At 39.6% G+C, this 72,089-nt stretch overlaps 2 protein-coding genes and 1 pseudogene across 12 annotated transcripts; all 3 read left to right on the top strand.

Moving 5' to 3' along the window:
• Nucleotides 1-18,301: 18,301 nt before the first annotated feature.
• Nucleotides 18,302-22,128, top strand: LOC133798594 (uncharacterized; annotated as a pseudogene).
• Nucleotides 22,129-22,448: 320 nt separating this feature from the next.
• Nucleotides 22,449-63,789, top strand: LOC133798592 (uncharacterized). 11 transcript variants are annotated; one of them, XM_062236974.1, is made up of 9 exons: nt 22,449-56,991; nt 57,727-57,947; nt 58,922-59,064; nt 59,178-59,258; nt 59,376-59,572; nt 60,268-60,362; nt 60,459-60,552; nt 60,676-60,795; nt 62,522-62,759. In XM_062236974.1, the coding sequence occupies exon 1, from the start codon at nt 42,582-42,584 to the stop codon at nt 43,581-43,583; it is 1,002 nt and encodes a 333-aa protein (XP_062092958.1). In that variant the 5' UTR covers nt 22,449-42,581; the 3' UTR covers nt 43,584-56,991; nt 57,727-57,947; nt 58,922-59,064; nt 59,178-59,258; nt 59,376-59,572; nt 60,268-60,362; nt 60,459-60,552; nt 60,676-60,795; nt 62,522-62,759. The 11 variants fall into 11 exon arrangements, with proteins under 11 accessions (XP_062092958.1, XP_062092957.1, XP_062092954.1 ...); XM_062236973.1 differs by lacking the exon at nt 62,522-62,759 and adding an exon at nt 61,204-61,705; XM_062236970.1 differs by lacking the exon at nt 62,522-62,759 and adding an exon at nt 63,589-63,789 and having other exon boundaries at nt 60,459-60,795.
• LOC133796211 (uncharacterized) lies at nt 57,756-61,367 on the top strand. The gene is made up of 7 exons (XM_062233690.1): nt 57,756-57,947; nt 58,938-59,064; nt 59,178-59,258; nt 59,376-59,506; nt 60,268-60,303; nt 60,459-60,552; nt 61,204-61,367. Exons 1-7 carry the CDS (start codon nt 57,756-57,758, stop codon nt 61,365-61,367), a joined length of 825 nt encoding a protein of 274 aa, XP_062089674.1.
• Nucleotides 63,790-72,089: the final 8,300 nt, after the last annotated feature.

Raw genomic sequence — 72,089 nt, 5'->3', positions numbered from 1 at the left:
GGTTGATCCAGTCTTGCACCTTGCTGTTTACTGCTTCCAGGTCCAACGATATTGGGCTTAGTTCTTGGGCGGTCCAATACTACTAACATTACTCCCTCCGTTGAAATGAACCTTGTCCTCAAGGTTGAATAGATTGTATATTCTGCAGAAAGTAGTAAAGTCTTCCCATGTTGCATCCTCTGGAGAACTCAAGGTCCATTGCACCAAAACTTGTTTGACTTATGAGTTATTGATCCTTTGGATTCGTGTGGCTAAAATGGCTAAAGGTAGCATGCTAGGTTTGTTAGCTATACTCAGCTCTGACAATGGATAGCAGCTGGGGGGAGGAGTTCCGTGATATGGTTTTAGCAATGACACATGAAAGGTCGGATGAATTCGGCTGCCCGTAGGGAGAGCAAGTTTGTAAGCCACTGGTCCCACTCTAGCTAGAATTGCAAATGGGCCAAAATACATGCGACAAAGTTTGGAATTGAGGCGTTTAGCCACAGTGGACCGTCTATATGGCTGTAGCCCAAATTACCCAATTTGAACTCTATGTCTTTTCTTTTCTTGTTGGCCTGTTGACCCATACGATTTTCCTGTTGACCCATACGATTTTGAGCCTGCTGTAAGTTTTGTTTCAACTGTTGAAGAATGGCATCTCTAGTCAATAAATCCTCTTCTATAACTTGGATAGCAGTGGGGCCTCTGGTGTATGCTGGAATCGTTGGGGGATTTCTGCCATAAACAGCTTGGAATGGAGTCATTCCGATGGTTGAGTGATTACTGGTATTGTAGTGATACTCAGCCCAGGATAGGAACCGACTCCATTGTTTTAGATTATCAGCTGTAAAAGCTCTAAGGTACTGCTCTAAATACCTATTTGTTACCTCTGTTTGTCCATCTGTTTGTGGGTGATAAGCCGAGCTCATGTTCAATGTAGTCCCCATTAATTCGAATAATTTCTTCCAAAAAGCACTAGTGAATATCGGATCACGATCCGAGACAATAGTTCTAGGCAGTCCATGTAATTTAATCACTATGTTAGTAAAGAGTTTAGCAACCTTAGTGGTAAAATAATGAATTGGGAGAGCATCAAAATGGGCATATTTAGTGAACTTGTCAATTTCTACCAAAATGTTAGTCACCCCGCATGAGTTTGGTAGTCCCACAATAAATTCCATGGCCAAATCCTCCCAAACTCTGTCCGGAATCTCAAGGGATTATAACAAGCCATAAGGGGCGATCGGAGAGTTGTTTACCGTTTGAGAAATTGAGCACGGGAGCACATACTTCTTCACCTCTTGTCGCATACTTTGCCAAAAAAAAAATTGGCTCCAAAACACAAATAGGTACGTTCAGCTCTTGTGTGGCCACCTATTGGAGTGGCATGGAACTCATGGAGTAACTGTTGCTTCAAGTTGGAATTCTTGCTAATCAGCAGCCGTTGACGATAGTACAACAGTCCGTCTCTGGTAGAGTAAAGTGTAGTGTCTAATTCTCCATGTTGCAGCTTAGTATGTAGTACCCGGAGATCAGGACAAGTGGTGTTTTCCCTTCGCAGTACTTCAAGGAATTTAAAACATCCCGAACTCATGGATAAGTGTTTGGACGAGTGAACACGTACTTGTTGTCTTGATAAAGCATTTTCTGCACAATTTTGTTTCCCCACTTTGTATTCAATGGAGAATTGAAACCCTAATAATTTGAGTAAAAATTGCTGCTGCTCGGGTGTTTGTATTACCTGAGTAAGTAATTCTTTGAGGCTCTTATGGTCTGTCCTTATGATAAAGTGTCTGCCCAGTAAGTATTGACACCATTTAGTGACAACTTCGACAATAGCTCTCATCTCCCTGATGTAAGACGACGCTCCAGCGAATCTTGGGCATAGTTTCTTGCTGAAAAAGGCTAGCTGGTGTCCCTCCAGCATTAATACTCCCCCTATTCCCACATTAGAAGCATCAGTTTCAACTACAAATTGTTTAGAGAAATCTAGTAGGTGCAGAACCGGTGTAGTAGTCATTGCCTTCTTAAGGTGGTCAAAAGCTGCGACTGCATGAGTATTCCAATTAAAACTTTCCTTCTTCAGTAGCTTGGTAAGTGGTGCTGCGATGGTAGCGTAGTGAGCGAAAAATCGATGATAATAACCAGTGAGACCAAGAAAACCTCGAAGTTGTTTGAGTGTCTGCGAAACAGGCCATTCGTGTAATGCCCCAAATTTCATAATAAGGTTTAGGACCTTAATTAGGAGGGCGGGAGAGCCATAATTAATTTATTATGACATTAAATAATTATATGCATGTTTATGTGAATTATATTATTATATAATGATAAATGCATGCATATGGTTCATTTTTTCATTATAAGGGTATTTTGGTAATTTGGCTCGTTAAGGGCACATTTGTATATTTTCATGCATGTTGATGAATTTTAAATAAGACCACATCATAATGTGTATTTTTTTGAGCCATTCGGCATGAGACGATCTTTGAATGCAAGTTATCGGTTTGGTCATAACGAGTTTAATTTCGGGGCTCGGGGTGAGTCTCAGGGTAATTTGGTGATTAGAACATTACCAGGAATTAAAGGGTAATGGGATATGATTTATTGGCATTTGAGAATATTGATAATAACAGGAATTGGAGGGTGTTAATTATGATTAACGAGATAGGCGAGAAAAGACGAATTTACCCTTGGTAGTCTTAAGAGGACTTTAAATGGCCTAGGGGCATTTTGGTCTTTTTACCTAAGGATAGATATAAACCTTAAGAAGTTGTGGGAAGCTTAAGAAAACAGAGCCTCTTTCTTCTCCTCCCGTTCATCTTCTTCTCTCCTTCTTTCTTTGAATTTTTGAGCTCCATTTGAGGAACCAAGCTAGGAAGTTGAGCCTTGATGGTCTAGGGGTATGTTCCACCATTGAAGAGGGTGTGATACTGAGCTTGAGTTAAGTTTCTAGCCATTGAAACTCAGGTTTATGCTCTGTTTTCCTTTTGGTTTTCAACTTGATTTCTAGTTTGGATAAATGAGAATTGATGGGAGTTTTTGGCAAAGTTTGCTTGGGTTATGATGCCTAGGACATGTAGAGTAGATATTTGGGTTCATTTGGGGGTTTGGATAGAGTTTGGGGTAAATTTTTTAAGGTTGGAAATGAAGAAGTCGAAGGAGGAAGAACCAGGGCTATTTCAACCTGGTCCTAGCACTATAGCGCCTAAGGGAGGGCGCTACAGCGCTGTCCAGGGCTAGGCTGCTCTTGTTGTAGCGCTGGGCGCTAGGGGGGCAGTGTTGTAGCGCTACCTTGCTTTTCCTGATTCATATTTTGGGCACTTTTGAGGGTTTTTGGCTCGGGGTTTTAATTCCTAAGGTTTAAGTACGATTCGAGGTACCGGGAGTGAGGTTAGGTCAAGAACCTTTTATTGTTGATTTCATTAATTGGATTCCATATTTGGTTATGACTAGGTGACCACTACGGGATCAAAGGATTGATCTTTCTCAAGGGTCATTCATTTGTTATTTCTCGCTCAAACCAGAGGTAAGAAAACTGCACCCAGTATGTGATGCATATGATGCATGAGAAACATGTGATTAGGGCATGACATGAATATTGAATATCAGATTGATCAGAGCTTGAGTCTCTGTAATTGTGCATGATCATAATTATGCTAGTGATTGTTAGTAAGCATGCCGAATGCCCTACATTTGGATATTTGACATATGATATATGCGTGGTTGCATTGCTTACTTGTGTGTGGCACTGACCCATGATTCAGAAATCGGCACGAGCCGTATGGTATTGGCTTAAGAACGATATTGATGTGGTCAACACAAGCCGAAAATATTAGATCTAATCAACATAAGCATTGAATGACTCATCATGAGCATTAATGCTTGATCGACCTCAAGTTTGATGAAAACTAAAAGCGCTTGTCTAGCCTAATGGCTAGTCACTTAAAGCCGGGGCCAGAAGGCCCAGGTGACTATATTGTCACATGGCTAAGGGTACGAAGCCCATGTTAGTGACTCATTCACCAATCACTCATCTGGTTTAAGCTAGTGACTCACTCATTAGTCACTCATTTGGTTTAAGCTAGTGACTCACTCATCAGTCACTTATCTGGTTTAAGTTAGTGACTTACTCATCAGTCACTCATCTGATTAGGGCTACACGCCCCAACCTGGTTATCAGAACCTCAAAGTGTTAATCACTCATCTGATTAGCGCTACATGCCTCAGCATGATTATCAGAATCTCAACGTGTTAATCACTCATTTGATTAGGATTGACTTGATAGTCATCCATATAAAGGGCAAGGCCCACAATCATTATTTGGACTTATTTGCATACATGAATAGGGCTATATTGCTAGGCATGCACATTATGACTTAGAAACATGTTATCACTGTTTATGAACATATTGAGTTTTCTTGCTGAGCTTTGGATCATGGGTGCTATGTGGTGCAGGTAAAGGCAAAAGAAAGCTGGACCATCCTTGAGTTGGAGAGCTTAGGTGGCGATGTGTACATATGTGGCTGCTCGACTGCCACGGCCGAGGGTTGAAAGAGGAACTAGGGTTAAACCCTATTTTGCCGCTTAGATCGGCTGGTTGTAAATGTTTTGTTGTAATTAACCTTTAAATTATATTTTTGGGATCCCAATGTATACAGTAAACGTTTTAGTAAAGCGTTGTGTCTTAACCAAAATTTTTAAATCCTAAACCGCTAATCATACTTAGTTACATGATTATAGCCAAATGGCTTGGTTAGCGAGCTTAGCACTGTTTAAAATGCACACTGTAACGGTCCTTGGAGTTTAGGGCGTTACAATTCAACCATAGGTGCTATCTTTGAAGGATCAACTTGTACTCCCTGTGATGATACCAAGTGTCCCAAGTATTCAATAGTTTTCTGAAAAAACTGACATTTGCTCACCTTAGCATAAAAACTGTGGTCACGAAGGAGCTGCAATACTAGCTTCAAATGATAAGCAAGCTCCTTGGAAGTCTGACTATATACCAATATGTTATCGAAAAATACTGTAACGAATTGACGTAAAAAGGATCAGAATAGTTGGTTCATCGCTGCCTGGAATGTGGATGGGGCATTTGTAAGGCCGAATGGCATCACAACAAACTCATAGTGTCCCTCATCGGTGCAGAAAGCCATTTTGTGGATGTCCCTATGATCCATCAGAATTTGATGATATCTGACACGAAGGTCCAACTTAGAAAACACTTGTGCTTGCCCCAACTCGTCAAGGAGTTCATCTATGGTCGGAATATGAAAACGATCTTTCACAGTGATGCCATTGAGTGCCTGATAGTCTACACAAAAATGCCAAGTTCCATCCATCTTCTTAACTATCAAAATAGGAGAGGAATAAGGGCTAGTACTAGGCTGGATAAACCCATAAGCAATCATTTCATTCACCAATTGTTCAATGACATCTTTCTGAAAATAAGGATAACGATATAGCTTAACATTAATCGGTGCAGTCCCTGGCTAAAGGATGATTCTGAGATCAACATTTCGTTGGGGTGGTAACTGCTTGGGTTCCGCGAATACATCAGTAAACTCCGATAGAAGGCCCTGGCCTTCTCTTGGAAACTTCTCTTCCAAACTACTAAGGGTTATCTCCTCGTCCCCCGATTGTGCAACCATGGTAGAAAATCTGTGGAAGTTTCTAATGTCACCCTCCCTGACCAAGGCATGCAGTTGCGTGTAGGATAATTGGTGTGCAACTACCTCTTTAGAACCAGCCAGTTTCACGACACTTCCTTGCCAAGAGAACTCCATTATAAGAGCCTTATGGTCATGGACACAAGGACCAAGAGTTTGCAGCCATTGCATTCCAAGAAACACATCTAACCCACAAATAGGCAGTACATAGAGATCCACCGCAAGTCGATGACCCTGTAAAATCAACTCTACTACTTGACATATCTTTGAATAGAGCAAGAAATGACCATTTCCCATGTAAACCTTGAAACACTTAGTCTCTTCAGACGGTAACCCCAATTGAGCTACCAAGGATTCTTGGATGAAATTATTATTGCTCCCTGTGTCGATCAAAACCTTCAATGTCTCGGTTCCATGTTCGGCCAGAATTTGAAAAATCCTTGGATTCATAGAGTTGGATAGGGAATTTAGGCTCACTTCGTCTTCAGCTATATCTTCCATCTCCCCTAATTCTGTCTCATTACCTTGCTCAATATCCTCATCCGTGTGAGCACATAATATCAACATCCGGTTCTTACATTTATGGCCATAGTTAAATTTCTCATCACAAGTAAAACATAATTCCTTATCTCAACGTTCCTTTAGTTTAGCAGGAGATAATTTCTTGATAGGCAGAGGAGTTATACTTGAAGATTGTGTAGTTTTTTGACCTGAAGAAGTGAAAGAAGGAGTGCCTTGCTTATAAGAAGTGATTGCTGTGGAAGGAACGACTTGATTTGAGGGGAGAGATCGAGTGTACCAGCCAGTTCGATTAGTTTTTGAGCGTTGACGACCCCCTAAATCATCGTTACGATCTTCGAATAGTTGTGCTTTGGCCATTGCATCAGCCAAAACCATTGGTTTAGACAGTAGCAATTCTCTTCGTATTTCCAGCTTAAGTCCCCATATAAAGAAGTTCAAAAACATGGGCTTGAAAACCCCTGTGATCCGAGGCATCAACGCCTCAAACTCAGCTCGATATTGAGAGACCTTCCCTGTCTGTGTGAACTTGGAAATTCTACCCAATGGGTCATTGTAAATTGAAGTGTCGAAGCGTTGTTGCAGTGCTTTGGGAAAAGAATTCCAATCTGAAATAGGCCCGCCCTTTTCCATCCACTAAAACCAAGAAGATGGAGCCCCATCTAAGTGAAAAGCTACCGTAGATAGTCGCTTAGTATGTTCTACTCTGTGAAGATCAAATAACTTGTTGATCTTATAAATCTAATCATCTACATTCTGTTAGAGAATATTATTATTGCTCAATGGAAATATGGAAAAAACCAATTACAACTCTATGCAAAAATACAATGGACAAGATAATATTTATTAAATAAGTATTACAACTCAATTGCTCAAAATACAAGTAAATAAAAAGATGTAGAAGAAGAAGATTACAAACTCAATACTATAACAATACAAGTAAATAAGAAGAACACAAGAATGAAAAACACAAACAAACTCTCACACAACCAAAGTGTAGAGTAGTGGGGATCACCAACTTGAACAAGGTTCAAGACCTTTGTCCAAAAGCTTATTTCCCCCTATTCTCTAAGCACTAAGGGATCTCTCTAGGAAATAGCTCTCTGGAATTATCAAGCCTTTTGGTGTATTTTTCAGCCAAGTGCTTTGTGGATGAAAAAATGGTATGTATTACAAGTGAGCATTAGGCTCCTATTTATAGAGTTTAGAGACACCCTTTGAATTTCAAATTCCACCAACCCCCATGGCTGTTACCAATGATTAATTGGATGTTTTATGGAATTAAAATAGAGATTTCGGAGTTACTAGGCTGTTGGAAACGTTCAAAGTTGGATAAAAACCGACTTAGTATGAATCTGTCAGCCACTAGCGCCGCGGCGCTAGTTTCAAGCGCCGCGGCCCTTGGTCAGTTTCAGCAACCAATTTTTTGAGTTTTTTCCAAAACGTTCCAATTTATTCCCACTTGATTTTGTAACTTCCATACACAATATGGGAGTTAAAATCACATCTCTATCAGCCATTTCTCATATGGCTTTATGAAATCCAATCTCAAATGTGTAACATATAATATACACATTATTGGGTAATATTTGGGAGTTACAAATTTGTAACTGATTTTGTAACTCCAAAATATGTCACATTTGGACACACACATTAGTCCAATTTTGTGACTCTCAATAATATGTTATAAGGTGTGACAAATCACATTTTGTCACATTGTTTAATCTAATATTATATTATATGAAATAATATAACACATTCGACCCATAAAATTTTGGCACCTTAACTCGCAGAGTCTTGAGGAGTGAATTGAGGTCACAACAATCTGATTCAGAATCCATTCTTCTACCACCCGAACGCCCTGATTCCCAATCAACACTGCCCCTGCCTTCCGTCTCCGATGCTGGTGGAATCAGAATCTGAGCTAGACGTTCCTCCGTCTTCATGACATGTTGTTCCAACATCATAGAGAATTTCTCGAATCGGGCGTCTGAATATTGCTCGAAGTTTAGCTCCAAGGTTTGAAGCATTGCAACAGTTTCCTCATTCTTCATGGTGAGCAAGATCAATGGAAGCACCAATAATTGCTAAACGCACTCTTTGTGTCAGTGCCAAACTCCCAAAAGCTTCTCAGCTCTATATTTCTTTGCATAAAAAAATTTAATAGTTCTTTAACAATACTATTTATACTCAGTAAAAGAAAACGGCTCCAACAGAAAAATAGAATCTGTGGTGTGCTCCTCAACGTCCCTCAATCCTAACAAACCCCTTCAACCAGCTGGGTCTCACACGCACCCTCTTCTCACACACAGGAAGTTCTTCTCCATGGAAAAGTGGTGCTGCTCCATCCTCTTGTCTAGTGTCGAGTTCTTCCGTAGCTTTCTCTAATTCATGAGCTGGGCTCGATTGGTTGATCCAGTCTTGCACCTTGTTGTTTACTGCTTCCAGGTCCAACGATATTGGGCTTAGTTCTTGGGCTGGTCCAGTACTACCAACATTATAAATCTTTATTAATTATAATATTTATTTGTTAAATTATTTTGCCATAGGTATAAACTGTCCACACCGCACCACATTTTTGGAGTACAGTTTAAGCAGTATGGCTTGCGGTTTTAAAAATTGCTCAAACTGTGTAGGCGATACGACTAAATAAATTAGCAAAAAACCATTAGGCCCGCACAAAGAGCACCCTATTAAGTATTAAATAAAAAAAATTGTAGAAGATAAAACAGGACACTCATTTACATTTAAACCCAAAACACAATGTGAACCCCTAAAATAAATAATATAAATGATGCAACACAAACAACAATAGTAATCAGTGTTCCTTTTCAGTGAAAATTTATAAAAAGTCAAGGGCAAAAATGGAAGAGAGAGATAAGAGAGAGGGATGAAAGGTAAATAAAACAGCTACCTTTCCATCATTGAATTCAATTCAACCAAAACATGCTTTTTATATATATGTCTTTTTTTTCACCAATTCATCTGAAAACAAGCTCACCTGAAATCCTAACAGCAAAAAGTCAAAATCCTCAAATACTCAACAAAGCTCAAGTTAAAGCAAATACCTCTCTCTCTCTCTCTCTCTCTCTCTCGTTTTAGCAGGTCTCTCTATTTTGCATGGCGGCCAAGAAGACCATCATCAACAACAACAACAACCAAAACTAACAAGAATGACACGAAGAAGATGACTAATATAATTCACAACCATCATTTATGACTTTGTCCCTTTGGCGTTTTTTCTCATTTTCATTTTTATTAACTTCTTGTTCGACTCTTTCTCTATTACAAGAAAGGCCCAAAAATACTAAGAAAAAAACAACCTGTTTTATTAATGAAAATGGGCACATATAAATAGGCCCAAGAGATACAAAAATAACAAACTAACAAACCCAACAGAAAAATAACACCCAAATCAGTTAAAAAAAACCATAACTCCTAATATACCCCCTCAAGATGAACTGTACAAATTTTTGACATTCATCTTGGAGATCAACTCATTGAAATGATTTGGAAACAAGGGTTTTGTTAGAACATCTGCAAGATTGTTTTTGGAGGTAACATGGATGAGCTTGAGGGAGCCATCCTGAATTTTTTCACGGATAAGATGACAGTCGATCTCAATGTGCTTCGTCCTTTCATGGAACACCGGATTTTCGGAGATGTGTATTGCAGCAGTGTTGTCACAATAGAGAATAGCTGGATGAGTATGCTGAATGTCAATGTCCTTCAGCAAAGAGAGAAGCCAAGTGATCTCACATGTGGCATTGGCCATAGCTCGGTATTCAGCTTCATCGAACGATCTAAAGACAGTGGTTTGCTTCTTAGATTTCCATGAAATGAGAGATTGTCCAAGGAAGACACAGTAACCAGACACAGACCGTCTTGTATCACTACAAGAAGCCCAATCAGCATCTGAAAAAATCTTTAGAGATAGATTCTCACATTTGAAGTTAGTTTCAGCATAAGCATTGATATGAGGACTAGATTTAGCATAAAAAAAGAGGCCTTGGCCAGGAGTGCCTTTTAGATATTGAAGGATACGATGCGCAACATGGAGATGAGGAGTCCTGGGAGTGGCTAAGAATTGACTTAGCTTATTGACAGCAAAAGAAATGTCAGGACGAGTAATTGTTAAATAGATAAGTTTACCAATTAAGCTTCTGTACATGGTGGGGTCAGATAGGAGCTCCCCTTCATCTTTGCTGAGTTTGGCATTAGGTTCCATTAGAGTGGAGGCAGGTTTTGCAGCCAAGTAACCTGTATCACTCAATAACTGTAAGGTAAAAGGTCGTTGGGACATAGATATACCATTGGAGGAATGACCAATCTCAAGACCCAAGAAAAAACGTAAGGGGCCAAGGTCTTTCAAGTAATGTGCCTTTAAATTCAGAGACAACGGCATCATTATTTGAAGTAATAATAACATCATCAACATAGATGAGAAGAGCGATAAAGATATTAGAAGTGCTCTTAATAAATAAAGTGTGGTTCGATTGAGATTGGCGAAAACCACTAGAGAGGAGAAATGTGCTAAGTTTGTAGTACCATTGTCTAGGGGCTTGTTTTAAGCCATATAGACTTTTGGTTAATTTACAAACAACATTTTTTGGTAGAGGACTATTGGGTTGATACCCTTTTGGAATTTTCATGTAGACATTTTCATTTAAGTCCCCATGAAGAAAAGCATTGTTGATATCTAATTGGCATAAAGACCAATTTTTAATGGCAGCTACAGCAAGAAGAAGTTTAAGAGTGTTAAACTTTGCAACAGGTGCAAAAGTGTCAGAATAATCAATACCTTGCTTTTGGTTGTAGCCTTTGGCCACCAAACGGGCCTTGCAACGATCAATAACTCCACTTTGTTGATATTTTATTTTGAAGAGCCATTTGCATCCTATAGCATGTTGTCCAGGGGGAAGAGAGACAATTTCCCAAATGTTATTTCGGTCAAGCGCATGAAGTTCATCATTCATCGCTTGCTGCCACTCTGGAATGTTTGAAGCTTGCTTGTAACTGGATGGTTCTACTACCATGTGTGCGGGCAAAATGGCAGCTCGAAAATGATCTCTCAACCTATCATAAGATAGAACATTAGATAAAGGATAAGAAGTAGAGGACTCAGAAATAACAAAGTTACAAGCATAGTCTGTAAGATAAGAGGGATGAGAAAAAGGCCTTCCACTTTTGGAAGTGGTAATCATAGGTGACAAAGGAGAAGGATCCTCAAGAGCATTATTGGAAGGTGAGGGCACTTAAGGAATATGGGGTCCTACATCAAACACTTTTGTTAGGGATAGAGAGTCAGTATACACAGTAGACTTGTCATGCTTTAAAGGGAAAATATGCTCATAGAAGATGACATCTCTAGAATTAAAAATCTATTGACTTTCAATATCAAGCAAGGTATAGGCCTTCATTCCATGAGGATAACCAATGAAAACACAAGCTTTAGATCGAGGAGAGAATTTATGTCTATTCCTATCTAAAGTGGAGGCATAAGCAAGACAGCCAAAATTTCTAAGATGCTCATAAGAGGGTAATTTATTAAAGAGAAGTTCAAAAGATGTCTTTTTATGTAAAAGTAATGAAGGAGTTCTATTAATGAGATAAACAGTAGTATTAATGAGATAAGACCAATAAGGGAGAGAAATATGAGATTGAAATAACAAGGACCGAGCGACATTTAGGATGTGTTGATGCTTTCGTTCAACCACCGAATTTTGCTGAGGCCTATCAACACATGAGTGAAATTGTTCAATCCCTTTGGAAGCATAGAAAGAAGATAGGTTAAGTTCTTAAGCATTATCACATCTTACAACTTTAATAGTAATAGAAAATTGAGTAGCAATTAAAGAGAAGAGTTGAGGAATAATACTTTGCACATCAGATTTAGCTTTAAGTAGATAGACCCATGTAAAACGAGTGTGATCATCAACAATAGTAAGAAAATATTTGTACCCTTCTATGCTAAGAACATGAAATGGTCCCCAAATGTCAAAGTGAACAAGATCAAATGGCATAGAAGCCCTATTATTATTAGACACAAAAGGAAGCCTTTTTTGTTTGGATAAATGACAAATGGAACAAGCATGATCAGACAATTTATTAGAAAAAACAAGATTTTTATTTATGGAATTTGAAATTGACATAGAAGGATGACCATGGCGGAAGTGCCATTGGTCAATTTTAGTAAAAGCATTAACAGATATATCAGAATGTATAAAGTGAGAGAATTGACGATCTTGCTCAAAGTAAAATAGCCTCCCCATTTTCTTAGCAATCCCAATCTTGGAAGTCCGAGTGGGTGCCTGAATAAAGCATTCAGAAGCAGAAAAAATTAAAGAGTTAGGGCTGTTTTGTAGAAAAGCATTTACCGAGAATAGATTATGCTGAAATTCTAATATGAATAAAACATCAGTCAAGGTAATATAACTAGAAAATTGAACAGAGCCAGAATAAGAAATATGAATATTATGCCCATTAGGTAAAGTGACTAAGGTAGCAATAAGGTGTTTATCAATAGTTTTAAAGCATTTAAGGGAGTAACACACATGGTGAGAAGCTCCACTATCAACTATACACAAATAAGAGGGGAAGTCAACAAGATTACCAGAAACTTGTGAGGCAATCGGTAGATTGGTGTCAGTGGCAGCCAAGGTGTGCTGGAGATTCTGACTGAGAAGGGAGATAAGTTGTTGACTGAGCTCAGATTGGGACAGCATAGGCGGCTTGCCTAAAATTGAAGTAGAGACGGGAGATGCGGAAGCTTGATGAACAGAGGATTTGAGAGCAACATCTGGATGACGCTTGTCACCATACCCAGGAGGAAATCCATGAAGAAAGAAACATTTGTCCACCAAGTGACCCATTTTGAGACAGTGAGAGCAAGTGGGTCTCGGTTTCTTTGATCTTGATGGAGGGGGCTTGGTTGAGTGGGTCGAACTCGCAGTAGCTGTAATGAATGGAGCGGTGTGACCGAGACTTCTTTGTCTCTCTTCTTGAGACACCATGGAGAACACCTTGGATAGGGGAGGAAGAGGATCATAGAGGAGAATTTGAGCCCTTACTGCCGAATAAGAGTCATTGAGACCAGCAAGAAACTGCATAATCTGATCTCTGTGATAATATCCAAGAAGCCTCTCAACAACACCACATTTGCAGCCACATGAACAGGGAACAATCGGCTGAAATTCTTTGAGCTCATCCCAAATAGCTTTGAGACGGGTAAAATAGGAATTTATATCAGAGTCGCCTTGTCTGATTGTGTGAACCAAAGTTTGAAGCTGAAATATTCGCGGGCCATTGCCTTGATTGAACCGTTCATGGAGATCATTCCACATAGCAGTGGTCGAATCTTGAAACATAATGCTAGTTGCAATTTCACGAGAAACAGATTGTAATAACCAAGCCATAGCCATATTATTACATTGAACCCAAGCATGAAAATAAGGATTGGAAGGATGGGGTTGAGGCAAAGACCCATCTATGAACTGAGTTTTGTTCTTGGCAGCAATGGAAATGGAAGCAGCTCTCTTCCATGATTGGAAATTTTCTTGACCCGTTAGAATCTGAGTAGAAATCAGAAAGTTGGGGTTGTATCTAGTTCCCAAGTGGTACGTATGATCCATATGGGAAGGTTGACAGGGGGGAGCTGTAGAGAAACTCGGAATTCCGAGACCACCATGACTGCCGAGAGGACCATGACTGCCGAGACCACCATGAGCACTGAGCCCACCGTGACTGCCGAGACAACTACGAAAGCTGAGACCACCATGATTGCTGAGATCACCTTGACTGCCGAGAGGAGGAGGCGAACTCCTAGGGACGGAGATAGGCAGAGGACACTGCAGGTTGGCTGGAGAGGAAAAGGGAGGAATGGCTGGACAGAGATCTTCACGAGAGGGAGAAGAAGAGGCAACGTCAGGAGCCACAGCCACAGTCGGGGTCGGAGAAGGAGCAGACGCCATCACCGGAGCCAAGGGAGAAGAAGGAGCAGCAGCCATTGGCATAGGAGGGAGGCTGTAGACCGATGAGCTACGCGGCAGGGAGGCTCTCGTGCGGACCATGAAGGGCAACGACTGATCTTGACTGAAGAAAGGAAGGGGTTCTTGAGAGGAGGCGACTGAGACAGCTTTAGGGTTTCTTTTGAGAAGAAGAAGGGTTGTTACGTGAATGGGCAGCAAGAAACTGAATATGCACTGATACCATATTACAAGAAAGGCCCAAAAACACTAAGAAAAAAACAACCTGTTTTATTAATGAAAATGGGCACAATATAAATAGGTCCAAGAGATATAAAAATAACAAACTAACAAACCCAACCAAAAAATAACACTCAAATCAGTTAAAAAAACCATAACTCCTAATATTCTCTCTACCATAACTATCCATTAAACCTCCCCCCTCCCTCCCTCTCTCCCTCTTGGTTTTCGTTCTCCACTTAAACTTTTTTTAAAGTCCTCCATCTCTTACTCTCTCATTCCAAGAACTCTTAGCTAGACAAAGTGGGGAAAAAACCCAAAAAAGCAGCTAAATTTAAGCAATTTGAGATATGGGTTTGTGAGTTTTTGCCACTTTTTGTGCTTGCGATTTTCTTGAAGAAAGTATTGTTTTGGCTTCTTGGTTTTGCATCTTCTGGTGGATTTTTGATAAACAAAACAAAAGAATGGGAGGCTAATGGAGGAAAGCAAAGTTGGCTCTGAGATTGAATATGTGTTTATATGTTCCAAGAACATTGGATGACTCGCCTCCTTCCATTGACACTGCCGATAGGTTGTTCGACGCGACTCTACTTTCGCCGGCCAACTAGGCCGTGAGCTCGTCCAGGCCCGCCACGCCCACGACCTCTTCTCACAGTTTGAATCTCTCTAAAAGTACCAGTAAATCATCCAAGGTTTGTTCTATGCCACCATATATTATCTTTCACATTCACTAACATATATTGTCTTTTTTTTTTTTTAATGATTCTGCTCGTTCAGAGTACTTTTTCTGCGTATATTGTTTGACAATCTTGAGCTATGCTAGGGTTGCTAGCTATGGCCTAAAGTTGACAAGAAAGTAATAAAACTAGTTAGTATAATCGTTCATGTTTTGATGAGAGCATAGTAAGTAAATTGTGTACTCTTTTCTTGATTTTAATAAATTTAAATTACTGTTTGTGAAAGCTTTGTTTTTTTAAGTTTCACGGGCAGTCAACAATGATAGGAAGTAAGGAATAAACCCAAAACAATTATAATAATAAGTGTAGTCCATCTTTGTTTTTTGTTCTTCTCTTCGAAAACTATTCGTATCATTTCCAATGCAGATTGATGCCTTTCCTTTAAATATTGAAAATAATCATGATGATTATCCTTTCTTTATTGTTTCACTGCCTCTTAATAAAATAATGACTTTAAAAAGTCTCATAACTTTTTTTACTATTAATTTTTTGAATACCACAATTGAAAGCCTAGGGACTCCTAGAAGGAGGTCGTAGTGATGATAAGAAGCATTGATATTGATTTCAGTAATTGTGTCTGTTACTTTTATGGCAATGCACATGGATTCTATCCTACAAAGGAAGATGGTGAGATGGTCCTAGTCGTGTTAATTTCTGCACAAATCTCAAACTTAACATACTCTCTCATTAACATAATGGATGGCTAAGATTGTTTTGACTATACTGTTGGAACTTTCATTTGTGTGTATGAATTATTAAAAATAAATGAAAAATCCTTTTATGAATCTCCTTAGTATTAGAAGTCTCACATTGATTATGAATACTTCTTTAGAAGTGTATTTAGAGTGGACACTGCCCTAAGAGAGGATACCCACTTTTGTAAAGGTGGGTGCCTTGTGAGAATCCAACTGCTAAGTCCAGTTGGAATCAATATATGCTTACATATCATATTATCTTTCTCAAATTTTAGTCACAGCATAATTTATTCTTTATATGGTAGCTGGTATATTGTATTAGCTAATTTTTTTTAATCTGGATTCAGCTTCTTTAGTCCTGTGCCAGCATCAAAACTTTGGTCAGTGCAACCACACCACAAACATTTCAGATCAACATGATAAGCCACTTATATGCTTTGTTTATAATAGGAGGCATCCTAAAAATCTACATGACTCATACTTTAGGATTTAATTGTCTATAGGTTATTAGTTAATTAGTCCAGTTGCCACTGTATTACTGGACCGGCTGGCATTTTGGGGTTATCAGGGAGATACCTATATAATATGGAAAGGAAATCATTGTAGGGGGGGGGGACTAAGTTTGATTCTATTGGAGAGCTTCACCCTCTCAGATGGTGGAAATAGGAAACTGGGGCCTCTCGAAGTGCTTCCAAATTGTAATTGTTTAATATCATCAATAAAGTGATTTTCTTGTGCGAGTTCAGATATATAAGTTCTTACCTAGAAAGAATCTATCAATTTGGTGTGGTGAGCTGCGAATATGGGTCAAAGAAGGCAATCGAATGATCGAACAACGTGGAGGAAGAGATGGAAACCATGAAGATGGAACTTGATGCAGTCAAAGAATCAATACAGAAAATGGGAAGGCAGATGCAAGAACAGCTACAACAACAGTTTTAGAGTTTCTTGGAGATTCAAGAAAATTCAAGAAAAGGCCAAGAATCGGGAGAGCACTCAGCAAAAGGGTCAGACGTCAAAGATAATTACGATCACCGAGATGAGGTCCGTAGGGGCAATTCACTTGAGAACCAATGAGACAAACCCAAGGTGAGTGACACAAACTCTGGCTAATCTCAAGGGTTGAACCCTCATCGTCAAGAACAGCGCCTGAAGAAACTCAAAATGCCAAGCTATGATGGAGACAATCCCGATGGGTGGATCATGCAGGCTGAGCAATACTTTTCTTGCTACAACTATAATCAAATGGAAAAAATAGAAGCAACCTTTATCTCCTTCACCGATGATGCCCTGTTATGGTATTAGTATGAAATAAAAAAAGGGTGATATCCAGTTGGATTGCCCACCATAGCCCACCATAGTCAAACATGCCCCTTTGTTTGTGGAACTAGATGGATTGCCTCCAACAAGACAGCATGAGCATGTTATACCTCTTCCACCCAGCACAAATCCCATAAGCGTGCACCCCTACTGTTATCCGCACTATCAAAAGACAGAAATCGAAAGATTAATTCATGACATGTTGGCCACCGGCATTATACAGCCCAGTACTAGCCCATTTTCAAGTCTCGTGCTGCTAGTGAAGAAGAAAGATGACTCTTGGAGGTTTTGCATTGACTATAGGGAACTCAACTGAGCGAAAATACAAGATAAGTACCTTATTCCAGTCATAGATGAATTATTAGATGAATTAAATGGTGCTGTATTCTTCTCTAAACTTGATTTAAAATCAGGTTATCACCAAATTTTGGTCAAAAAAGAATATGTACACAAGACGACATTTCAGACTCATGACGACCATTACGAATTCCTAGTCATGCCCTCTGGGTTGACCAATGATCCAGCCACCTTTCAATCACTAATGAATGAAATTTTTCGACCACTCCTATGGAAGTCGGTTATAGTATTTTTTGATGACTTTCTTGTGTACAGCAAGACTGAAGAAGAGAATGTGCGACACTTAAGGATGTTTGGTTGGAGGTAATGCAATGGAAAATGATCAATTTTCATTTCATTTATTTGTTTGGTTGCATTTTAGAGTATTGGAATATCATTTCAATGAAATGGTTTCTCCATCATTTTGGTGGAATGACTATTCCATTTGAAAATAGGAGGAAATACCATTCCAATGTAAGATTGAATTTTTTTCTCAATTATTTTGGTTCATATTAATTTTTATTATATTCCATTCCTATTCATTTTCTTATTCTTTCATTTTCATTCTCTCAAACGAAACGTCACCTAATGTTTCTACTCTTTTGGTAATAAAAAGATGATATAGAACTAAATACTTCAACATAAAAAAATTATACAATCACAAAATAATAAAGGGAAGCACTCCTTACACCATAAAAAAATTATGGTGACATTTGATTGCGAGTAATGCAAACAATGAAATAGACTTAAAATTAGTAATAAAAATTGGAATCAAATTTAATATGAGTAGAAAACATCAATAATTTTTTTTATTTGGGTATTGGAATGACAATTCCGCCCACTTTTAAGTGGAATAGTCATTCTGCCAAAATAATGAAAAAATCATTAATGATGGAAAAATCAGTCTACTGGAATGGCATTCCAATACTTTATAAAAAAAATAATAAAAGAATAGAAAAAAAAATTAAATTTCATTCTATTTCTTTCCATTCCATTATTCCCAACCAAACATAACCTAAGACAGGCTCGATACAAAACAAAATAAAAAAATTGTAATTTTAAAACGACAAACTTAAACATGCATTTTTTTGGATAAAGACTAACTTTTACTATTATCCTTAATTGGGCTGGGCTTAGGACGGCCCAACCCAGTCTTCACCTTCCCTGTTGTCGTTCCAGAACCTTAAACCCTAACCACCCTTACAGTATTCAAATGATTGTTGTGTAACTATGGTGGAATAGAGGAAGAAGACAATAATGGCGAGTCGAAAAGTGAGAGTAGAAACAAAGTCAGAAAGCACAATCGATACACAAACCGAGTCAGAATCGTTGAAGAATGACGACTTGAAATGGTTAAAAGACCTTCTAGACGTTCCAATTGGAAAATTTTTACCCCATCTCGAATTCCAGAGAACCCGAGTTGAATGCAAGGTTGATGCTCCCATTCATGTACGCATTTTTTCTTTTGTGTCATTTTTTTGTTCATAAAAAATTATTTAAAGGGGAATACTTATTTTTTTGAAGTTTAAAAAGAGACAATATTCGAAGAAATAAATCTACAGAGAATTCTTTGTTTATGTTTCTGTTGTAATCTCTTTTTTTTTAATCACTCTTTATAAACAAAAAGTTTGGTTTAGTTTGATTGACGAGTCATAATTTAGTTGTTTTTTTGTCTTAAAAAACTATCTAAAGATAAAGTTGTTTAAAAAGAGACAATATTCGAAGAAATAAATCTACAGCGAATTTTCCTAGGTTTGTTTAATAATTGGGTTATTCAAAATTTATAAACTTTTCATATTTAGTACTTGAAACTATAGGAATTCTAAATTTGGTGTATTTGATTTGGTTTGTTTTGGGTCATATAAGTTTTGGTTAAAGTGGGAAGCAATGAATGAGATCACATTGAAAATTAAGAAACTTTTCTTATCTAGGACTAAAAAATGTGTAGGAATTTTTAAGTTGGGTTAATTTATTTGGTTAAAAGGTGTTTTTGTTGAAGTGGGGAGCATAATTTTAACTTCTTAATTCAGCTAAATCGGCAAAACAATTGAAGTGGATATGGATAGCTCTAATTTGTCTCTTGTGTGATTTTCTTCTTTCTTGTATGTATTTTGGTGCTTTCAGATTGATACCATACATAGCATACACATCTGTGGGTAATGATAATAGTATGCGGCTGGATAATTTCTGCGACAATTTTAAAGTTAAGGTGATTCTACTGACAAAGGAAGATATGGTTTCATATGATTGGTATCAATCCAGCACTTGCAAATGCATTTCGGAGAATCCTTATAGCTGAGGTTCAATAGTTTTGGCAATATTTTGACAAAAATATTTTTGAATGCTTACAGAATTGGCAATTCTTACCGTATTTTATGATATATATATTGTAACATTCTGATCATTACGCAGATTGATATCGGTTCAGGTTCCAACAATGGCTATTGAAAAAGTTCTTATTGCAAATAATACATCAGTTGTTCAAGACGAAGTTCTTTCCCACAGGTTGGGTCTCTTTCCAATCAAGGTTGACCCGAGATAGTTTGAATATGCAGGTTGGACTCTAAATATTTTCGATAGTTTAATTTTTATGTTCTTTTGTAAAAGAAGGAATTAATTTTTGGACTAAGGTATTTTTATTCATCTTGTTTTTCTTTTATGATGTTAGACAATAATACACAAAATGAAAAGAACATTATTGTGTTAAAGCTCCACGTTCGTTGTGCAAAAGACATGCCTCACACTGCAGGTTTAACTTTTTTTTTTCTTTTTCTTCATATTTGATAATTGTGATAAAGTGACAATTTAATCTCTTTGTTTAGTCTCTTATTGGGTATAGTTTGTTTTTGTTGTAATGTTGTAATACAGTAAAGTCAAATGAATTGAAGTGGTTACCCCATGGAAGTGAGTTTCCTTCGAAGTCTAGTTCATCATCAAAACCAAGAACATACACATCATTCGCTTGCAGCCAGGATTCCTTTCCAGTGTTTTCCAACAACCCAATCACAACTATGGAAAACATTATTATATCTAAGCTGGGCCCTGGCTAGGTAATCTTGTGTATGTTTGATTATTCTATTGTACTATCTGCTGATGCTGGAAGGCATAAATTGTTTATTGGCCATTATGTATAGATCTTTACAACTTAAATACATGTCTTAAAACACAAAATTAAGAAATTTAGATCATTATAGTTTACACGTACTTTAGTTTCGTAGCTTATGGATAACAGCTTAATTGGTAGATGTTTCTAGGCAAAAACCTACAAGGCGTAGGTTTTACCGACAGCTAGGATTGGCACTGGAAAATTTCTTTTACGATTAAACTTGGAGACTAGAGAATCAAGTACATTATTTTCTTGACGAGGTAGGTTGATGGAAAAAATGCCTTGGCTTTTATAGGAACATGATATTATTTTCTGAAGCTCGAGGGTGTTATTGTGGGGCAAAATTATTTTTTTGCTCCCATTTTGAATAAGTTTTGTCAATTTTTTGTTGAATCTTAACTGAGAAACCCACCAAGACTTCTTTTTTTCATGAGTTTCTTTCTTATAAATAAAAAAACCGTTGGTGGAAGGATATTCTTTGTTTTTGCATGAGTGATGATCATTCTAACTTATATGTTTCTCTTAGTTTAAAGTGCTCTTGGTCCATTCTCGTCTCTATATGTAAAAGTTATCTTCACTTGTTTCTTAATAGACTGAAAAGTTATTTCTCTAAAACAAAATGATTTCTTTTTCATCTAGGAAATTGAATTAGAAGCACACGCTGTTAAAGGCCCAGTAAAACTCATGCTAAGTGGCCATGTGGCTACTGCCTGGTATAGGATGCTTCTTGAGGTATATGATATGTTTTTTATGTGACTTTTCAATTCTTGATTCTAACTAGAGTTTGGAAACATATGTTTGATCTTTTTGTTATAATTTTATTTTTAGGTTGTATTATTGCAAAAAGTTGAAGACGAGTTAGTTGTGGAACTAAAAAATAAATGTTCGGTCAATGTCTTTGATATTGAAGATATTGGCAACGGTAAACTGATGTTCTTTTCTCTTAAAATTCTTTCTCGATATGATTATAAATCTTTCTTCTTTTTGTCAGACTGTTTTTTTTCTTTTTATTTCTTTCTTGATTGTCAATTCGAATATTCAACAGGTAAGAAACGAGCTACAGTAGCACATCGACGAGATTGCACTCTTTGTAGGGAGTGCATCATAGGTGGCAAACAATGGAAGGATCGTGTATCATTACACCGAGTTAAAGAACATTTCATATGTAAGTTGGCAATTGCAAAGATTTTGATTTAGAGTGCTTATAATTTCTTAATATGATCCTTCTAATTCGAATGGTTTTCACTTTCACTTGTTACTATCGAATCAATTGGAGCCTTACCTCCTGAATTATTATTTACGGAAGCAGTAAAGATTTTGGAGGACAAATGCAAATGAGTGATTGTTGAGCTTTCATAAATATTTTTTTTTTCACTTGATAGAGAAAGAGAATGCAATTTTTGTAAAACTCTTTTAATTTTAGAATCTATTTGTGTAAAAGCTACTGCTAATTCATTATCATCAAGAAAAGGAGCCATTCAGGCCATTGTTGTCCTATTTAAGCAACTTTTTGCAGGCTTAGAACAATAATTGTCCATTCAGGCTTAGATATTTTTTTGGGCTATTTTATTTGTAGTGGCCATATTTAATGAGGATGTTGCAAAGGCTCTGCCAGGGGGAGAGCTTAGAACACATTCAAGAACTAGTTGAAGAAGATATTGATGTTTGGGTTGCTGGTAATTATGAGAAAGGGGTGGCTGCCACTATGATGCTGTTGCTAATTCAGTAGCCTCTGCAGTGCTTTCAGCTGGTTTAAACTATTGAGTTCCATGCATGTTTTGTGTTATGACTTGCGTGACATGGATCGGGTGTCAAACCGAGATGGTGCCTAGATGGTGTGTGTAACACCCTACTTCCTTAGAGCCGTTACTAAGTGAGTTTAAAACGTGCATTTAACTCACCAGTTGAGGTTTTAGGTCAAAAGTGTAATTAAATCATAAACAAAGTTATATAGTTTGGAAATAATTCCATTTGCTGAAAATCATAAAGTGTTTGACATTTGGGATCCCAAAATACCGTTTAAAAATATTTACAGCATATAAGTACAACAAAGTCGGCTAGACGTCAAAATCTAGGTTTTAATACAATCATCTCTCAAAACCACTGGCTGTGGCAGCCAGGCAGGCCAAACATGTACGCGCTGCTTCACGCTCTCCGTACTCATGGTTGGTTGACTTTCCCCTTGCCCTTACCTGCACCACAGAGCACCCATGAGCCAAAGCCCAGCAAGAAAACCTTCACAAGATGAAAACATATGCATAACAAACACTTAGCATATAAACAGGCCATCAATAGGCTAAACACATACGACCATGCCGTCCTAGGCGCTTTACCAGGCCTTGGGTTTGCGGTCCATACCATAAGGATATCCCAGGTATCCTTTAGGGTCTCACCCTGGTAACTCGTACTCCACGTGCTAAACGCTGCACCCGGCCCCTTGCCGCACTCGACCTTGCACTCTACGTGCCTAACGCCATTCCCGACCTTGCCGACCTCGGCCTGCGCCGTTCCCGGCTCTTGCCGAACATTTACACATTTGCATTCATAGCATAATAAAGCATATACTGAACACGAACAAATTCAATCAAAGGGCTACGCCCTGAAATACAATCATATGGGGCTCTGCCCTGCATACAAACTGTATGGGAACAGTGGTTTTCTTACCTGCGTCCCAAGCTTTCCAAGCACCGATGTCCCGAGCACAGTTCCCTAGTCCGAGCCTCGCCGAAGCCCTAGTCACAACACATTAACAATATCCACCTATCAAACTATAATCCAATAAATAACCTCAAACCATAATTCTAATCCAATTATATCAATCCAGGTGATAAATCCATCCCGAGCCTTAACTAGTGAATTCCTGAGCCTAAAACCTCTTAAAAACCCAAAAGTACCTTAAGCACCGCGACCCTAGGTTCTCATGCCGCGGCCCCCAGCTCAACTTGAGGCGTTGCCTCAAAATTGCCCACACGCGCTGCGACCCTTCCTGAAGGGCACCGCGGCGCGCCTCCAATTCCTGACGCCCCAAGTTCAAAGGGGCTACAGCTCAGCAAGAGCAGAGCCGCGACCCAACCCCTCGAACCCAGAAAAACTCATCATTTTCACCTCGAAAACCAATCCAATTACCCCCAAAATCAAGCCAACAGTCCAGACTAATTATCACAAAGGTTCTATGACAATCTCAGCATCAAAACCTAACAAAGACTAGCCCCAAAATTCAGCCAAGCAATCAAGAACAAATCTAAACTTAGCTAACATGCAAACTCTGAAAATATACCAGCAGCTATTCAGTACAAACTACTAAGATTTAAGCTTACCATTGCTAAATTATGCTTCTGAGCTAATCTTCTAGGTTCCAAGCTTCAATTCTCCAAAGCTCCAGCTTGAATCTCTGAATTTTCCTAGCTCATTTCCTCAAGGTTTCCCCCTTAGTGTGGTTTTGAAAAAGAAAGAGAGAAAGGCAGAGGCTTGAGTCGGTTTCTCCAAGTTTCCCAATATTTCCTCTGTTTTGTTTTATTTAACTTAAGCTTTAAGGTTACCTCAAAGCTCGGGGTACCAAAAACGTCCCCGAGGGAAAAATGGTAAATTTCCCCAATATTCTCTCCTAGACATTCTAACCTCAAATATATCTCCAAATATTTATTTCCATAACTCGATAACCCCATAAAACATCTAATACCAAAAATACACCTCGACTCGCCTTGAGTCGGATTCTCAACCCCGTTGTGACTTTCTGGCTAACTGCTCCCTAGGACTGTCTCGGATCGTGCTACACAGATATATCACAAACATATCACATTTATCACATATGCACATAAATTCATATATTATAACAATAATTCACTTATTGCCCACCAGGCACGCTAATCAAGGCCCTAAGCCCTATTGGCAAATTTGGGTCGTTACAACTATCCCCTCCTTACAGAAATTTCGTCCTCGAAATTACCTAAATAACTCGGGATACTGCTCCCTCATCTCTGATTCAAGTTCCCTCGTCGCCTCCTCAACCTTGCTTTTCCTCCACAACACTTTCACCAAGGCGATGGTCTTGCTCCGCAAGACTTTATCCTTCCGGTCAAGAACCTGAACCGGTTTCTCCTCATAGGACAAATCCTGATCTAGCTCCAATTTCTCATAACTCAGAACGTGCGTTGAATCTGACACATACTTCCGGAGCATGGACACATGAAAAACATCATGAACCCCTGATAAAGTTGGAGGCATCGCTAGTCTGTAAGATACCTCTCCAACCCATTCCAGAATCTCGAAGGGGCCAAAAAACCTAGGGCTCAGCTTGCCCCGAACACCAAACCGCTTCACTCCCCTCAATGGTGAAACCCTAAGAAACACATGATCACCAACCTGAAATTTCATGCTCCTGCGTTTCAGGTTTGAATAACTCTTCCGACGACTCTGGGAGGCGAGCATTCGCGCTCTAATCTTTTCAATCGCCTCATTGATCCTCTGAACTATCTCTGGATCCAAATAACTCCTCTCACCTATTTCATCCCAATGGATAGGTGATCTGAACTTCCATCCATAGAGCATCTCATACGGAGCCACCCCGATCGTCGCTTGATAACTGTTGTTGTATGAGAACTTGATCAAAGGGAGATACTTACTCCACGATCCCCCAAAATCTAGCACACAGGCTCGCAACATGTCCTCCAATATCTGAATCTTCCTCTCAGACTGTCCATCTATCTGAGGATGATAAGCGGTACTAAACTGCAACTGCGTGCCCATAGCCTTCTGCAGACTCTCCCAAAACTTGGAAGTGAAGGTGGGGTCCCTGTCAGATACTATCGACCTCGGATCCCCATGAAGTCGAACAATCTCCTTCACATATAACTCAGCATACTGCTCCACAGTATAAGTCGCCCTAATAGGCAAAAAAGTGGGCGGACTTAGTATACCTATCCACAATTACCCACACCGAGTCATGCTGTCCCACGGTCCTCGACAAACCAACTACGAAGTCCATGGTAATATCTTCCCACTTTCATTCTGGAATCCCCAGAGGCTGCAGCAACCCCGCTAGCCTCTGATGCTCAGCCTTGACATGCTGACAAGTTAAGCACTTGGCCACATAATCCACCACATCCCTCTTCATGCCCGACCACCAATACAAAACTCTCAAATCCTGGTACATCTTCGTCGTACCAGAGTGCAAGGAATAGGGAGTGGTATGCAATTCATCTAAGATCTCCCGCTGGATATCAGAATCCATCAGAACACAGATTCGACCCTTGTACTTCAGTAACCCTATCTCTGAAATAGAAAAGTCCTTAGTCGCTCCGACTAAGACATTCTCTCTGTGACCTCTCAACTGGGAATCTTTCCCGTGCGCCTCCTTGATCCTCTCAAGAAGTGTAGACTGAAGAGTGATGTTGGCTAATCGACCAAACACCAACTCTATACCCGCTCTAGTTATCTCCTCGGCTAGCTTATCAGATATCTGTCTCAAACTAAACAACTGTCTTGGGCCATTCTGACTCAATGCATCAGCCACTACATTAGCCTTCCCAGGATGGTATAGGATATCACAATCATAATCTTTAACCAACTCCAACCACTGTCTCTGGCGCATATTCAGATCCTTCTGAGTAAAGAAATACTTCAAGCTCTTATGATCGGTGTATATCTCACACTTCTCACCATAAAGATAATGTCTCCAAATCTTAAGTGCGAATACCACCGCTGCCAACTCCAGATCGTGTGTGGGGTATCTCTGCTCATACTCCTTTAACTGTCTCGATGCATAGGCTATCACCTTACCAGCTTGCATCAACACACACCCCAAACCCTGTCTAGATGCATCACAATAAACCATAAACTTTTCATTATCTGTCGGCAAACTTAACACTGGCGCGGTGATCAGTCGCTGCTTCAACTCCTTGAAACTGTTCTCACATCTGTCCATCCAGACATACCTTGTCTTCTTCTTTGTCAGTTCTGTCAAAGGCGTAGCTATTCTGGAGAACCCCTCAACGAACCGCCGATAATATCCCGCTAAACCCAGAAAACTCCTCACTTCAGGAACATTGCTTGGTCTAGGCCAATCTCTGACTGCCTCGATCTTACTTGGGTCAACCAGAATCCCCTCCTTACTGACGATGTGGCCCAGAAATGTAACTTGCGGTAACTAGAACTCGCACTTACTGAACTTAGCATATAACTTATGCTCCCTTAACCGCTGTAAAACCAATCGCAGATGTTTCTCATGCTCTGTCTCTGACTGAGAGTACACCAAGATATCATCGATGAACACAATCACGAACTTATCCAAGTAATCCTTGAAAACCCTATTCATCATATCCATAAAAGCTGCTGGGTCATTGGTTAATCCAAAGGACATAACCAGGAATTCCTAATGTCCATACCTCGTTCGGAAAGCGGTCTTTGGTATGTCCTCCTCTTTAATCCTTAACTGATGGTAACCTGATCGGAGGTCTATCTTGGAAAATACTGTTCTTCCCTGTAACTGATCAAATAAATCGTCGATCCTAGGCAGTGGATACTTGTTCTTAATGGTTAACTTATTCAGCTCCCTGTAATCAATACACATCCTAACAGATCCATCTTTCTTCTTGACAAACAACACTGGAGCACCCCATGGCGAGAAACTCGGTCTGATGAACCCCAAATCAAGTAACTCCAGCAACTGAATCTTCAACTCTTTTAACTCCGTTGGAGCCATTCTGAAGGTGTCCTAGATACTGGCTCCGCCCCTGGTGCCAACTCTATAACAAAATCAATCTCTCACTGCGGCGGCAACCCCTGGCAGATCTGCTGGAAACAAATCCGAAAACTCACACACCAATCTAGTCTCACCCGGTCCAACCGACACCACCCTAGAGGTATCCACAATGCTCGCTAGGAATCCTATGCAACCTTCCTGCATCAAGTCTCTAGCCTTCAATGCTGAAATCATAGGTAATCGCGATCCACTAGCTATCCCCACAAATACAAAGGGTACCTCCCCTTCAGGTTCAAAGATCACCATCCTGCGCTTGCAGTCAATTTTCGCCCCATACTTCGATAGCCAATCCATCCCTAGAATCATGTCGAAGTCATCCATCGCAAGCTCAATCAGATCAGCAAACAACTCCCTACCATCTACCTCTACTGGTAAAGCTCTAATCCATCTCCTAGAGACTACTAGTTCCCCAGTTGGCAATAAAGTCTGAAAACCCCTAGCATACAAAACACTAGGTCTACACAGCTGGTCTATCACTCTAGTAGACACAAACGAGTGAGTAGCTCTTGAATCAAATAATGCAGTATAAGAAGATCTAGCACTAGAAATCTGACCTGTCACAACCGAGGGGCTAGCCTCCGCCTCAGTCTGAGTCAAAGTAAATACCCTGGCAGGAGCGAGACTGTCACTCTGCTTCAGCTCCTCTTTCTTGACTTGAGGGCAGTCCCTCTTCAGATGACTGGCACTCCCACAGACAAAGCAGGTCCTAATCCTGCACTCACCCTAGTGTTGACATCTACACCATGGACACACTGGAAAACTCCTCCAGTTGTCACTTTCGCCCTGACGGCCAGCAAAAGCATCCCGTGCCTTTCTATCTGAATTGGGAGGAACAAAGGAATCTGGGGCCTTCCTCTTCTGCTCAATAGAGCCACCACCCCAACTGGATCCAATAAAAGGAGGCACTGTCGTTCTGGCATCGCACCTAACAGTGCTTTCCTTCTAGATATGATCTTCGGCCCCCTCAGCTGTAAGGGCCTTGTCTACAACCTGAGCATAAGTAGTAGTTTCTGGATCCAAGGTAATCTTCACATCACGAGCAATCATAACATTCAAACCCCGTATGAATCTGTCTCTTCTTGCCACATCAGTCGGCACTAGATCTTGTGCAAACTTCGCCAATCTGTTAAATCTCAAAGCATACTCAGTCATGGTCAACAGATTCTGAGTTAGGTTGATGAACTCGTCAACCTTCGCAGCTCGAACTGCCATATTGTAATACTTTTCATTGAATATGTTTCTGAACTCTTCCCAAGTCATAACTGTTACGTTCCTTCTCTGAACTACCACGTCCCACCAGATGCAGGCATCCTCTCTGAACATATAGCTAGCATAAGCTACCCTCTTATTTCCCTCAACCCTCATAAAATCCAGAATTGAGGAAATCATATTTATCCACTGCTCTGCCCGTAGTGGGTTTGATCCACCTTCAAAGGTGGGAGGATGCTATTTCCTGAACCTCTCATACAAAGGTTCCCACTTATTCTCCAGAACAGGTTGAACTGGCACTGGCGCCATAACCTGCTGAATTGGCAACCCTGTAACCTGTGGAGGGGCCTACTACCTCAGTTGGTTGCAGCCTTGCTTCCATTTCAGCAAACATCTGCTGCCAATTTTGTGGGGCAGGTGGAGGGTCCTCACCCTGGTTGTCATACTTGGCCAAACTGCCGCGGAGTCTAGATGATTGTCGAGGCATCCAGCAAATATGCCTGCAACCAACGATGCTGCTCATCAGGCATGATAACAACATCCAAAACCACCTCCCAAACACATCAGCCAACCACAAACAGTAGTTCACATAACGTACAGATAGCATACAACACACAACGGGCCATTCCATGGCGTCATGCATATGTTAACTCATTCATCATGCTCTATATGAAATAAGCAGGAAAACAGGGCATTCAAGCACATATTCAAGCATATTAGTCAATCATACCAACCAACCCTAAGTCGAGCTTGTCACTGATAGCGAGCGTACATGTTCGATCAATCTCCAGAACCATAAACCTTGGCTCGTTCTGATACCAAGTTGTAACGCCCTAATTCCTTAGAGCCGTTACTAAGTGAGTTTAAAACGTGCATTTAACTCGCTAGTCGAGGTTTTAGGTCAAAAGTGTAATTAAATCATAAACAGAGTTATATACTTTGGAAATAATTCCATTTACTGAAAATCATAAAGTGTTTGACATTTGGGATCCCAAAATACAGTTTAAAAATATTTACAGCATATAAGTACAACAAAGTCGGCTAGACAACAAAATCTAGGTTTTAATACAATCATCTCTTAAAACCACTGGCTATGGCAGCCAGGCAGGCCAAACATGTACGCGCCGCTTCACGCTCTCTGTACTCATGGTTGGTCGACTTTCCCCTTGCCCTTATCTGCACCATAGAGCACCCGTGAGCCGAAGCCCAGCAAGAAAACCCTCACAAGCATAAAACATATGCATAACAAACACTTAGCATATAAATAGGCCATCAATAGACTAAACACATACGGCCATGCAGTCCCAGGCGCTTTACCAGGCCCTGGGTTCGCGGTCCACATCGTAAGGATATCCCAGGTATCCTTTAGGGTCTCTCCCTGGCAAATCGCACTCCACGTGCTAAACGCTGCACCCGACCCCTTGCCGCACTCGGCCTTGCACTCTACGTGCCTAACGCCATTCCCGGCCTTGCCGACCTCAGCCTGCGCCGTTCCCGGCTCTTGCCGAACATTTACACATTTGCATTCATAGCATAATAAAGCATATACTGAACACGAAAAAATTCAATCAAAGGGCTACGCCCTGCAATACAATCATATAGGGCTTTGCCCTGCATACAAACTCTATGGGAACAGTGGTTTTCTTACTTGCGTCCTGAGCTTTCCAAGTACCGATGTCCCGAGCACAGTTCCCTAGTCCAAGCCTCGCCGAAGCCCTTGTCACAACACATTAACAATATCCACCTATCAAACTATAATCCAATAAATAACCTCAAACCATAATTCTAATCTCTGGGGCATTGAATTTTATCAATCTGGGTGATAAAATCCATCTAATGAATTCCCGAGCCTAAAACCTCTTAAAATTCCAAGTACCTTAAGCGTCGCGACCCTAGGGACTCATGTTGCGGCCCCCAGCTCAACCCGAGGCCTTGCCTCAAAATTGCCCACACGCGCCGCGACCCTTCTTGAAGGGCGCCGTGGCGCACCTCCAATTCCTGACGCCCCAAGTTCAAAGGGGCCATGAGTCAGCAAGAACAGAGCCGCGACACAACCCCTTGAACCCAGAAAAACTCATCATTTTCACCTCAAAAACCAATCCAATTACCCCCAAAATCAAGCCAACAGTCCAGACTAATTATCACAAAGGTTCTAACACAATCTTAGCATCAAAACCTAACAAAGACTAGCCCCAAAATTTAGCCAAGCAATCAAGAACAAATCTAAACTTAGCTAACATGAAAACTCCGAAAATATACCAGCAGCTATTCAGTACAAACTACTAATATTTAAGCTTACCTTTGCTAAATTATGCTTCTGAGCTAATCTTCTAGATTCCAAGCTTCAATTCTCCAAAGCTTCAGCTTGAATCTCTGAATTTTCCTAGCTCATTTCCTCAAGGTTTTCCCTTAATGTGGTTTTGAAAAAGAAAGAGAGAAAGGCAGAGGCTTAAGTCAGTTTCTCCAAGTTTCCAATATTTCCTTTGTTTCGTTTTATTTAACTTAGGCTTTAAGGTTACCTTAAGGCTCGGGGTACCGAAAACGTCCCCGAGGGAAAATGGTAAATGTCCCCAATATTCCCTCCTAGACATTCTAACCTCAAATATATCTCCAAATATTTATTTCCATAACCCGATAACCCCATAAAACATCTAATACCCAAAATACCCCTCGACTCGCCCTGAGTCGAATTCTCAACCTCGTTGTGACAATCTGGCTAATTGCTCCCTAGGACTGTCTCGGATTGTGCTACACAGATATATTACAAACATATCACATTTATCACATTTATCACATATGCACATAAATTCATATATTATAACAATAATTCACTTATTGCCCTCCAGGCACGCTAATCAAGGTCCTAAGCCCTATTAGCAAATTTGGGTCATTACAGTGTGTAGCAAATTGAGATGGTGTCGTTGTTCGACCACCATCTTTAAAAACAAAATTGGGGTAGTTCAAATGGTCAGACGTAATTCGAGTCGATCCTAGGCACCTACATAGTAGTAGGCTTGCTCTTGTTTCATGGGAACTAAAAGATACTCCTTGCAAGTTTAGATTTGTAAGGGCTTCTTCTACATTCAAAATTTTGAACTTCATTGCTGAATATCAAATATTACATTGCATAATACCATATTCCATAGTGCTTTAGTTTGATTGAACAAATGACATTAAAAGTCCCAAATTAGAAATCAACTTTGAAATCTCTTTTGACCTAATCCACCCAAATAACAACCCAAGTAATTCGAGTTGTATTTTTAATTAAGAAAATTTTATTTAATTAAGGAGTGCTAAAGAAACTCTCAATTGTATTCTTCTTCCTCAATAAAAGTATAATATCTTCTTCATCAATAAAAGTAGAATATAAAGTGAATTTAGCACTTCTATTTGATTTATTATTATTTTTTTTTTAAAGTAGACAAATTTTTTTCTCTAAAAAGTAAAACTGATCAACTTACTTAGGGATGACTATATAACCCATGGTTATTTGATCCAAATGGGGACGGGAAAATGACTGGGGCGGGGAATAACAACCACACATATATACGGGTATGGTGTGGGTACGGTATTAGCATAATCCGCCCCATTCCCGTCTCGATATATATAATAATTTATTTATTTGTATAATTCTATATTTTATAAATATATAATTCTATTGTACTTATATATTATTAAATATATAATATACTTATTGAAATATTAATAAAAAACTAATTTTTTTTCTATGTTTTACTATATGTAATCATCATGTTTTTAAGGTGCTTGGGTCAATCTGTGGAGGGTTATTAGATATCGACAAAGTTACTTTAGAGGGGAAGAATTATTTCTGTGCTCACCTAAAAGTGGTTGGGGATGCTTATGGATTTATTCCCAGTAGTATTTCCCTTCCGTATAATGGAGAGATTCTTTCCCTGCGTCTGTTTAGATGTCAGGAGAAAGGTGGGAAGGTGGCCATTTGGTTCAAACAAGTTTGGATGAGGAAATTATCGAGGGAGGAGACGTCTGGACCGAAAGCCTTAGCAGGGAGTCATTTGGAGGAGAAAGGGGTGCTCGATATTGAGAGGAAGGGGTTTAGAAAGGAAGATGGTGAGAGGGAGAACGGTCGCACGCTGGTCAACGGTGGTCAGCCGGCTCTGCGTTCAGGGTATTTAGACGCTCCTGTTTCTTCACTAGGAATCTGGGAGATGGTCAATAACTCCCATAACTATTGCATGGCATTAAAGAAAATTTTCAAGAGATTGTTGACAGATTTATCTTTTAAAAAAATTGGATTAGCCAACACGTGTAAAGTTTTTAAGAAGGTGGAGGATTTCACGTTTAACATGTGGCAATTTGAGAAATTCATGATCTCTCTTTCAGTTGATTATTTGGGTTGGTTTTTTATTTTGGCAAATGGGCCTTGCTCTTTTAAGGTGAATATTAGCCTGAGGGCTCTCTTCAATCCAATGGGGCAATTAAAGAAATTGGGCCATAGTGGACTGGGCCGGTCAGGTTCGGATACTCTGCTACGTATCCTTCGGGGAATTAATCCGAAGGGCCGTGATAGTTTTTTTCAAGAGGAAATTGTTTATTGGGATGATTCGGTGCGGCAGAGTTCTCCTAGGAAACGTAGTGTTCTGTTTGAGCATATAGAGGAGAATGAGTCAGAAATTGAAGCGGAGATGGATGGCTGGAAAGTGCATTCTCGTAAGAATTCATAGAGTAGTGCAACAAGCATGACTATTTTAGAAGAACATGGAAAGGGTTGACTTTTTTTGACCCAGTTTTGGAAGAGGATAATTTTGTCTATCCTGTGGTTGAAGATCTTGAGTCGGGCAGTTCGGAAGATGAAGATGTGGATGGTGATCTTGACGGTGAAAGGGTGGACGATGAGGATAGTGTGGTACAGGAGAGAAGTTTGTGGGATGAAAAGATTATCGAAGGAGGCTCTATGCTTAGTGTTGTAGACAGAGGTGAGTGTGAGAGCCAGCTGTTGGAGGGAGGTTCTAAGCAGAATAAGCCAGTCGTTCATGGCACTGTTGTGAGAAGGGAAGAAGATATGTTGAATGAGTCATCTAGACTTCTCAATACCATGGTCTCTTTGGGTATCTCGGTGTTTCCAAATGATAAGGGGGAGAAGAATAAAGATGGTTCTGTAAGTCTATCTCAGAAGAGTTACCATGAATTATGGAAAATAAGTTTCAATGTTAACTACGATAAAAGGAAGAAGAGAGGTGTGGGGTATAGTTATGATTCATGAAGATTATGTCTTGGAATGTGAGGTGGTGTGGTAACAAAGGGAAATGGAAAGCGATTAAGGAATTAATCTATAAAGTTAATCCATATATAATCGTTCTTCAAGAGGTGAAAAAGTTTTCAATAGACCGGAGGTTCTTTGGAAGCATTTGGTGGTCTAGGTTCAGAGCTTGGATTTATCAGCAGGCGATAGGTCGTTCGGGAGGTAAATTATTTTCTTGGGATACAGGGAATGTCTCTGTTATTGACTCCTTAGTTGAGGATTACTCAGTTTCTGTTTGCTTGATGACTAAGGGGAAGGATCCTTGGTGGCTCTCTGGTGTGTATGGGCCTGTAGTGTATGGAAACAGAGATAGTTTTTGGGATGAATTAGCAGGGCTGAGTGCTATATGAGGTGATAATTGTTGTGTGGGGGGAGACTTTAATGTGGTAAGGAGAGTTGATGAGAAATTGAATATCAAGTCTAATACAAGAAGTATGAAGATGTTTGATGCTTTGATTAGAGAGTTAAAATTAGTTGAGCCCAAACTTGACAATGGTCGGTTCACGTGGTCGAACTATAGACAAAAGCCAATTTGTTGTAGGTTGGATAGATTCCTGTACACTCCTTCATGGTCCGAAATTTATTCTTTCGTTCGTTTGGAAGTGTTGGTTCGGGTTGTGCTGATCATAGCCCAGTTGTGTTAGATTCGTGCCCTCCTTCTTGGGGGCCTTCTCCTTTCATATTTGATAATACTTGGTTGGAGCATAAGGATTTCTCTAGCAATTTTCAGAATTCGTGGGCATTGGTTAAGGTGCAAGGGTGGTCGGGTTTTCATTTTATGTCAAAGCTAGCCTTGGTTCGAGATAAAATTAGGGAGTGGAGTCGTCTGGTCTTTGGGAATAGGAAAATGCTTAAACAGTTGCTGGAAATGAGATTGTTTGTGCTGGATAGACTGGAGGAGGGGGGATCATGGAATGAGCATCTTCAAATGGAACGTTCAAAGGTGAAGGAAGAATGGCAGCAGATTGTTTTTGAGGAAGGGAGAAGTGTTTGGTTTAAGGTGAAGTGTCAATGGGACAAGGAAGGGGATGCTAACTCCAAACTTTTTCATAGTATTCTCTGTGTTTGAGAAGCGAGAAATTTCATTTCTAGGATTGAGGAAGAGGATGAAACTGTTTTGGATAAGGACGTTGATATTGAAAAGGCTATTGTGGGATTTTACTCTTCTTTATATTCGGCAGTCTCTAGAGTTTGGATTAGGGTAGATGGGATCTCTTGGTCTCCAATTCAATCGGTCCTGGCTTCTTTTATCGAGCGGTTTTTTTCGAAGGATGAAATTAGACAAGCGGTGTTCGATTGGGATGGGTCTAAGGCCCCAGGGCCAGATGGCTTTTCTATGGCAGTTTATCAGAACAATTGGGATGTTGTGAAAAGTGATCTTTTGGAAGTTTTTCAAGGTTTTTTAACCGATGGAGTCATCATGGGAGGAACTATGAAACCTATATATGCCTTATTCCTAAGAAAATAAACAGCTGTCGGGTGAAGGATTACAGGCCTATTAGTCTTGTCACTTGTCTTTACAAAATTATTTCAAAAGTGTTGGCTTATAGACTTCGAGGAGTTCTGGCAGACACAATTGTGGAAACTCAAGGAGCTTTTGTGGAGAGTAGGCAAATTTTGGACACAATTTTGATCACAAATGAGGCAGTAGAGGAATACATGAGCAAGGGTAGAAAATGTTGGGTGTTTAAAATTGATTTTACAAAGCTTATGACTATGTGGATTGGGGTATCTTGGATTTAGTTTTGGATAAGAAAAGTTTTGGTGAAGTTTGGAGGAGGTGGATGCAAGGATGCCTGTCCTCCATGTCTTTTCAAATGGTTGCCCAAGGGAAAAATTTATAGGATCGAGCGGTCTTCGCCAAGGGGATTCCTTGTCCCCTTTCTTATTTACTCTGGAGGTGGATGTTTTGGGTAGAATGATTGATAAGGCTAAAAGTGTCTCGACTTTTAGAGGTTTTACAATGGGTAATGACAGAGTCGATGTCAGTCATCTTCAGTTTGTAGATGATATGATATTCTTTGCTAACGATGAGGAGTCCTTGGTTGTGCTTCTGGATATCCTAAAGGTCTTTAGTGTTGTGGTTGGTTTATCTATAAATTTTTAGAAATGTCAATTGTTGGGGACTAATCTGCATAAGGAGTTAGTAGATCAGTAGGCTAGTGAGATTGGTTGTGAAGTGGGCCAGTGGCCAATTCAGTACTTTGGCTTTCCTTTGGGGGCTTCTCCTCATTCCAAAGTGTTTTGGGAGCCTGTTATTTCTAAATGTGCCAATCGATTGGATAGCTGGAAGAGTGCTTTTCTGTCAAGAGGTGGCAGGTTGACTCTTATTCAATCTGTTTTGTCTTCTATCCCAGCGTATTACCTGTCACTTTTTTGTATCCCTAAGTGTGTGGTGGGGTTTATTGAGAAATTGATGAGTGACTTTCTGTGGGAAGGTGTGGATCGTTCAGGGGCTGACCACTTGGTATCCTGGCAAGAAGTCTGTAAATCTCACAGTCACTGTGGATTGGGTATTGGAAATTTGGTGTTGAGGAACAAGGCTTTCCTCATGAAGTGGTTGTGGCAGTTTCCTTTGGAAAGTAAGTCTTTATGGCATAGGGTGGTTAAGAGTAGGGTGTGGTGTAGATGGTGGTCACTGGGATACAGATTATGGGGGGAGATTGTCTGCTCGTGGTCCTTGGAGAGACATCACGACTTTGTATGAGAACTATAGGCGTTTGGTCTGCTTTAAGGTGGGGAGGGGAGACATGATTCGATTTTGGGAGGATATTTAGATTGGTGATTCCTCCTTGAAGTCGCAATTCCCTGGTTTATTTAGGGTGTCCAGGGCTAAGAATTGTTTAATCAAAGACCTGGCAGTAGCGGAGGGTGCTAGGAGTTCAGTCGACCTAGGTTGGGATTTGAGATTCAGAAGGAATTTATTTGATAGGGAGGTTCCTAGTTTGGATGAGTTGTTGCAATTGCTTCAGTTTGTGGATCTTCCGTCAATTTTGGAGGACAGGAAGATTTGGATTCCAGACAACAGCGGAGTTTTCAACTGCAAGACTGCCTTTCATAGTTTGAGATACGCTCATTTAGGCTCGGAGGTTTCTTGGGCTAAGAGGTTATGGAAGAGTGTCGTTCCTTCGAAAGTTAAAGTGTCTGGCTGGTTGTTATTCTTGGATAAGTTAAATGTCCATGTTAATTTGCAGAGGAGAAGACCTTTTCAATATTTGTCGCCAAATTGGTGTGTGTGCTGTAAGAATGAGAGTGAGTCAGCAAGTCATTTATTTATGGAGTGTTCTTTTTCCTGGGTTATGTGGGGGTAAAGTGTTTAACAAATCTGGGGTCTCTTGGTGTATGCCTTCCTCTTGTTCTCAATTGTTCCAATGCCAGTTAGAGGGAGAAAAGGGGATGGCTCGTTTATGGTAGAGTACTGTGTTGGCCACTTTTTGGGAAATTTGGTTAGAGAGAAATAGCAGGATTTTTGAAGAGTCCTCTTGTTCTGTGGAGTCTCTCTGGGATAAAATCAGGTTCTTAGTTGCTACATGGGTGTATAGATCGAAAGGTTTTGAGGGAGTTTTTTTTTATGGATCTGTGTAGGGAGTGGGTGAATTTGTGGTCGTAACTTTTTTGGGTAGGGTTATTTTCCGGGCCTTGTTTTTGTTTTTGTTACCACGGTATTCCTCCGCCATAAGTGAGGGCTGTCAATGTTATTGAGAGGAGGTCTTCTTTGACCTCTGTCTCTTTTTCAAAAAAAAATGCTGCCCGATTTTACCTAGCCTTTTGTAGTAGAAACAAATGCTTCGGGCTTCGGGTTAGGAGCAGTCTTACTACAAGAACCACATCCAATTGATTACTTTATTCAAACACTTGGCCAACAAGCTCGTAAGAAGTCCATCTATAAAAAAGAACTCATGGAAATCATTTACGTAATAGCTAAATGGAGACCGTATCTTATGGGTTGCAAATTTTTAGTTCGAATGGACAAACACAGCTTAAAGTTCCTATTGGAACAGCGAGTAATTGGCTCAGAATATTAGAAATGGGTGTCTAAATTGATGGGCCTTGATTTTGACATTGAGTATAAAAGCGGCGCAAGCAACCGGGTGGCGGATGCTTTGTCCCGACAACAACCAGCAGAGTTACAAAACATTTTGGCCACTGTTGAATGGCAACTATGGCGCCAACTTTAAAAGGAAATAGCCCCTGACCCACTGTTACACAAAATCATCAGCGATAAAGAGCAAGGACAAGTCCATCATGGGTTTTCCGTGCATCAAGGGGTACTATACTACAAAAATCGACTGGTCATTCCTAAGAAATCCAACTTACTTGGTCAGATTTTTTAAGAATTCCATTGCAGCCCTATGGGAGGCCATGCGGGTGAGCTTAAGACTTTCAAGAAAATTCAAGCAGAATTATTTTGGGAAGGGATGAAGGCGGAAATTCACCAATTTATAAGGTTGAAAACTTGTGTGTTGTTTGATTATTTTAATTGATATTGACATATGGTTAGGTCAATAAAATAGGGGAAATGCTGCCCGATGTTTTATAGATCTAGTTATCATTTTTTTAAAGGTTTTTCATGCATCATTATTTTGATATATTTTATAACGTGAATGTAATGTAGGTTAAATCAAACTATAAGTATGTCTACCCAAGATGTTGATTTTGTTCCTTCAACAAATATACAAGAAGTGCAATCTCTTGATAATAGAAGTGATGGAAATGAGAGTAGGGGTATAAAAAGAAAGAAAACATCTCTTGCATGGGATCATTTTACATTGCAAATGATAGATGGTAAAATAAAAGTAGTTTGCAATCACCGTGGGAGAGAGTAGTAAGGGGACTAAACACTTACTTCTTCACATGGAAAGATGTCCAGTAAGACAGAAACAACTTGCCAAGAATCCTAATGCAAGCCCCTTAGTTACCTTCAATCTTGATCCTGAACTAGGAAGAAATTTTTTGGCTGAAATGATCATTCTACATGAGTACCCTTTGTCGATGGTAGAGCATAGTGGTTTTATAGACTATTCGAATACTATTTCTCCTATGTTTCAAATGGTGTTAAGTAATACAATTAGGTTTGACATTTTGAAAATATATAAGATTGAGAAAGAAATTTTTTGAGAAGTTTTGGAGAAAAATAAAAGTAGAATAGCCTTAACCTGATATGTGGACTGCCAATCATCAAAAGAGGGGATATATGGCTGTGACAACTCACTTTATTGATGACTCTTGGAAGTTGCATAGTCAGATTATAAGCTTTAGATATGTGCCATGCCCACATGATGCTCCAACACTTACAGAAACTCTAAGTTCTTGCATGTCTGAATGGAATATTGAACACAAGATTAGTACAGTGACTGTAGATAATTGTACTACGAACGATGCAATGATTCCACTTTTGAAGGAACAATTTGATTCTAAGTGTTTCCTTTTAAATGGAAAACTACTTCATATGCGTTGTTGTGCGCATATTTTGAATCTAATTGTTAGGGATGGCTTGTTTGTTATTGGTGACAGCATTGACAAGATTCGAGATAGTGTTGCTTATTGGTTGGGCACACCAAAAAGGTATGGAAAATTTGAGGACACTGCTTGTCTTCTCAGAGTGACATGTGCTAAAAACTTGTCACTTGATTGTGTGACAAGGTGCAATTCAACGTACCTAAGGACATGCCTGAAATGATGAACCTACTGGAATTTGGGAATTCCCTAGATTCTGGTCACAGGCCCATAAATGAAAAATCGACATAGAAACTTTCGAGGGCCATTTTGTAACACCCTAATATCGAAGTGTGCCTAAAACGACTCATGAGAACTAGAAACAGACCCTCAAATGCAATATCATTGGCATTCCTAAACAGATATAAAAATCCTCAAGCATAAACAAAAAAAAAAAGGCAGGTCAAAAGCACTTACCCGAGATGAAACGAAGGTATGTGTTGAGATGAGTGCTGACCCTGAAATATTGTTTGCCATCTGCCCAAAAGTAGCACGATTCATGCCAATCGTCCAAAGCTTTCGAAAAAGTTGTTGAAGATAAGGGTGAGGAAGAAGAGAGGTTTCTGTGAGGGTTTTGGTTTTTGTATGGTTACAGTGTGACTCTTAGGAGGTTTTTTCTGGGTTTTATACCCAATAAAGTTTGAAAGCCATTTCCCAATGACAATTGAATCGTTTACCTTGATAAGTCCATGAGGGCAATCCAACGGTCGGGGTTCAAAAGGTGCGGATCGTGATCATTGCTTCTTTGGGAAAAGACGCGTCGGGTAAGGAATGGATGTTTGGGATCATGGAGTTGACCCCTAATTAAATGCAAGGATTGATGGGCCCAGCAATGGGGCGTTGACACGTGGGTTGGCTTTCCAGAGTGACGTCAAAGGAAAGCTCAAACATTTTTTCCCGCCAATTTTTCAAATCACTCATTTTAATTTCATCAAATATTATTTGATCTGCATCATTGTTTGTCCTGAGTTACTAATTATTATGGGGCGGGTCATGACCCACCTCGGTAGTTTTTATTTTATTTTTAAAAACATCTTTTTTTAAATACCTTTGCCACACCCAGATTTCGAGATAAGAGGTGATGACCTCGAATGCTGGGCTCGTCAAGCGTGAGCTCGAAAGGTATGAAAACATTGTATGGTCCAGTTGTAAAATCTCTGAAGTAAAACTACGACCTCGAAGATGTGTAGCCTCGGGATTTTTTCTGAGTTCGAATGGCACGCACTGGGATACATCTGTTACCATTTGTCTTCAAATAAAACAGGCCAAGCTTGGGAAGTGCAAGCTCGGGTGTCATAGCTTCGACAGTATCTATCTACACTGAGCATGTCCTGAAGTTGGGTGACAAATTCGTAACAGTTCCATAAGTCTTGATAGTCACAATGCCGATTGCTGATCTCGAAGACCTGATGAGTCACCTGGGATAGCCCGTTACGTGTGAATATATTTATTGTTGTGTAATCCCGATATTTAAGGGATACCATTTAGTCTGTCATCTGTTCCTGATTCTTATGGGACGTTTCCATGTATATAGGAGAAATTGCATTTAATGTCATTATTTGAATTGATATACAGAATATCTTCTCGAAATATGTGGGAATGAACTTTGTAACCTTCCCTATAAATAGAGGAGGAATGACCACTTGTAAGGGATCGGTTTCTGATTGCTTGAGAGAAAGCTCTCTGGGTAATTCGTCTCTGAAGAATTTCCAGAAAACTCTGAGCCTTAATAACATAGACTTGTGGACTAGGCAGAATTAACTGCTGAACCACGTAAAAACCTTCTTTTTTTTCTTCATTATTCATTCACTTCATAGCTCACATTGTTTAATTGCTCTACGATTTAAGTTGACGAAAAACGGCGTCAACAGTTTGATGCTTTCATTGAGAGCATTAAACAATACGTGCGTAAGTCTATTCAGTCGAAGAAGCCTCCCTGAATCAACTATGACCGCGAATGATCCCAATGATCCTGAGGAGGAAATCTTAGAGGAAGCTGACTACCCCTGACGTGCTGGAAAGCAGCCCATGATGAATTCGGACCCTGATGAGAGGAGTGGGTCCTCTGACTCTCGAGGACCACCGGCACCACTAGCCCCCAGGGACAACGAGGACATGTATTATAATCCAGAGCGGTATGTCCCTATTGTGGAGTTTGAAAATCATCAACTGCAAAAGCAGTTGGCGGAGGCCAAGAAACGTAATGAAGAGCTGGCCAGATTGGCTGCCGAGGCGCAGGTGGCTTAGCCCCCACCTCCGCCAGAGGCCCAAGCTCTGCCTCCATGAGATGTTCATGTTCCACCGCGCAGGCCTCATGGGCGACCTCGCAAAAAGGCTGCCACCCGAAGGATGGAGCAACCTCCGCCACTTGTGGAATAGCCTGCTCCCTCGAGGCCCCAGAGAAGTACCCCGGCTGGAGCTCCTACCAACTCAACTGCAGAGGTACTGATCGAGATAGGGAATAACTGAGCTCCCGCGGAGGCTTGGATCCAAAATCCTGGTAACACGCAGAACGTTCCTGAACCAGCTCAGGCGAACTCGGGACCTTCTAGGCCCCGTAATGGATGGTAGCCACCATCATCCATAAGGCACCCACCATCGTCGATAAGGTATCCCTTACCAACTCAGAGAAACATGCAACCGACTCGGGGTGATAGGGAAAGGCGAGTTGGGCAAAAACATGGGAATGGGAAAATTGTTAGGGATCATAGAGGTACCCAACCCACGAGAAACCAAATGTCTCGGTCTCATACTATTGAGATGAGGCAACTAGAAAGGAACCCGTCTCGAAACAACCGCGCGACGAGCCATATCAGTGAAGGCTCGGGAGACACTAGATCGGTTAGTATGTATGACCAGGGATGCAAAAATACTGGGAATCGAAGGAATCACCCAAATTTACGAGAACACCTGAACAAAAATCAAGGTAATGATAACCCCTCGAACCCAGACCTGAGGGATCACCTCAATGGACGCAAGAATCCTATGCGCAGGCACGAAGCTGGAATTGTGATCAACGATAACCAGTTTCAAGTTAGACCCCTCGTGGATCCAGTCCAAGAAAGGATCGAACAACTAGAAAGAGCGTTCAGGCTCTTACAAAATGAACGAGGTCAGGATCAGGATGAAGAGTTTGATGAGGAACTCGAGCCCTTTGCCCCCCATATTTTCAACACCCCATTTCCTCAAGGATTCTGAATTCCTAATGTCCCACCATTTGATGGGAATTTTGATCCATACAGTCACTTGAGTACGTTCAATACAATTATGAAAGCGAGTATTGTGGGCTACGAGCTTAGATGCATGCTGTTTCCAACCTCTCTCATAGGACCAGCAAAAAACTGGTTTGAAAAATATAAGAGGCATTCGATTTCTTCTTGGGATCAATTATCTAGAGATTTCAAGAAGCAATTCAGAGCCATGATTGGAATTAGGCTCGAGGTGTCTGCCTTGACCAATGTCCGACAGCAGCCGAATGAAACATTGAAAAGTTACCTTACAAGGTTCAATTTGGAAGTCGCCCAAGCTCGTGACGTAGATGACAGTGGCCATTTAATGGCTGTCCGAGCTGGGGTAATGCCTGGAAGCCCTCTCTGGGAAGATATGCAGAGGAAACCCGTGAGGTCGTTAACTAAGTTCAATCGACAAGCTCAGAGGTTTGTTAATGTAGAGGAGGCGAGGTCAGCATTGAATATGGCCTCTCATATCGTAACTACAACAACAAACATAAACTCTGCCTCGACCTCGGCGGATCCTACGGCCTCAAAACCCCCTGTTGATAACCCTTCTAAAAGAAAGAAGAATGAGGGGAATAATCCTGAGGCGGAAGGGGGAAAGAAGAAGAAAGAGGAAAGGTATTTCTTCGTGTACAAAGTGTATTCCGAGCTCAATGAGTCTTGGGAGAATATCTACCTGGATAATGAAAACCAGGTCCCTTTCCGGTGTCCGGACCCCATGAGAAACCAAAAAGCGAAGAAAGACTCCAGCAAATACTGCAGATTCCATAGAGATATCAGACATACAACCGATGAATGCAGGCAACTGAAGGGTGAGATTGAAGGCCTGATCTCGAGAGGGTATTTCAGGCAATATGTAATTAAGAACCAAAACCCCAATCATGCTTCTACTAGCCAGAGGGCTGCTGCAGCACCGCCTGCCCAAAACAGTAACTCCCGAACAAGGGAGGACAAGCAGCCCCCTCCAATTGATGGAGAAGATGTCGTAACCGTCTCGGGGGGACCTCATATTGTAGGATCGGGAATGAGCTAAAAACTGGTGATTGGTCCCCTTACGAACCTGAACCTGAACCTAGAGCTCTGAAACACCAGAGGGTTGAATCTCAACCTATAACTTTTACTAAGGACGACGTGTCTCATGTGCAGTTTCCTCACAACGACCCGCTGGTCATCACCCTTCAGCTCGCGAACAAGAGGGTTCACCGAGTCCTGGTTGATAACAGGAGCTCAGTAAATATCCTCTATAGGGCCACCTTAGAAAAGATGGGACTCACGCTTCGTGACCTAAAGGCCTGTGCAACGACATTATACAACTTTTCAGGAGAAGGGATTGCCTGCATAGGATCCATCGAACTCCCTGTAACCTTGGGAGACTACCCAGTCTCGACAACCAAGATGATGGAATTCGTGGTAGTGGATCTACCATCGGCCTACAATGTACTGCTCAGGAGACCCACCCTAGTAGGGCTGGGGGCAGTTTCGTCTGTAAGGCACTTGGCCATCAAGTTCCCGACTTCTAGTGGCATCGGGACACTGAAAGGAGACCAGCTCGCAGGGAGGGAATGATATAGCATTTCCATTAGAGGAAAGAAACAAACAAGTGCACAAACACTTGTCATAATTCAGAATAAGGATGGTACAGTCTTCGAGATAAATGAAGAAATTGATCCGAGAATAGAGGAAAGAGCTGACCTCGAGCCATTAGAAGAGTTCGAAGAGGTCAAGCTTGAAGAAGTAGACCCCCCGAAGACAGTGACAGTAGGGAAAAACCTTCCAGAAGAAACGAAATAGCAATTAATTTGCTTTTTGAAAAAGAACCAGGATGTTTTCGCATGGTCACATTTGGACATGGTAGGGATAAATCCGAATGTGGTAAGCCATGCTATAAATATTAACAAGAGCTTCCCCTCGAAGCAGCAAAAGCGAAGACTCCTGGACAACGACAGGAAGAAGGCTCTAAAGGAAGAGGTCGAGAGGTTGAAGGCAAACTGATTCATACGGGATGCCTTCTACCTCGATTGGGTCGCCAACCCGGTGCTGGTTCTGAAACCTAATGGGACATGGCAAACCTGTATTGATTACTTAGACCTCAATAAGGCTTGTCCTAAGGACTGCTTCCCCTACCTCGGATCGACCAGCTCGTAGATGCCACAACTGGGCATGGACTTTTGTCGTTCATGGACGCTTATTCTGGATATAACCAGATTGCCATGCACACCCCAGACCAAGAGCATATGAGTTTTGTGACAGACAAAGGACTATATTGCTACAATGTCATGCCGTTCGAACTCAAGAATGCTGGAGCCACTTACCAATGGCTCGTAAACATAATGTTCTCCGAACAGATAGGTAATAACATGGAAGTTTATGTTGATGATATGTTAGTTAAATATAAACATAACAATAACCATGTGGACGACCTTGAAGAGTGCTTTGCCGTGTTACAGAGGTACGACATGAAGCTCAACCCCCAGAAGTGCTCTTTTGAAGTGTCGTCAGGGAAGTTCCTAGGTTTCATTGTGAATGCCCGGGGAATAGAAGCTAATCTAGACAAGATCGAGGCTTTAATTGATATGCCCTCACCTCGAAAGCATAAGGATGTCCAAAGTTTGACTGGACGGATGGTGTCGCTAAGTAGGTTTATCTCGAAATCTACAGACCGCTGTCTTCCGTTTTTCAACCTTTTGAGGGGAGGCAAAAAATTCGAGTGGACAGAAGAATGCGAGCTAGCTTTTTATGAGCTCAAGAAGCACCTTGCAGAGCCTCCCATCTTGTCAAAACCTATCACAGGAGAAGTTTTGTACCTATATCTCGCTATGATCGAGCACACCATTAGCACCGTGCTCGCCCGAGAAGAACAGAAGGTGCAAAAGCCAGTATACTATGTCAGCAAAAGATTACTGTGGGCAGAATCCAGATACCCCATAATGGAGAAGTTGGCTCTTAGCCTAATCCACTCATCTCGAAAGCTCCGACCTTACTTCCAGGCGCACCGCATCCATGTGCTGACTGATCAACCACTAAGACAAGTCTTATCCAAGCCAGAAGCCTCGGGCCGATTACTAAAATGGGCCGTTGAACTCAGAAAATTCGAGATCACCTACCTTCCGAGGACAACCATAAGGGACAGGCTTGGCAGACTTCATAGTGGAATGCACTGGAATGATTAACAATGAAGTTATAACCCCAGCCTGTGAGTTGTGGAAACTTTATGTTGATGGGTCTTCCAATAAAAATGGGTCGGGGGAAAAAATAATACTGATCACCCCAACAGGAAGTTGATTTCACTCCGCTTTGAGATTTGGCTTTGAAGCGTCAAATAACGAGACTGAATATGAAGCTCTACTGGCAGGACTTCGAATAGCCAAGGAACTCAAGGCTAGGGCGATACATTGCTACAGTGACTCCCAGTTGGAGGTCAACCAGGTCTTAGGGGAAAACCAGGCTCGTGGGATGAGAATGGCTGCATATTTAGAAAAAGCAAAGGCAGCACTCGAGCATTTCAAATTTTACACAATAGAATAGGTTCCCCGAGAACAAAATTTGAATGCAGACGCCTTAGCCAGGCTCACCACATCCACCAAGGTCGACGAGCTGCATGTCGTGCCGATCGAACATTTATCGACACCCAGTATAAGCGAGCCTGAACAGGAAGATGTTTGCATGATAAACTCTGAGCCGACCTGGATGACCCCGATAATTGAGTACCTTGAAGCCGGCATTCTCCCAGAAGAACAGACCAAGGCTCGAAAACTGATGTATCAGATTCCCAGGTACACCATTGTGGATGGAAGGCTATATAGAAGAGGATATTATATGCCATTGCTCCGATGTGTGACTCCACCCGAGGCTAAGAAGATCATAGAAGAGATTCATGAAGGATTCTGTGGAGACCACACTGGGGGGCATAACCTATCCAAGAAAATCATACGCCAAGGGTACTTCTGGCCTACCATCAAAGCAGATTCGTTTGATTACGTCAAGAAATGCAATAAGTATCAATGGTTCGCCACAATCCCTCAAGCTCCACCTTCTGAGCTAACTATGATGACCTCCCCATGGCCATTTACGGTCTGGGGAATCGACCTCATAGGCTCATTGCCAACTGGCAAAGGCGGAGTCAAGTACGTAGTAGTCACAGTAGATTACTTCACGAAGTTGACCGAGGCTGAACCTCTGGCAACAATTACCTCGAAAGAAGTCTTGGACTTCATGGTAAAGAACATCATCTGCCGATAGGGGATGCCAAGGAAGATAGTGTCAGATAACAGTACTTAATTTGATAGTGACTTGCTTACCAGCTTTTGCGAGAAAAATGAGATATTAAAAAGCTTCTCCTTCATGGCCCATCCCCAAGCGAATGGCCAAGCCGAGTTTGTAAATAAAACCCTGAAGAGTTCTCTGAAGAAAAAGTTGGGAGAAGCTAAAGGGAAATGGCCCGAAGAATTGCCCCAAGTTTTGTGGGCACATCGAACCAAACCCCGTACTTCAACGGGATACACCCCTTTTTCTCTGACATATGGATGTGAGGCTATGCTGCCAATTGAGGTCAAAATATCCACTATTCGAACCCACGCTTATGACCAAGCCTCGAACCAATCCCAGCTCGAAGTAAGTCTGGACCTAATTGAAGAAAAAAGGGACGAGGCTCAACTAAAAAATGCTGCATACCAACAACGAGCTACCCAGTATTTCATTAAAAGGGTTCGAGATAGAAAATTCAGTGTGGGAGATTTGGTGCTGAGGTGTGTGTTCTTGGCAACACGGGACCCAACTGCTGGCATGCTCGGGCCTAATTGGGAATGACCTTATCAGATCGAATCAGTTATCCAACCTGGCATCTACAAATTGGCAAGATTGAATGGGGATTTGGTACCACAAGCATGGAATGGCGAACATCTGTGACCTTACTATCAATAGTGCAGGAACAATGACACCTGTAACCATGCTTGTTTACCTTTGCTATGTTTCTGTTAATAAATTGTTCAATTAAGAATAAACTTCGTTTTCATTTCGAATATGCTGTATTTTTTTTTTTTGCAAACTCTCTTGATTTAATAACCTACGGTCACACTCATAGGATATTAAGGGGGCATTAATGATATATATACCGTTAGCTTGAAAAAATAAAATAGCATATACGAAAAGAATAAAAGTGTTTGGATATAACCAAATACGCGAGCTAAGATAATTTGGACATAACCAAATTATTAAAAATAAAAGTGCTTGGATATAACCAAATACGCTAGCTAAGATAGTTTGGACATAACCAAATTATTAAAAATAAAAGTGCTTGGATATAACCAAATACGCGAGCTAAGATAGTTTGGACATAACCAAATTATTAAAAATAAAAGTGTTTGGATATAACCAAATACGCGAGCTAAGATAGTTTGGACATAACCAAATTATCAAAAATAAAAGTGTTTGGATATAACCAAATACACGAGCTAAGATAATTTGGACATAACCAAATTATTAAGAATATAAGTGTATGGATTACAAGCCAAACACAACCTAAATAAGTTTGGAACAAACCAGCTCAAACTAATCGACAGTAAGTTGGAACATAACCTACTTCAAGCTAAGTCGAGATTGAGGCTGGAATATCTTGCAAAAAGATAGTTTTGACCTCATAACCTTGGGGAGCTACCCAAGGATGAGGGAAAGTGACTAAAAAAGCAAGATATAACTAAACCACCTACGTTACACGCCATATAAGTACCTTCGGGTGCATGGTAAAAGTAACTTTCGACCTTGACAAATAACGAGATCGGACACGAATATGTCAAGTAAACTATGCATGAATACATCGAAGCTTGAGCTTAAAATCCACCACATGTTTGTATGAATAAAAAGACATAAGGACACTTAATACGAATTGCTTGAAATATTTCGACTTAAGAAATAAAAAGCAAAAATATTATAGTAAAGTCAAACACGAATATCATAAATAAAAGAAAAAATAGCTCTTAAACGAGCTATAAATTGTCTTGGACCCAGGGGCCTAAAAAACAGAGTATAAAAGCTATTAAAAAAGATTTAAAGGGACACAACCCCATGTAGAGACTTAGGAGGGAGGAGCATCCTCCTTAGCCTTCTCAACATCCTCATTGGCTCTCTCTGCCTCGTCCCGAGCAGCATCCTCCGCGTCTAGCTGAGCCTGCCACTTGGCCATGAATTCTGCCTCGAAAGAGCCTAGGAAGCTGGTATCGAGATCAGCAATACTGGCCCAGATCCTATACATGGCCAGGTCGACCACCCGATCCTTTTTCTCCTTAAACTCTGCAAGGAGACGAGCCTTTTCGCCCTCCATTATCTCAAAAGTGGCCGCCTTCTCCTCCTCAAGATTGGCATTGATCCTCTCAAGCTCCGCGAGCTGAGCATTCACCTTCTAGAGCTTGGCTGTCTTGGCCTTTATTTGTTCAACTTCAGCCTCCATCTTTGCCTTTGCGGCCTTGAGCTCGTCAGTAAGCTTGAGCTGGAGATCCTTCGATTCCTGGGCATAGGACTTGCTCGAATGGACCTCATTATTCAACTTATAATTAAGCTGAGTAGAGACAGCAAGAGCCTGACATACAAATAAATCAAATTAGAACATACACCAAGTACAAGTACAACTAATAATAAGATGAGGGAAGTTACCGCAGCAGTGAGCTTGACACTCTTATTGTAAAGTGTGTTGCTGTCTCGAGCACTGTTCAAAAACTGCCACTGACGAGCGTCAAAGCCGCTAAAGCTCTGGCCTACCTGGGACAGAATGTCCGAACCAAGTATAGCCCCATGGGGCCCGACAACATTGTCGACTGCATACTCATCAGAAATCGACAACAAGTGTGTTTTGGAAGCCGAGGGCTTTTTCAGAGGTGGGCCGAGCGTGGAGTAAACCGTGATCGGAGGAGGCAAGGGAGGAACGACCGTAGTGGACGTTTTGAGCCGAGGAGTCGGATCCACAGCTGGGCTCGTAACAGTCGGAGCTGGTGGAGGAGTCTTCTTAGTCCTCTTAAGGACCTTGGCGGGTTGGTCTGACTTTCGCGAGCCCCTCGGGCGCTTACTCCTCTGGGCCCCCTCGCCACTGGCGAGCACAATGTCAAGGTCAGAGTCCATAGCACTTGCACAATTACACCACATTATAAGATATTCTAAGACAAAAGAGTTAGCATGATGCAGACACGCAAGGAATAAAAAGACAAGTAGAGAGAAACCTAATTGGAACTCTCCCCCGAGCTCGTGCTCGGCGACCACGTAATTCCCCCATCTTCAGAGGAGGTGGGGGGAGTACCTTCCCTATACGTGGAAGTCAACCTCGAAAGGTCTCTATATTCATTTGTCCCGTATTGAACGACTATTCCGTTCCATACCTCGTTCAGACTATACATAGTGTCATACTTCCCGATCCAACTATCGAACCTATGAACCCTCTCATCTACCTAGGACCATACATAAAAATGGTCCCTATCATCCTTACACAAGACTAATCTGTCGGGCTTATGTTTAATTAGTGAAGGAGACCATAAGTCCGAGCTAAGGATGACCATACCTCTGTCGCTCGAGCTCGAGGCCTCGTCATTTGCTTCATTCCCCGATTGCGGACTCCTGCGACGCTGAACTGGGGATTTTTGCTTAGCACTTCACCTCGGAGGAAGGCTGCCAGTTGGGAGAGGCACAAACTCCCACTTGGTATATTTTTTGTTGGACTAGTCGAACGTGGACTGATCCTTCTCTAGGAGGCCGCAGACTCGAAGCATATCTTCATGAAGAAGATAGGAAAGGGAGCGCCTGCCGTAGGGAAGTTGGAGCAAAGCCTCCTTATGCTCTTTCATCTCCTTGGTGGGAGTGGGTCGACAGTAGTTGGCTGGAAAAATGAACATATTATGACTAATGCAAGCCTAAACAAAAATTCGAGCACAAAAAGAAGAAATTTTTTAGGTACTTATGGACTCGCCTGAACGAGTAGTGTCTGGAAGGAGCCAGGCCATCCGTCCAAAAGAAAGCCTTCTTGAAATCTGGAGGATGGTTGGGTAGATCCTCAAAGATTTTCTTCTCCTTGAGATAGCTTGAAAGGTAATAGAAGTCGTCTCCTCCCCGAGCTCAGGAGGGATTGCTTTTTAAACAAAAGAGATACAGAATCTCCTTTAGTGAAGGTCCTTCCCACTTTAGCGTGGTAAAGCGACCTCAGGGCAGACAAAACCCTGTAAGAATTGGTGTTGAGCTGGAAAGGGGAGAGCCCAAGGAAGTCCAAGAAGTTCTTGAAAAAGGACTTTAAGGGCAGTAAAGCCTCTGCCCTCATGTGTTCCTGGCTCCAGGCCGCGTACTTCAGCTTGTTGTCAGGGTTCCCATCTCCTGGGGTACGAAAACTTCGCTCGTGGGATGTCGGAGGTCGACACCTCATGGAGCTCGATAATCGAATGTTGTGGAGGGCCAAGATGTCGAAGATCTGCCCTAATGAAGAAATCAAGCTCCAGTAGTGCTCGATCTCGAAGAATTCTCTCTTCGAGGTGGGAATGGAGGTTGACTGCGAGGTAGAAGGGAGGTTCGACGGTTCTCCCATCAGTGAAAATTGAAGGTCCCCCGGCTTAAAGGCGATTATTATTCTAAGAGTGGGATCGAGGGGGATTGGTCTGGGCTCGGGGTCTGGATCTGGGTATATGGCATCCCTAAGTCTCTTCCTTTTCCTCTCCTCGACCTCGTTGATTTGACGTCGAAATTGATCTCGGGTATCTTCTTTCTCACGCCTTAGTTGATGCTCCTGAATCAGATGCTGGTTCTGGGTGAAAGGCAACTCTAGGCTCGGAGCCTTCGGTGAGTAAGGAATTTCGAGCTTTGAACCCCACCGCTTTCTTGAGTTTTGTGACATCTAGCAAGAGAGCAAAAGAGTGAGGGCTAGGCAAACAAGAAAGTAAGAATGAAAATCAAGATGATCTAAGCTCAAATGATCGAGGCTACAAGGCAAACTCGGTCCAAAGGACGAGGCCAGTCTCGGAGCGTGTATTCCATGAAAAGAAAGGAAGGTGGATTTATTTTTGAAGATCCCAATATTTCAGGGAAAAAAGTTGGCAGTTACTCAAAAAGTGATATTTTTGGGAAACGTACAATTTATAAAACCCTAATTTTGTACCCAATATCTTGGTGTACAAGATATGTCATCCGAAATTCAAAAACTCAGTAAAAGAACCATGTTTGGGTCTTGTACGCATGATCTGGGTTTGGAACCCGTGATATTAGAACTTAAGACTAGTATTTATCAGCCATAACACTCTAGTGTGCAAAACTAGTGAGTGAACCAACATTGCAACAATATAAACATGCATGAAAACAATGTATATACACGGGCATACGAAGCTATGAACAGATACTAACACAATGCAGTCGGTGAAAATAGAGAGATTGATGACCGAATAAGCGGTTGCAAAAATGATCTCACGGAGTCGAAGAGGCCAACATTGCTTTGTCTTCTTGGCTTGGAGAACATGCAAGAACTGGGAAAAAATTTCTGGGTTGTTCTTCTTTTGTCTTTCTGAAAGCTTGAACATGAAAGTAAAGTGGGAAAGACGAGTGGAGACATATTTATAGACCCATGGGAATGTAAAAAAGCCAAATTAATCTGGGCCATTGGCCAGATTCCGTATCAGATTCGACGGTCAGGGACCTGTGAAATGATAGTACCATAAAGATTGGCAGGCGAACGAACGTGGTCAGGGTTCCAAGGCACTCAAGTGCTTAGATTGGTCAATGCCCGGCTGACGCGTTTCCATACTCGAGTGTATTTGATGGTACATTTTTCAAGAGGAGCAGTTCAAAAGTTTCCTTCTCATAAGATTCGAACTGATACTTTTGAGGGGGCAAAATGTTACACCCAGATTTTGAGATAAGAGGTTATGACCTCGAAAGCTGGGCTCGTCAAGTGTGAGCTCGAAAGGTATGAAAACATTGTATAGTCCAATTGTAAAATCTCTAAAGTAAAACTACGACCTCAAAGATGTGTAGCCTCGGGATATTTTCTGAGTTCGAATGGCACGACACTGGGATACATCTGTTACCGTTTGTCTTCTAGATAAAACAGGCCAAGCTTGGGAAGTGCAAGCTCGGGTGTGATAGCTTCGACAATATCTATCTACTCTGAGCATGTCCTGAAGTTGGGTGACAAATTCGTAACAGTTCCATAAGTCTTGATAGTCACAATGCTGATTGCTGATCTTGAAGACCTGATGAGTCACCTGGGATAGCCCGTTACGTGTGAATATATTTATTGTTGTGTAATCCTGATATTTAAGGGATACCATTTAGTCTGTTATCTGTTCCCGATTCTTATGGGACGTTTCCATGTATATAGGAGAAATTTCATTTAATGTCATTATTTGAATTGATATACAGAATATCTTCCCGAAATATGTGGGAACGAACTCTGTAACCTTCCCTATAAATAGAGGAGGAATGACCACGTGTAAAGGATCGATTTCTGATTGCTTGAGAGAAAGCTCTGGGTAATTCGTCTCTGAAGAATTTCCAGAAAACTCTGAGCCTTAATAACATAGACTCGTGGACTAGGCAGAATTAACTGCTGAACCACGTAAAAACCTTCTTGTTTTTCTTCATTATTCATTCTCTTCATAGTTCACATTGTTTAATTGCTCTACGATTTAAGTTGACGAAAAACGGTGTCAACAACCTTAAACAAGCAAAAGCAAATACTCTTCTTCATCTTCTTCAGTTCAGGAATCATGGGATTAGCCTCTGTCTCGCAGGTTTTCTCTCTCACCTGGGTTCTCTCTCTTTTTCTCGTGGGTTCTCTCTCTCGTGGGCTCTCTCTCTCCTAGGTTTTCTTATTTGGGGATTTATAAATTTCATAGCCATGGATTGATACTCGCAGGTTTTCTCTCTCATCTGGGTTCTCTCTCTCGTGGGCTCTCTCTCTCTTCTAGGTTTTCTTATTTTGGGATTTATCAATTTCATAGCCATGGATTGATAACCCAGGTATAAAAAAGGAGACCAGAGAAATTGTTTTAATTTCCCTCATTTAAATATTGATTAAAATGTTAGCTAGGGTTACTAGCTATGGCCTAAAGTTGACAAGAAAGTAATAAAACTAGTTAGTATAATCATTCATGTTTGATGAGATCATAGTAAGTAAATTGTGTACTCTTTTTTTGATTTAAATAAATTTAAATTACTGTTTGTGAAAGCTTTTTATTTAAGTTTCACGGACAATCAGCAATGATAGGAAGTAAGGAATAAACCCAAAACAATTATAATAATAAGTGTAGTGCATCTTTGTCTTTTGTTCTTCTCTTCGAAAACTATTCGTATCATTTCCAATGCAGATTGATGCATTTCCTTTAAATATTGACAATAATCATGATGAGCATCCTTTCATTATTGTTTCATTGCCTCTTAATAAATTAATGACTTTAAAAAGTCTCATAACTTTTTTTACTATTAATTTATTGAATACCACAATTGAAAGCCTAGGGACTCCTAGAAGGAGGTCGTAGTGATGATAATAAGCATTGATATTGATTTCAGTAATTGTGTCTGTTAATTTTATGGCAATGGCCATGGATTCCATCCTACAAAGGAAGATGGTGAGATGGTTCTAGTCATGTTAATTTATGTACAAATCTCAAACTTAACATACTCTCTCATTAACATAATGGATGGCTAAGATTGTTTTGACTATACTGTTAGAACTTTCATTTGTGTGTATGAATTATTAAAAATAAATGAAAAGTCTTTTTGTGAATCTCCTTAGTATTAGAAGTCTCACATTGATTATGAATACTTCTTTAGAAGTGTATTTAGAGTGGACACTGCCCCAAGAGAGGATACCCATTTTTGTAAAGGTGGGTGCCTGTGAGAATCCAACTGCTAAGTCCAGTTGGAATTAGTATATGCTTACATCTCATATTATCTTTCTCAAATTTCATTCACAGCATAATTTATTCTTTATATGGTAGCTAGTATATTGTATGTGCTAATTTTTTTCTTCTGGATTTGGCTTCTTTAGTCCTATTCCAGCATCAAAACTTTGGTCAGTGCAACCACACCACAAACATTTTAGATCAATATGATAGGCCACCTATACGCTTTATTTATAATAGGAGGCATCCTAAATAGCTCTGTGACTCATTCTTTAGGATTTAGCTGTCTATAGGTTATTAGTTAATTAGTCCAACTGCCACTGTATTACTGGACCGACTAACATTTTGGGGTTATCATGGAGATATCTATACAATAGGGAAATAAAATCATTGTAAGGGGGGAAAAACTAAGTTTGATTCTATTGGAGAGCTTCACCCTCTAAGATGGTGGAAATAGGAAGCCGGGGCCTCTCGAAGTTCTTCCAAATTGTAATTGTTTAATATCATCAATAAAGTGATTTTCTTGTGGGAGTTCGTTTATTGTGTGGAAATTCGGATAGATAAGTTCTTACCTAGAAAGAATCTATCAATTTGGTGCGGTGAGTTGCGAATATGGGGCCAAAGAAGGCAACTGAACGATCAGACAACGTGGAGGAAAAAATGGGAACCATGAAGATTGAACTTGCAGCAGTCAACGAATCAATATAGGAAATGGGAAGGCAGATGCAACAACAACTACATAAACAGTTTTAGAGTTTCTTGGAGATTTAAGAAAATTCAAGAAAAGGTCAAGAATCGGGAGAGCACTCAGAAAAAGGGTCAGGCATCAAAGATAATTCTGATCACCGAGATGAGGACCGCAGGGGCAATCCACTTGAGAACCAACGAGACAAACCCAAGGTGAGTGACACAAACTGTGGCTGATCTCAAGGGTCGAACCCTCATCGTCAAGAACAGCACCTGAAGAAACTCAAAATGCCAACATTTGATGGAGACAATCTCGACGAGTGGATCTTGCAGGCTGAGCAATACTTTTCTTGCTACAACTATAGTGAAATGGAAAAAATAGAAGCAACCTTTATCTCCTTCACCGGTGATGCCCTATTATGGTATTAGTATGAAATAAAAAAAAGGGCGATATTCAGTTGGGAAGAAGTGAAGAGACTCCTACTTAAACATTTTCGGGACACCCAATTAGGATCCACTTATGACTAATTCCTCTCCGTTAAACAAGAGGGCTCGATAGGGGAGTACACCAAGAATTTCATTCGGTTATCAGCACCCTTGGATAACATTACCCCTGTAGTTTAGCTGAGTACAAAACCCTCCTGGCTGAGAAGAATGGGTTCCTAGTAGGACTCAATGCCATAGAAACCCAACAACCCCACTTAGATATGGAACAACCCAAGTTTTTGTAGCCCACCATAGCCAAACATGCCCCCTATTTGTGGAACCAGATGGATTGCCTCCAACAAGACAACCTGAGCAAGCTATAACTCTTCTACCCATCACAAATCCCATAAGCGTGCGCCCCTACCATTATCCGCACTATCAAAAGATAGAAGTCGAAAGACTAATTCAAGACATGTTGGCCACCGACATTATACAGCTCAGTACTAGCCCATTTTAAAGTCCCGTGTTGCTAGTGAAGAAGAAATACGACTCTTGGAGGTTTTGCATCGACTATAGGGCACTCAACCGTGTGACAATACCAGATAAGTACCCTATTCCAGTCATAGATGAATTAAATGGTGTTGTATTCTTCTCTAAACTGGATTTAAAATCATGTTATCACCAAATTTTGTTCAAAAAAGAATATGTACACAAGACGGTATTTCGAACTCATGACGACCATTACGAATTCCTAGTCATGCCCTTTGGGTTGACCAATGCTCCAACCACCTTTCAATCACTAATGAATGATATTTTTCGGCCACTCCTACGGAAGTCGGTTCTAGTATTTTTTGATGACATTCTTGTGTACAGCAAGACCGAAGAAGACCATGTGCGACACCTAGACCAAGTCTTCACCATCCTAGCCACTCACAAGTTGTTCGTCAACAAGAAGAAATATGCCTTCGACCAGCGGAAAATTGCTTACTTAGGCCACATGATTTCTTTCCAAGGAGTGGCAGCCGATCCGTAAAAGATTCAAACAATGGTAGCGTGGCCAACTCCAACAACTTTGAAGCAACTAAGAGGTTTCCTTAGCCTTAGTGGTTATTATAGGAAATTCATGGCAAATTATGCGCAAATAGCTCAACCTTTCACATATCAATTATGAAAAGACCAATTTGGATGGACAACATCAGCTGAAGACGCCTTTCAAGCTCTCAAATCTGCCACGGTATCTGTTCCCATTCTCAAGCTACAGTTAAACAAGATGTATAAAGAGAAGTTAAAAACTAAACACTTAAGGATGTTTGGTTGAGGGTAATGGAATGGAAAATGATCAATTTTCATTTCACTCATTTGTTTGGTTGCATTTTAGACAATTGGAATATCATTTCAATGAAATAGTTTCTCCATCATTTTGGTGGAATGACTATTCCATTTGAAAATAGGAGGAAATACCATTCCAATGTAAGATTGAATTTTTTTCTCAATTATTTTGGTTCATATTAATTTTTATTATATTCCATTCCTATTCATTTTCTTATTCTTTCATTTTCATTCTCTCAAACAAAACGTCACTCTTTTGGTAATAAAAAGATGATATAGAACTGAATACTTCAACATAAAAAAATTATACAATCACAAAATAATAAAGGGAAACACTCCTTACAACATAAAAAAATTATGGTGACATTTGGTTGGGAGTAATGTAAACAATGAAATAGACTTTAGTAATAAAAATAGGAATAAAATTTAATATGAGTAAAAAACATTAACAGTTTTTTTTTATTTGTGTTTTGGAATGACATCTCCTCCCACTTTTAAGTGGAGTAGTCATTCTGCCAAAATAATGAAAAAGTCATTAATGGTGGAAAAATCATTCTATTGGAATGAAATTCCAATACTTTATAAAGCAAATAACAAAAAATAGAAAAAAAAAAATCAAATTTCATTCTATTTCTTTCCATTCTATTTTTCCCAACCAAACATAACCTAAGAGAGGCCCGGTACAAAAAAAAACTGCAATTTTAAAATGACAAACTTAAAAATGGTATTTTTTTTGGATAAAGACTCTAACTTTTACTATTATCCTTAATTAGGCTGGGCTTAGGACGGCCCAGCCCAGTCTTCACCTTCCTTGTAGTCATTCCAGAATATTAAACCCTAAAAAAACCTTACAGTATTCAAATGATTGTGGTGTAGCTGTGGTGGAATAGAGGAAGAAGACAGTAATGGCAAGTCGAAGAGTGATAGTAGAAACAGAGTCAGAAAGCACAACCGATACACAGACCGAGTCAGAATCATCGAAGAATGACGACTTGAAATGGTTGAAAGACCTTCCATATGATCCAATGGGAAAACTTTCATCCCATCTCGAATTCCAGAGAACCCGGGTTGAATGCAAGGCTGATGCTCCCATTCATGTACGTATTTTTTCTTTTATGTCATTTTTTTGTTCATAAAAAATTATTTAAAGGGGAATACTTATTTTTTTGAAGTTTAAAAAGTGACAATATTCGAAGAAATAAATCTACAGAGAACACTTTGTTTATGTTTCTGTTGTAATCTCTTCTTTTTTTTTGTTTATCACTTTTTATAAACAAAATCTTTGGTTTAATTTGATTGAAGAGTCACATTTTAGTTTTTTTTTTGTGTTAAAAAAACTATCTTTGAAGATAAAGTTGTTTAAAAAGACATAATATTCGAAGAAATAAATCTATAGAGAATTTTCCTAGGTTTGTTTAATAATTGGGTTATTGAAAATTTATAAACTTTTCATATTTAGGAATTGAAACTATAGGAATTCTTAATTTGGTTTATTTGATTTGGTTGGTTTTGGTTCATATAAGTTTTGGTTAAAGTGGGAAGCAATGAATGAGATCACATTGAAAATTAAGAAACTTTTCTTATCTAGGACTAAAAAATGTGTAGGAATTTTTAAGTTGGGTTATTTTATTTGGTTAAAAGGTGTTTTTGTTGAAGTGGGGAGCAGAATTTTAACTTCTTAATTCAGCTAAATCGGCAAAACAATTGAAGTGGATATGGATAGCTCTAATTTGTCTCTTGTGTGATTTTCTTCTTTCTTGTATGTATTTTGGTGCTTTCAGACTGATACCATACATAGCATACACATCTGTGGGTTATGATAATAGTATGCGGTAGGATAATTTCTACGAAAATTTTAAAGTTAAGGTGATTCTACTGGCAAAGGAAGATATGGTTTCATATGATTGGTATCGATCCAGCACTTGCAAATGCATTTCGGAGAATCCTTATAGCTGAGGTTCAATAGTTTTGACAATATTTTGACAAAAATGTTTTTGAATGCTTACAGAATTGGAAATTCTTACTGTATTTTATGATATATATATATTGTAACATTCTGATCATTATGCAGATTGATATCGGTTCAGGTTCCAACAATGGCTATTGAAAAAGTTCTTATTGCAAATAATACATCAGTTGTTCAAGACGAAGTTCTTTCCCACAGGTTGGGTCTCATTCCAATCAAGGTTGACCCGAGATGGTTTGAATATGCAGGTTGGACTCTAAATATTTTCGGTAGTTTAATTTTTATGTTCTTTTGTAAAAGAAGGAATTAATTTTTGGACTAAGGTATTTTTATTCATCTTGTTTTTCTTTTATGATGTTAGACAATAATACACAAAATGAAAAGAACACTATTGTGTTTAAGCTCCATGTTCGTTGTGCAAAAGGCATGCCTCGCATTGCAGGTTTAACTTTTTTTTTTTTTTCTTCATATTTGATAATTGTGATAAAGTGATAACTTAATCTATTTGTTCAGTCTCTTATTGGGTATAGTTTGTTTTTGTTGTAATGTTGTAATTCAGTAAAGTCAAATGAATTGAAGTGGTTACCCCATGGAAGTGAGTTTCCTTTGATCTCAGAAAATTTGAAGTCTGGTTCATCATCAAAACCAAGAACATACACATCATTCGCTTGTAGCCAGGATTCCTTTCCAGTGTTTTCCAACAACCCAATCACAAATATGGAAAACATTATTATATCTAAGCTGGGCCCTGGCTAGGTAATCTTGTGTATGTTTGATTATTCTATTATACTATCTGCTGATGCTGGAAGGCATAAATTGTTTATTGGCCATTATGTATAGATCTTTACAACTTAAATACATGTCTTAAAACACTAAATTAAGAAATTTAGCTCATTATAGTTTACACGTACTTTAGTTTCGTAGTTTATGGATAGCAACTTAATTGGTAGATGTTTCTAGGCAAAAACCTACAAGGCGTAGGTTTTACCGACAGCTAGGATTGGCACTGGAAAATTTCTTTTACGATTAAACTTGGAGACTAGAGAATCAAGTACATTATTTTCTTGACGAGGTAGGTTGATGGAAAAAATGCCTTGGCTTTTATAGGAACATGATATTATTTTCTAAAGCTCGAGGGTGTTATTGTGGGGTAAAATTGTTTTTTCGCTCCCATTTTGAATAAGTTTGGTCAATTTTTTGTTGAATCTTAACTGAGAAACCCACCAAGACTTATTTTTTTCATGAGTTTCTTTCTTATAAATAAAAAAACCATTGATGGAAGGATATTCTTTGTTTTTGCATGAGTGATGATCATTCTAACTTATATGCTTCTCTTAGTTTAAAGTGCTCTTGGTCCATTCTCATCTCTATATGTAAAAGTTATCTTCACTTGTTTCTTAATAGACTGAAAAGTTATTTCTCTATAACAAAATGATTTCTTTTTCATCTAGGAAATTGAATTAGAAGCACACGCTGTTAAAGGCCCGGTAAAACTCATGCTAAGTGGTCCCATGTGGCTACTGCCTGGTATAGGATGCTTCTTGAGGTATATGATATGTTTTTTATGTGACTTTTCAATTCTTGATTATAACTAGAGTTTGGAAACATATGTTTGATCTTTTTGTTATAATTTTATTTTTAGGTTGTATTATTGCAAAAAGTTGAAGACGAGTCAGTTGTGGAACTAAAATATAAATGTCCGGTCAATGTCTTTGATATTGAAGATATTGGCAACAGTAAACTGATGTTCTTTTCTCTTAAAATTCCTTCTTGATATGATTATAAATCTTTCTTCTTTTTGTCAGACTTTTTTTTTTCTTTTTATTTCTTTCTTGATTGTCAATTCGAACATTCAACAGGTAAGAAACGAGCTACAGTAGCACATCCACACGATTGAACTCTTTGTAGGGAGTGCATCATAGGTGGCGAACAATGGAAGGATCGTGTTTCATTACACCGAGTTAAAGATCATTTCATATGTAAGTTGGCAATTGCAAAGATTTTGATTTAGAGTGCTTATAATTTCATAATATGGTCCATCTAATTCGAATGGTTTTCACTTTCACTTGTTACTATCGAATCAATTGGAGCCTTACCTCCTAAATTATTATTTACGGAAGTAGTAAAGATTTTGGAGGACAAATGCAAACGAGTGATTGCTGAGATTTCATAAATCTGTTTTGTTCACTTGATAGAGAAAGAGAATGCAATTTTCATAAAACCCTTTTATTTTAGAATCTATTTGTGTAAAAGTTACTGCTAATTCATTATCATCAAGAAAAGAAGGCATTCAAGCCATTGTTGTCCTTTATAAGCAACTTTTTCACGCTTGGAACTATATTTGTCCATTCAGGCTTAGATATTTTTTTGGACAATTTTATTTGTAGTGGCCAGATTTAATGAGGTTGTTGCAAAGGCTCTGCCAGGGGGAGAGCTTAGAAAAAAAAATCAAGAACTAGTTGAAGAAGATATTGATGTTTGGGTTGCTGGTAATTATGAGATTAGGGTGGCTGCCACTATGATGCTGTTGCTAATTCAACAGCCTCTGTAGTGCTTTCAGCTGGCTTAAACTATTGAGTTCCATGCATGTTTGGTGTTATGACTTGTGCGACATGGATCGGGTGTCAAACCGAGCTGGTGCCTAGATGGCGTGCAGCAAATTGAGATGGTGTCATTGTTCGAGCACCATCTTTAAAAAAAAAATTTGGGTAGTTCAGATGGTCAGACATAATTTGAGTCGATCCTAGGCACCTACATAGTAGTAGGCTTGCTCTAGTTTCATGGGAACTAAAAGATACTCCTTGCAAGTTAAGAATTGCAAGGGCTTCTTCTACATTAAAAATTTTGAACTTCATTGCTAAATATCAAATATTACATTGCATAATACCATATTTAATAGTCTTTAATTTGATTGAACAAATGACATTACAACTCCCCCAAATTAGAAATCAACTTTGAAATCTCTTTTGACCTAATCCACCCAAATAACAACCCAAGTAATTCGAGTTGTATTTTTAATTAAGAAAAATGTATTTGATTAAGGAGTGCTAAAGAAACTCTCAATTGTATTATTCTTCCTCAATAAAAGTATAATATAAAGGGAATTTAGCACTTCTATTTGATTTATTATTATTTTTTAAATTAGACAATTTTTTTTCTCTAAAAAGTAAAACTGATCAACTCATTTAGGGATGACTATATAACCCATGGTTATTCGATCCGAATGGGGCGGGGAATAACCACCCCACATATATACGGGTATGGTGTGGGTACGGTATTAGCATAATCCGCCCCATTTCCGTCCCAATATATATATAATAATTTATTTATTTATGTAATTTTATATTTTATAAATATATATAATTTTATTGTACTTATATATTATTAAAAAAAGTTGCTACTATAAATATATAAATATATAAATTTTATAATTGTTATTTTTTTATTTTAAATAAACTTATCAAACTTTGATTTACACCCTTTTACATAAAAAAAAATCAATTTTATAATTTTTTTCTTATTTTATTTTTGTGTAATATAAATCTTAGTAATTTATTTTTTTTCGTATTGAATTTGTTGAGACGGCGCTGCTCAAATCCAAATCAATAATCATTTTCTGACAATCTGAATTTTTCCTTCTTTTTGATTTGGGCTTCTCCTTCCTCGATCGTCACTCACTCTTCCGCCGACCATAACCGAACTAAGGCTGTATGTTGCTCCTTTTATGAGAAAAGAGGTTTATTTCTTTCTTTCATAAATTGATCAAGAATCAAGATTATTATTTTTTAGACTTGTTATGAAGTTTCAGTTTCATGGAGTTTGGATTTTGATTTGGCGGGCCAAAGTTAGGGTTTTTATTTTCTCTTGTTGCACTTTTCTACGAACTTCATTGTTTCTCTATTTGATTCTTGGTCAAGCAATTTAATTTCTCTGTCTTTTGTTCTTTCTTTATCTAGCTACACTTGTTAAAGAATTTATCATGTTATTTGTTTCTATGCCTCTAGTTTTTCAACCCCTTTTCATAAATGTTTTCTATCTTTCAATTCAAATGAAATTTATGGTTCTTCTGTCATTTGCAAGTTGTTTTAGCATATTGGATGAAGTCTTTATATATTCTTGTGGCTTTTAGTGCTTAATTTTCCAATTGTTGGATTGTGCTTAATTTTATGCTTTTGCAATAAAAGTATATCCTAATGTTGTTTTGTGTTCAACTCAAATGTTGGTTAAGTTCATTAGTGTTTTGCTTATTGAAACAGTTGTGTAGGTTTGAAAGTAAAAAATTTACTAGTTTATTATATATATACATATGTAGATATATATTGTGTTGACAAAAAAATTATCAATATCAAAGAAAGAATTATTCATACACTCTTCAAGCTGGGTAGTGTTTAATGTTTTAAGATTCACAACCAACCCAATCAGAGTCTTATAAGTTTTTTGAATACACCCCTTTAAAAACAGTCTTTAAATTAGGTACAAACCAGACCCATAGATTCATTTGTATGTATATATATTTCTCTCCAGAATCAAATATTCTGCCAAGTTCAAAACTTTAACCCAACTCTCCTTGTATATTGAGCTTTTTGAACCTAAACACCCAATCCTTATATTCAAAACCAATGCAATTAGCCCATCTTTCTGGTTAGAAGATTGTATAGTATCAATTTTTATATTTTACCAAATTTTGTTACTAAATAAGGAGTTAAGCAATCAAGGACCAGAAGATTGATATTAGAACGTGGCCCAAGTCAATGCTTTGCTCAACTACGCAGGTTGTCTGGTTCAAAGAGATTGCTTTCTGTTGTCTATCTCTTCTCTTTGCAAAGTAGCAGGTTCAAGTAACACTTTTGGCCGCTCGAGTATTTATAACCTGGAGTTCAAGGATTATGGTTTTTATTGTTAGGTTCCTTAACCAAAAATTTATGTATATATATATGATGATTATATTGCCATTAATGAGTTTTATTAGATAATTTTCTATTTTACTAGGTAGAAGTAACATACAATGTACGTTTGATTAGTTTTAAAGTTGTAAAAACTATATATAATACATAATAGAATGAATTATAGCTCTATAATATATAAATATTTATATCAATAATCTCTACATATATGACATCTAAACACAACGTTGATATATATATATTTACATGGCTACATGACATATATAAAATACAATAATATTTAAAAAAAATTTATAGTAGAAATAAAATAAAAATAGAAAAAATCATACTGTAGAGAGTAGTGTACATGCATCAATTATTTTTAGTTTCTAATATATCTCACAATGTCCTTTGGTGAGTTCGATAAAGAAAAAGAGCTCCAATTGATAAAAACAAATTATTACAAAAATTTATAAAAAATTGAAATATATGTATTTATTATTTTTAAATAAATATGATTTAATTATTTAAATAATCATAAAATATCTTTAAAATATCCTACTTTAATTAATTATTTTTAAGTTTATGTTTGTTCTAGTTTTTGAATTTGGCAGTTACAACAAAAGATTATATATTAAGTTTAAGTTTAATTAAATTTTATTTAAGTTATAAAATATATGGTTTTATTATTTTTAAATAATCATTATTGTAAAATATCTCAAAAAAAAAATCCTATTTTAATTTGTTTATTTATTTAAGTTTAAGTCAATGTTTACAATCTACCGTTAAATATAAGAAGATTCTATTAAATATAAAAATATTCCATTAAAGTTAACGGGAAAAAAATAAAAAGTTAAAACCAAGAATTTCCATTATCTTGACAAGAGATATGGAAATTAATAACAATAATGTTTATATATTTATTAATATATACAATTTATATACTATGAATTTTATTATTAATATATATCAAATTTGTTATCCAAAATAACCTAATTATTAATATTATATGATGATAATAATATCTGTTCACGCGGTTTTTCACCAACAGCGAATTATGAAAATAGCTAGGATGAATAAGTGCTTAATGATAAACCGAAACAAGAAAATGATACTCAAGAGCACCTAGTCCACGAGTCTATATTATTACTGTTTTTCTCTCTAAATTTTGACAGAGTTTTTGTATTACAGAAAACCATTATCTTTTTCCTTATCCATGATCTTAGTATTTATAGAGAAAATCCTTGGACTGGCCTTGGGGTCGTCACGTGACTTAACCCCCAGTGTTATCTGTACCACACTAATTATAAATATTACAATTCATCCTAAGGCATGGTCCAATCATTAGGTAAAACTGATATTGGATCCTCAGGGATCATCGGACATGCCTTGTTTGACCATGCACGTCTATATAACGTATCCAGGTTTTCAGGGATCCGCGGACATGCCATGTCTGGCCATGCACGTCTATATAACGTATACGGATTTCTAAGGATCCAAGGATACGTCAGGTCTCCAACGTACCCCGAGCTGAATGCAACATGAGCTCGTGTCACGGATGCTATGCCTTATAATCCTTACAAGCTCGTGCTTATTGCTTTGCATTCCCCAGCTCGTATTATTGACCTGGGAACCGTGCTGCCTTCGTGGAGAAAATACAGACTTAGGGATCATCTATTATAGTTCTTTACTCACCAGCTGTACACAAGCTAAATAAAAGACTCGTGCTGAATTTTAGGATGCACATTTGCCCCAAAGTCCCTGCTCGTGTTTTATGACATCACCTTCTGACTTACATGGTGGGGACTTTTTAACTTTCGTCGTGATTACCCAGGCTTTCCCATTACTCGAGTATTGGACACGTGGAACACTACGATTGGCATTTGTTCGGGTTTCGAGGACTGCAATAATGGTCTGGCCAACTTTTTGCCACCGTTTCGCCCTTCGAAACACAACCCTTGGATCTGGTTTTGGCCAAATCGGGTGGCTCATGATAACTCTACAAAATAGAGTTATTTTACCACTTTTTATGTGTTAATTATTGCTTAGTTCTTGAATTTTTAATTGATTTATTAAGTTTTAAAGTAATTTTTAATTTATGGGGTTTATTTTGATTTTATATATTTTTGTGTGTTTTTATAGTTATTTTGTTGTGAAATTTTGTAGTTTAATTTGTGGTAAAAAAATGTTGTATTATTGAGCTTAAGTGTTAAATATAAATTAAGTTATAATTAATATTTTCAAATAATTAAATTGATTTATTTTATAGTTGAAAATATTTTATTATAATTTATCTTATATTTATTTTGTAGGGAAATTTATGACACTTTTGGGCTTTGAAAAGAAAAGAAAAGAAAGATATAAAGCTGAAAAAGATAGGAAAATGTGGCATTTCTCCAATTGCAAAACCACCTAATTCAGCCCATGCCACTCCAGCCCCAAGGCCCAACCGCATCTGCCTTGTCCGAAGCCCAACTCCAGGAAGCTCAATCCCTCTCCAGCTCCTTGAAATTCGCCAGCTGTCACCACAACAAGCAGCAACCTTGCACCAACGTGGCAGCAGCTCCTTCGGTTCCTCTTCAATTCACTGCCCAGCCTAACCACCATCAACTTCAGCATATACTCACCACGCCTGCATCTTCCTTCAAGCAAATTGCTCCAGGCCCATTTGCACTTCACTCCACAGCCAAGGCCCAATAGCCTCCAAAGCAGCCAAATTCAGCAAGTCTTCAGCATATATCACCATTTCCTTTAGCACCCACTCGGTTCAGCAAGCCCATATGCCACTGCCAACACAGCCACAAAAAGACCCCAAAAATCACATTTTCATTCCTAATATTTTTCACTCAAATATCAATTCACTCTTCCCTATTTTTCTTACCTAAATAAACATTCATAATTCATTTTTTTTACCCTAGTTTTTTACTAATATTTTACCTAACCAAACATTTCATATTTCCAATACTCTTATACTTACTCTATTTATCCTACCACTTCCCAACACAATTAAATTAATCTATTTATTTATTTTAATTTGATTAATTTAATCTCCATATTTTGCCTATAAATAGAGTCTTGTAAGACCATTTGGGGGGCTCTTCTTCTTCATCTTTTTTTCAACCTCTTCTACACTCCATAGTTCTCTCTTCTTTTCACTATTTTCTATCTATCATTTTCATCTTTTGAAGAGCATGTCAAGTATGTTATTTTGTAATTTTTATCTAGTTATGAGCTTCTAATCTTTTTCAAAGGTTATTAAGATGATGATGAAGCAAAATGTAACTAGATAGTATTTTTTTTATTGTATGTTGATTTCCCATTTGTGTAATATTGTTTATGGATTTTTCTATCAAAGATATGCATTTTTCATCTATTATTGAGTGTTAAAGCATATTACACTTAGTTCTTCATTATGCAATATGATATTCTTTGATTAAATGTTTTTCATTAAATTGTTCACATCTAATTCTTAGAGCATAAGTATCATATTTTGCCTAAACATAATCTCTTTGATTTCTTGTAGTTTCATTAGGTTGTAACACAACTAATGCTTAGAAATTATATCTTATATAAGTGAAGAAGAATCCTACCTTTTTTAAAGAGTAACTTGTGCTTGAATAAGAAAATATATTTTGAAAAAAAGTATAGTGTGATTTATTTCAACTATATCTAAACTTGAGAATCAATATACTTATAAATACTATTGAACTTGCATTTTGTGGATTCTAACATCTTAATAATCTTATTTTACTTATCTCATTTGAAAACTATTTTTCTATTTAATCTTAAATCATTTTATTACTTGTCTTTTATTTTTCTAAAACAAAATCTCATCAAATATTTGGAACTAGGTTAGAATATTATTTGCTTTGTTTGAAATAGTTTCTTTTGATGTTAGTCAACTCCCATGGGTTCGACCTCATACTTACATGAACATTATATTCCGAAACGATTCTTGCACTTGCGAGTTTAATTATTAAAACACCCTCTTTTGGGATCAACAACTCACATTGATCTAACCAAAATGCGTAGCGTAGGATAGCGCGTGGCATCACGCAAAGGGCTGAGATTAACTCAGCTCGGGCATCAAAAGAACCATTTCCCTTTGTGCTTCCTTGCCTTTATCTTTATGAAATATTAGGTTTCCTATTAAGTGACTCATCGTTCTTGTTCGCTAGGCGATCTAATGGAACCCAAGAAGAGCGTACCCAAGAAGAGTGCAGCCGACCCCTCATCTCAACAAACCAACAAGGGAAAAGAGATCGCCTCTGAATCTCCTATTCCTCATTTCGGCCCTATGGTGGAGAGGTAACGCGTTCTTCGAGGCAGAGACAATTGTCTCCAAGATCACGACCCAAGGAAGGGTCAATAAAATAATGTTGAGCCACAACATAGAGGTTGGGTCCGGCATCCTTATTGCTCGCCCTCCACTCGAAGGGGAACGTAGCTGAGCGCCACTCCAGGACGACTTTGCGGCCTGGAGTGATGAGCACTTAAAGGCAGAGGCCTTCCTTCCCCTTGACCAATACTTCGCTGACTTCCTTTACTATGTGAAGTTGGCACCGTTTCAGCTCCCCCCCAACTCATACTGACTTCTGGCAGGGCTGAAATACCTCTTCTTAAAACACCAGTGGGAGGTCCCCACTCCGGCGGACGTCCTCTATTTTTTCTGCCTTAAGGCCAACCCAGAGCAAAAAGGCCAAGGTGATGGATTCTACTACCTCACCCGGTTCCCGAATTCAGCCCTAGTGATCGAGCTCCCCAGCCACCCTAACGACTTCAAGGACCAATTCTTTAGGTCGAATGGGTTCCGCAACTGCGAGCATCGATACTTCAACCACCCTCGTAAGTATTTTTTCTTTCTTCAGCTCGTGAAATAATTCTTTCTTACTTAATAGCTATACTCCTTGTACTCATGCTGATTGAGTTTGCTATATTTTTTTTTGTGTAGCCATATTTGCGAGGACGGAGAAGTCTGCGACCCTCGGGGGTCAGTATGAGACTTTATCTGGGCTTCCAGCTTGTGAGAAGGATTACCGCTAGCTCGTGAATGAAGTCACGATGTTGGTGTGTCAATTGATCAGTGAAGGCCAAACATTGGCCTTAAGAAGGATCCGGGCTACCTTTCTGGTACTCTATGAGCTCCCACCTCCCAAAGAAGAAAACCTCGAGGCTGCTAAAGGGGAGGAACAAGAAGAAGACGTGGTCCCTCTTGTGAGGAAGAGGCAGCTACCCGGGGCCCTGACCTAGAACGATCTGCATCGGGGGTAGCCACTGGCCCCTCCAGCCAAGGTAACCCATATCCCTTTAAGGAACTAGACATAGTTGTCGCCGATTTTAGGTTAGTTAGATTTAACCCCAACCAGCTCGTTCACCGCCATCCTAGTAATACAGATCGCAACCTAACCCTGTTCCAGTGTGTGGATTATCTAGTGTTACGATATGATATGGGTTATCCTAAGGGTACTGTTGTATTAGACAACACTTCAACATTTAGGTCAGCAATTTTTGAGGAATATGGGACCAACCGTAGGTCGTGGCCTTCTTTGCTCCAAGGCATCTTTGCCCTTAGATTTAGGAAATACGTAGATGAGTCTAGCCCCGAGGTAGGAGTTGAGCCTAAACCTCCCATAATTCAAGAAATCGTAGACTTAGACTCCCCCTCTCCTCCAGCAGTCCCAAGGCTGGAGGTCATGACAATAGACTCCTCCCCTAGCCCGGAGGGTAGGACTTTCATTTATTTGTTTTATGGAAACTGATGACTTTACTTGTGTATTAACTTCCTTCTCATTCTTTTCAGGCAAAGAAATGACACAGCTAGGAGCTCCTGACATCCGCACGATTTTCCAGGAGGGAAAAACCAGCTCGGGGCCTGTTGTAAAGAAACCCCAGTACACAGCAAAGAAGACACCCCCTGCGACCGATAATATTTCCAAATCTCCAGCTAAGGGGGAACTCGGCAGCTCTGACAACCATTGCGACAGAAAAAAGGGGTCCTTCTCCTCCTCCTCCTCCTCCTCAATTTCCACCTACTCCTACTCGGGATCAGACAGTACAAGTTGATCCTACAACTTCTATTGTCCCCTCCACCACCGTGCACATCCCAGTCAATCCTTAGGACTTAGAGAAGATCCCCGATACTTTTCGGAGGACTCTCTATGAGACGGCGAACCACGTGGTGGAACACATATACAAATCCTACCTGAGGGACCTGAGGGACCTGAGGACAGTAGAAGAGAGGAGCCCGGAGAACGTCCTGGAGTCCGCCTTGGGGATGACCCTCACAGTAGGATAGCTTTCCTCAATTGAACATATATGCATTATTTTTTTCTTTTTATTTTACCCTAGTATGCGTCTAACTTGTTTCCTTATTTTTTGTAGTCGATCCTGGCTCAGCACTGCAGTATAGCTCGGGTAAGGGCTAGGAATGAGGACCTTCAGGCTGAGCTCCAAGTTGCCCAGACCGCCCTGACTGCTGCCAAAGCTTCCCTTGCAGCTGCTCAAAAAGGCAAGCTCGATGCCAAGGCTTCCTGTAACGACCCAAATTCACTAATAAGGCTTAAGGGCCTTGATTAGTGTGCCTGGAGGGCGTAATGGAGATTATGTGTGATTTTGATGATTTAGATGCATGATTATGATTTAAAGCATGTTATATGACTATGTGTATTATGTTATGTGATAATTATGCTATGTGATTTGTACCGCGTGGGTGTGGTGGTATCAATGTGACGCACGTGCCGAGACGGTCCTAGAAAGCTAGATAATGGTAACTGGTGATTTGGTAACTTGTGTAACTGTTAATAACCATAGAGAGTAACATGTTTTGTTGGGAAAGTGGTAGAACTGTAAAGTAAGTAAAAGACAAGTGTGCCCTTGAGGTTTAGTTAGAAAAGGATATTTGAGGAGGGCTAAAATGGTCTTTTGGCAGTGGTATAGATGTCTTTGGCTGAGGGAAAAGGATATATACGATTCTTTTATGCTAAGTATAACTGAAGTTAAGACTTGGAAGGCTAGAAAGATCAAGAAGGAAATGGAGAATCAAGAACCTAGAAAGCAAAGTGGAGGAGGAGTTGAACCGTGATCTTTGAGGCTAGTAAAGGGCTTAAGGGTGTGGAATCAGGCATATATCAAGGTTTATACTGAGGTAAGGACTTGGTCCCTGTTTTGTTAAGTTATGAATTTGGTTTTTGAAAGAATTAAAAAGATAGCCATGGCTTGCCTTGCATGGAATTCAGCTGGTTTGCTAAGGTGGGATTCAGCTCAAAGCTTGGATTGGAGGAAGCTCAAGTTGAATTTCTGATTGAGGTAAGGGTATTAAATATGTTTGCAATCTCATAGCTGTTATGGTTTAAGGATTTAGAAGTCTAGTTTGTACTTTACTCAAGTTTTGGTTTAAGTGTTTGAATCTGAAACTTAAGTGTTAATTCTGAGAATAGTTGTGTAATTGAGTTAGATTATGATGTTTATAGGTTGAGGTATGGTCTATTTGGGGTTTTGAGTTGGTTTTGGGGCTTAGGTAGGAGTTTGGGGTGATTTGGAATGATTTGGGTTCGGGAAAACGCAGGGGAAAAACCCAGATTTCTGGGCTCGCGAAGGAGCGCCGCGGCGCAAGGTTGATTCTGGGCAGAGCAAGTTCTTTGACTTGTTGGGCACCGCGGCTCAAACTTGCTGGGCGCCGCGGCCCTACAGGGCTGCGCTGCGGCGCTAGGCCAATTCCAGAACATGGGATTTTGCAATTTTGAGCCTTTGCTCCGGGGGTTCGGGGGATGTCTTCGGGGCATTGTTTTAGGGATTTGGGGGATTCCGAGAGTGTGGGATTGGTTCCGGGAAGTAGTTTTGGGATTGATTAGTGACAAAGGATGTTTCATCTGTGTTGTGACTAGGTCTTTGGAGAGGCTCGGGGTAGAGGACCGTGCTCGTGGCTTCGTGGCATCGAAAACTAGTGAATTGAAAGGTAAGAAAACTGCACCCGGTTATAAGATTGTGATGGGACTAAGTGCTCCCGAAAGTTATATCGTGTCATTGTTGGTATTACGCCATGAGACATGTAAAAGCGGTCTAAGAGTACCGTACATGATTTAAGCGCACAGGGCGCGAATTGGCCACTGGGAGCCAGGAACAACGGGATAACAGAGGGAGCAGCCTGAGGGCGCTAGCCCTGGTTATCGTTTGTGAATTGTGAATGTTATGAACTGAAATGCCTAGTATGTGGAATACTTGATTATATTGGCTAATGATATATCTGAGTTTATGTGATGCAATGTGAGTTATTGACTTGTCTGTTAATTGTTCATGCTCTGCTGTTGTTGTGTTTTCTTGCTGGGCCTTGGCTCACGGGTGCTGCATGGTGCAGGTAAAGGCAAGGGCAAGCTGGACCAAACCTGAGGTGG

The sequence above is a fragment of the Humulus lupulus genome, chromosome 8 (assembly GCF_963169125.1).
Source record: "Humulus lupulus chromosome 8, drHumLupu1.1, whole genome shotgun sequence".
NCBI lineage: Eukaryota > Viridiplantae > Streptophyta > Magnoliopsida > Rosales > Cannabaceae > Humulus > Humulus lupulus.
Note: the sequence above shows the minus strand (reverse complement) of the source record. Positions and strands in the feature narration are given on the sequence as shown.

Bases quoted from the DNA above. Each gene is read 5' to 3' on its own strand.
- LOC133798592 (XM_062236970.1), top strand. From the start codon at position 42,582: ATGAAAGCGAGTATTGTGGGCTACGAGCTTAGATGCATGCTGTTTCCA.
- LOC133796211 (XM_062233690.1), top strand. From the start codon at position 57,756: ATGGCAAGTCGAAGAGTGATAGTAGAAACAGAGTCAGAAAGCACAACC. The intron at 59,065-59,177 runs GTTGGACTCTAA...TTATGATGTTAG, and splicing joins GAGATGGTTTGAATATGCAG to ACAATAATACACAAAATGAA. The intron at 60,553-61,203 runs GTAAACTGATGT...TTTTATTTGTAG, and splicing joins TATTGAAGATATTGGCAACA to TGGCCAGATTTAATGAGGTT.